General features: G+C 51.2%; 1 protein-coding gene and 1 pseudogene across 3 annotated transcripts; both read right to left on the bottom strand.

Moving 5' to 3' along the window:
• Positions 1-28,731: 28,731 nt before the first annotated feature.
• Rps6ka1 (ribosomal protein S6 kinase A1) lies at positions 28,732-69,033 on the bottom strand. 3 transcript variants are annotated; one of them, XM_052716836.1, is made up of 22 exons: positions 68,893-69,033; positions 62,478-62,522; positions 53,624-53,740; positions 53,247-53,328; positions 50,936-51,016; positions 50,690-50,769; positions 49,386-49,492; positions 48,295-48,332; positions 47,647-47,789; positions 47,214-47,284; positions 46,879-46,967; positions 44,619-44,683; positions 44,250-44,352; positions 42,116-42,246; positions 40,183-40,308; positions 39,919-40,008; positions 39,501-39,659; positions 32,400-32,561; positions 32,124-32,200; positions 31,892-32,009; positions 30,022-30,159; positions 28,732-29,644 (listed from the first exon to the last, which is right to left on the bottom strand). In XM_052716836.1, exons 1-22 carry the CDS (start codon positions 68,953-68,955, stop codon positions 29,522-29,524), a joined length of 2,208 nt encoding a protein of 735 aa, XP_052572796.1. In that variant the 5' UTR covers positions 68,956-69,033; the 3' UTR covers positions 28,732-29,521. The 3 variants fall into 3 exon arrangements, with proteins under 3 accessions (XP_052572796.1, XP_052572797.1, XP_052572795.1); XM_052716837.1 differs by lacking the exons at positions 62,478-62,522; positions 68,893-69,033 and adding an exon at positions 56,238-56,437; XM_052716835.1 differs by lacking the exons at positions 62,478-62,522; positions 68,893-69,033 and adding an exon at positions 54,545-56,198.
• Positions 64,822-64,909, bottom strand: LOC128098039 (uncharacterized; annotated as a pseudogene).
• Positions 69,034-70,304: the final 1,271 nt, after the last annotated feature.

Below are 70,304 nucleotides of genomic sequence, written 5' to 3'. Positions count from 1 at the left end.
TTATTGGGGACGACAACATGCTCATTCGTGTTAGTGATGTAGACTGCCATGTAGAAATAGTGACTGCTGCTGGGCGGTGGTGGTGGTGCACACCTTTAATCCCAGCACTCGGGAGGCAGAGGCAGTTGGATCTTTGTGAGTTCGAGGCCAGCCTGGTCTACAGAGTGAGTTCCAGGACAGGCTCCAAAGCTACACAGAGAAAAAAAAAAAAAAACCTGTCTCGAAAAAAACAAAAAAAAGAAAGAAAAATAGTGACTGCCGTAAACCTCCCCTCCCCCATTTTAGGTGTTCCCTAGCGGGCCTTGACTTAACCCTGGTTTCTCTTGTAGAGAGAAAGCCAGCTGAACAGGACTGAGTGTCCTTGCTGCCAATGAAGGTACATCATTTCACTTCTCTCTCCTTCCCTTCTGTTTTTCTCTTCATGCTTTAATCATTTTGACACCAGGCTGTACAAAAGTAATTTAAAATTAAAATGTCTGACACTTGGAGGCTGGCAGAACCTGATTCTGAACCCTGCCCCCTCTCTGGGGCAGCCAGAAACCATCTTTCATTGGCTACTGGTCCTGCAGCAGCTGATGAAGGACCCAGGAAACACATCCAACAATTAATTTGCTAATTTAGTTTTCTGTCTAATTTGAAACCAGAAAACCCTCAATCACCCAGGAGCCTGGCTCTCTGGCTCCAGCCTTGGCTTCTGAAACTTCCTGTCCTGCAGCTCTCCGAGAGACAGAGAAGTGAGGAGAGATTTTTCCCTCATGTTAGGTACATAGCGTTCTCCAGTGGCTTCCTATGGAGTCCAGTTCCCAAGGCCCATTACCAGGAGAATTGGAAAACAATACATTCACAAAGTGCTCAGAGTGGTCAGACTGTTTCCTGAATCCTGGGGAGTTTCCAGACCAGTATGTTCAGGATCTAGAAAAGTCGGGTTTCCTACATCTCAGCTGGGTCCCCAGCATAGAGGCAAGCATGGCTCTAAACTGGGATGCCTCAGTCAGGGTCAACCTCCCTGGGGACTTCCCTGGTAACCTCAGTGGGAGGCGCAGAGAACTTGTGTGAGCCTGGAGAAGGTGGCACCGGTGTGAGATGGGAAGCCAGACATAGGCAGCCTTCTGCAGACCCTCAGCCGGCCCTGTCCCTTCTGGAGAGCTGAGCCCACAAGTGCTGGCTTCGCTCTCAGATGGGCTGCACAGTCTGCCCCTGCTACCCTTGGGGAGTCATTTGTGCAGTGAGTGGCCTGTCCGCTTCCGTGATTCCCACCTCAGGCAGGGCGAACTCTCCGCCTGACTTCTCACACCTTGTATAACCTGGCTCCGGCAGTGCCTAATTCAGACCGCTCATTAGTACATATTCTGATTTGGCAAGACTCCTTGTTCTGGGAACAAGCTGCTCTGACTCTGCCTGCAAATCCGTTTCCATTTCCCTGGTGACTTTTCCTCCATGTGTCCTGGTGCCTTCAATTCTGAACCTTGAGTTGCACCAGTGTCTCTCTTCTTCCTCCCGATCTTCCCAACTGAGTCTCTTCCTGCTTTCCCTCCAGTAGTAATGGGCCAAGGGCTTGACCACTTGGATAAAAGTCATGTTGTAACTTTTCTTTCTTTTTTTTTCAACTTTTCTTTTTTGGTGTTTTGGGGCAGGGTTTCTCTGTGTAACCCTGGATGTCCCAGAACTCGATCTGTAGATCAGGCTGGCCTCTAACTCATAGGATCCACCGGGGTGGGGTGGGGGGCCTGGTGGTGAGCACCTTTAATCCCAGCCCTGGGGAGGCAGAGGCAGGTGGATCTCTGAGTTCGAGGCCAGCCTGGTCTACAGAGCGAGATCCAGGAGAGCCAGGGCTACACAGAGAAACCTTGTCTCAAAAAAACAAAATACAAACAAAAAAGAATAACCAGTCCTCTGGTCAGAGCTGGGGAATCATTGCACACAGCTCTTGGCCCAGAAAACATTCAACTTCAGTATAAACATTGGCATTTAACTACTTAAGTGTATAGATTCATATCACAGCAGTTGGGAGAAGCAGTCTGGCTATGTGTGTGTGTAGCAAAAATACGTCACTAAAGCAGAGCATGGTGGTACACACCTTTAATCCCAGCACTCAGGAGGCAGAGACAGGAGGATTGCTGTAAATTTGAGGTCATCCTGGTCTACATAGTGAGTCCAGGACAGTCAGGACTATGTAGAGAGACCCTGTCTCAAAGAAGAGAAGAAAAGAAAAGAAAAAGAGGTACTGCCCCTCAATTCTCCCTGGGGAGGAAGAGGAAGAGGAAGGACTTATTTATACCACAAGAATGGCTTTACCAGAGCATTCCACAACCAAGCCTGCCCCTTGAGGCGCAGTCAGAAGGCTGGTATTCTGTTTTCCCTCTGCAGTACACATTTGGTATGTGTGGACATTCTTGGATTTGCAGGCGCACAGACCAAGTGGATAGAGCTGCAGTTAGTTGAAACAATCATCCCCCATGCTCCTGCATGAGCTCCATTCTATGGCATCTGCGGAATACTATTTAGGAGCCAGAGGAGTTCAGCATGTGCAAGTGTTGGTCTGATTGTGCCCTAGGCACATCTACAGAATTTGTAAAACGAGTCTTCCCTCAGATCCTGAACCTAGCTCAAGCGTTAAGTGATGAGTGCAGTCCTGATCCCCTCCTGGGCACTTGTGGTTCAGAGGGATCCACGAGACATGAGAGGGTTACCTCAGTACTCCAACCTCATTCGACAGCAAGCTGCCCCGAGTCAAGGATTTGGGAGGGAGTGATCCCTCAGATGGCACCTGAACAGAGCTCTGCATCTTCTCTGTGTCCTCAGTGAAGTGATACAGGCCAAGGAGTCCCTACTTCTCCAGTTGGAAAAAGGGTCACTTCCAGTTGTTTATTGTTTGTTTTTATTTGATAGGCTAAAACAGCGGTGAGTTTAAAGCACTGTGCTACAGAACCGCAGGCTAGCCTGGGCTATAGAACAAGTCCCTGCCTTAAAAAGGAAAAAAGAAACTCTGTCTCGAAAAACCAAGGGGGAGGTGGGCCGCGTAGCTAGAAGGGGTTGGAAAGGTGGAAAGGACTCAGAAAATCACTCGCTGCTCTTTCAGAAAACCCAAGTTCAGTTCCCAGTACCTACATTGAGTGTCTCACAACGGCCTGGCCTGTAACTCTAGCTCCGAGGGATCAGACCCACACATATACATAAAAATTTTACTTTAGGGGCTGGGGATTTAGCTTAGTGGTAGAGCGCTTACCTAGCAAGCCCAAGGCCCTGGGTTTGATCCTCAGCTCAAAAAAAAAAAAATTTACTTTAAAAAAAGTAAACTGAGTGAGACCAAGGGTGGTGGTGCATGCCTTTATTCCCAGCACTTGGGAGAAAGAGACAGGTAGATCCCTGAGTTCAAGGCCAGCCTGGTCTTCAGATTGAGTTCCAGGACAGCCAAGGCTACACAGAGAAACCTTGTCTTAAAAAAAGGAAAACTAGGCCGGGCGGTGGTGGCGCACGCCTTTAATCCCAGCACTCGGGAGGCAGAGCCAGGCGGATCTCTGTGAGTTCGAGGCCAGCCTGGGCTACCAAGTGAGTCCCAGGAAAGGCGCAAAGCTACACAGAGAAACCCTGTCTCGAAAAACCAAAATAAATAAATAAATAAATAAATAAAAAAAGGAAAACTAACGGGCTGGAGAAATGGCTCATCAGTTGGGAGCACTGACTCTTCTTCCAGAGGACCAGGGTTCAATTCCCAGCATCTACATGGCAGTTTGCAACTGTCTGTAACTCCAGTTCCAGGGGATCTGATACCTTCACACAGACATGCATGTGGGCAAAACACCAATGCACATAAAATAAGAATAAATAATTAAAAAATGTTGCCGGGCAGTGATGGAGCATGTTTTTAATCCCAGCACTTGGGAAGCAGAGGCAAATGGATCTCTGTGAGTTTGAGGCCAGCCTGGTCTACAGAGCAAGTTCCAGGACAGCCAGGGCTACACAGAAGGACCCTGTCTCAAGAAACAAAAAACAAGAAAAAATAAGCTGGGCAGCAATAGCACACACCTTTAATCCTAGCACTCAGCAGAGCCAGGCAGATCTTTGTGAGTTCGAGGCCAGCATGGTCTATAGGTCTATAGAGCGAGATCCAGGATAGTCACCAAAAACTACACAGAGAAACCCTGTTCGAAGGGAAAAAAAAGTAAAAATATAAACTGACTAGGCGGAGAAGGTCTCACTTAAAAGCAACAGGAGTAGTTTCTGAAGGAGGCAGGAAGCAGGCAGGCTGAGCTGTGCACTTATCTGGGATAAGAGAATTCCAGATAACGGCTTTAGTGCCTCTCAGACCCTGGGCTGTGATGTGTAAACTGGGTGCCTAAATCTGTTGTAAATCTATTTGTAAATAGAGCCATCTCTCCAAGTTCCCATTGACAGTTACTCATTAAAGCCATAAAGCCCTTAAGCCTCTGCTGAAATGTTCATATCAAAAGGAAATGTTTGCCCAGCTTGGTGTCTCACCCTGTAATCCCAGCAGTAGAGAGGCAGAAGCAGGAGGATCACTGTGAGTTCTGAGTTCCAGTCCAGCCTGACTCCACAGTAAATTGTCATACATAATAAGGGGTTGTTGCTCATTGACAGAATGTTTGCTTAGCATGCAGGAAGCCCTGGGTTCGATCCCTAGCATGGCCTAAAACCAGACGTGGTGATACAGACCTGTTATCACAGGACTTAGGCGGTGGAGATAGGAGAATCAGCGGAGGCTTGAGGCCAGCTTTCCATACAGGAGACCATGTCTCCAAAAATAAAGAAGAAAAAAAAGAAAAGAAAAGCTGGGCGGGGTGGCACATACCTTTAACCCAGCACTCGGGAGGTAGAGGCAGGCAGACCTCTGTGAGTTAGAAGCCAGCCTGGTCTACAGAGTGAGTTCCAGGACAGCTAGGGATACACACAAAAACCCTGTCTCGAAAAACCAAAATAAATAGATAGATAGATAAATAAGGAAAACACAGAACAAGAAAATTTTTGCCATACTTGAAACCCAAACACTCAGAGGTAAAGGTAGAGGCAGGAGAATTGCTGGTTCCAGACAAACCCGAGCAACACAGTGAGACACTGTGTCAAGGAAAAGGAAGTAAAATTTGGGGACTGTTAACGTGGGAAAGTGCTTCTTCAGCATGTGTGAGTCTGTAGGCTCCCTCCCTGGAATTAAAGAATATATGAGTGGATTTTACATTTCACATCCAAATAGTATTGCCACTGCCACTTAGAAGTATGGGGGTATATTGGGGAAAAAATTCATTGCAGGATCAGGTGCCATACACAGCTGAGATCTCACCTCTCCGTGGGCTGAGCCGGGAAGATTGCTTCCGGTTCAAGGTCAACTGAGCCAGTATCCAAACAGCAAACACTCAGGCCTGAGGAGAAAGCTCAGTCCACGGAGTGCTTGCTGCACAAGTGTGAGGCCCTGAGTTCAGCCCCAGAACCCACAAATCCAAAGCCAGGCGTGGTGCACACTTGCCGCTCGGCACTAGGGAGGCTGATGGGCGGTACCGAGGCTTTACTTACTGGTCATTAAGCCTAACCTGTATTGTGACCTCCAGCAATGAGAGACCATATCAAAAGACTGCGTGAATGCTTCTGAGAAACACCACCCCTGGCCTCCCCCTGCATGGCACACATGAACACTCACACCTCCGCACACCCATGTACCCACAAACATGCACTCACACATTAGTCCACACATACAAAACCAAACATGAGAAAGTTCATTGAAATTCTGCAAAGAGGTTCTCATTGATGCTAATTAAAATGAATTCAGATGCCACAGGGATAGCTGTTTGGTTGTTTGGGTTGTGTTTTTGGCAGTGTTGTGTGTTTGAGATGGGTCTCCTGTAAGCCTGTAATTCACTAAATAGCCAAGGATGACCTTGAATTTGCCTCTTGAGTGCTAGGATTGCAAGTGTGCACACCTGTAATGTGTGTGCACATTACATACCTGTTTTGTTTTTTTAAAAAGATTTATTTATATATTTTATGTATATGAGTTCTCGACTTTATGCCAGAATAGGGGTTTTTTTTTTTTTTTTTTTTTTTTTTTTTGAGACAGCGTAGTTCTATGTTCCCCTGGCTATCTAGGAACTTCCTGGGTAGACCAGGGTAGAGCAGGCTGGCTTTGAACTGGCGGAGGATGCTGAGAATACAGTCATGCAGTACCAAGCCTGGTTTAGCATCCCCAGTTTTATGTACTAGAGCTAGAATCCAGGGCTTCAAGCACGCCAGGCAACGCTTGACCAAATGCGTTGGATTTCAGTCCTGGGGTTTTTGTTTTGTGTTTACATTTGTTTATTTACTCTCTTGTTCTGTGTGTCTGTGAGTGCCACAGTGTGCGCGTGGAGGTCAGAGGGCAACCTGAAGGAATTGATTCTCTCCTTTGTCCTCTGGGTCACTAGGCTTGGGAGATGAGCTATCTGGACACCCCCTGCCCCAAGGCTGGTTTTTGTTTGTTTGTTTGTTTTGGTTTTTTGTTTTTGTTTGTTTGTTTCTATGTGTAGCCCTGGCTGTCCTGGAACTCACTTTGTAGATCAGACTGGCCTCGAACTCAAGAGATCCGCCTGCCTCCTGGGGTTGTTTTTTGTTTTTTTGTTTTGTTTGTTTGTTTGTTTGTTTGTTTGTTTTTCGAGACAGGGTTTCTCTGTGTAGCTTTGCGCCGTTCCTGGATCTCACTCTGTAGACCAGGCTGGCCTTGAACTCACAAAGATCTGCCTGCCTCTGCCTCCCGAGTGCTGGGATTAAAGGCGTGCGCCACCACCGCCCGGCTCTGTTTTTTTTTTAATTAGAAAACTTTTTAAATTTTTCTCTGGTTTGATCTAGGCCCTGCACTGTGAAGTACTGCAATCATGCTCGGTACTGGGGGGGGGATGCTTAGTACTCATACTTCCGGGGGTGGGGGTGGGGTTGCTCAGTACACATAAGGATGCTAATTCCCAGAGAGATTAAGTGTCTAGCCTTAAGTCACACAGCTCAAATGTGGTGGAGCCAAGTGTTAAAACTCAGGTCTTTTGACTCCAAACAGCTTATTTCTTCTATCAGGGTAGCCAGTTTCAGTGTCCAAATTAGAAGAGGATTCGCTCCAAATCTAAGCAACCTCTAGATGCCCTGTGAAACCACATCTGTCATGTAAAAGGGAGAAAAAGCCACAGTGCCGTTGGAAAGGCTGCTTGGGAAGTTAAACTTAAAACCAAGGGGCAGGCAGCTGGCACAGGTTCCAAGGCGTGGGTCCTGAAGGCTGGAGGCCTCCGTCGCCGCCGAGACACTATCTGCTTCTACCCTGGGCTCCGGACAAGGAATTCATTCGGAGACGCTGAGAAACAACAGCTCACTGCGCACCAAGTTATCAGTACCTGAGTTCAAGCAACAGAGAGAGGTAGAAAGGACGCTTGTATTTCTTGAATTTGAGTCTTTCTCCCTAGTTCCAAAACCACTCCAGTCAAGCAAGACCCTTGTCACGTATTGCTGGAATTTCTCTCAAAGTCGACTGTCTGGTTCTTTCTCCCACGTGGTCTCTCCCTTGGCTCTCATCTCATCCTAAACTTTTTCTTTTATTTAAAAGATAGGATCTATTTTTTAAAAAAGTTTATTATTATTATGTACACAGTGTACCACCTGCATGTATGTCTGCACGCCAGAAGAGGGTGCCAGATCTCATTACAGATGGTTGTGAGCCACGCTGTGGGTGCTGGGAATTGAACCTGGGCCCTCTGGAAGAGCAGCCAGTGCTCTTAACCTCTGAGCCATCTTTCCAGCCCCCCAAGATAGGGTCTTTTGTGTAGCTCAGGTTGCCCTTAAACTTTTTTCTTTTTTTTTTTTAAGCAATTTTTTTAACGTTTATTTATTTTTCATTTGTATGGGTGTTTGCCTGCATGTATGTCTCTGTAATGTGTGTGTGAGGTGCCCCATAGCCAGGAGACCCCTGGGAACTGGAGGCGCGCGCGCACATGTCAGGTGCCCTGGAACTAGAGTCCCAGGTGTCTGTGAACTGCTGTGTGGGTGCTGGGAACCTAACCCCGTCCTTTGCAAGAGCAGCAGGTGCTCTTAACTGCCGAGTCATCTTCCAGCCTCCTCGCTTTCATTTCTTTCGTTTCTTAGCTTTGAGACAGGGTCTTGCCTATAGCCCAGGCTGGCCTTGAACTTGCAGCAATCCTCCTGCCTTAGCCTCTCACTCTGAGTACTATGATCACAGGGCATGAGCTACCCACGACCAGCATGATCTCTTTCTTCATCATGTCCATCAGTGAATATTGGTATCCCTACCTAAAAAAATCTGCCATCTCTACTGCGGCTGCCCAGACCCATCCTTCGATTTCCCTGGCTGCTCTTCTTGCTTCTACCCCGGCACTGCTGACTCCCATGTCTGCATAGTATGCAGGAACCTAGCAGAGCTTAGAACACAGATTAACATAGCTTGAAATGTATGCCATCGCTCCACAAAAAAATAAAACCTCTCTGGTGGCTTCTCTTTCTCTGAATAAAGACCAAAGCTTCTTCCGGGCTTTACCGAGCCTTACAAAGCCGGCCCCTCCACTCCCACTTTCCCGACCTGCCTCTCACATCTGTCCCTTGCCTCATTCTCCTACTCCTTTAACAAGCAAACTCCTGTCTCAGATCCCTGCCTCCACCTCCTTCCTCTGGAACACTCCTCCCCCTCAGATCTGTGGCTTGCTCTCTCTTGTGCATCTCTAATCAAAATTCCCTTCTAACCATGTCCCTGACCATGTTTTATAAACTCACAAACTCTGCTCAAAGCGTAACCCCATGTCCCTTAACACTGCTTACGGTCTCCTTAGCAGCACACTGTAAATGTCTCCTTTCTACTCCCACTCCGGGTAGAATGCAAGCTCCATGATACGGTTTGGAAACAAAGCTTCCTCCACCAGCTCATGAGTTTGAACACTCAGATCCCAGCTCCTGGCGTGGCGCTGTTTTGGGAGGTTGTGGAAGTTTTCCAAGGTGGGGCATCACTGGGGGAAGTGGGCTAGTTGAGGCTTATGGGTTGTCGCCCCCCCCCCCCACCTGCCCCCAAACTCTGCTGAAGCTCTCTCAGCTTCCTGACTCACCAAGATACAAACACGCAGCCTTGTGCTCTGGCTGTTACAGCTGCAAACTGCCTTGACCTCTAGGATGACTTCCTAGTCATGATGGACCGAACCCTCAAGCTGTGAGCCAGACAAACCCTCCCTCCCTCCCTATTTATTTAGACAGGCTCTCACCTCACAGCCCTGGTTGGCCTGGAATTTAAAGGCTTGAATCACAGCTGGGCAGTGGTGGTGCACATCTTTGATCCCAGCACTCAGGAGGCAGAGGCAAGCAGATCTCTGTGAGTTCGAGGTCAGCCTGGTCTACAGAGTGAGACCCAGGAAGGCCAGGACTACACAGAGAAACCCTGTGCTGGGGATGCTGTGAATGTGTTGCTCTGATTGATTGATAAATAAAATGCTGATTGGCCGGTAGCTGGGCAGGAAGTATAGTATAGGCGGAATAAGTAGAGAGGAGAATGCTGGGAGTGGAAGGTTGAGTCAGGAGACGCTGCCATGAGAAACAAGATGTGAAGTACTGGTAAGCCACAAGCCATGTGGCAACTTATAGATTAATAGAAATGGGTTAATTATTTAAGATATAAGAACTAGATAGCAAGAAGCCTGCCACGGCCATACAGTTTATAAGTAATAGAAGTCTCTGTGGGGTTTTTTTTTGGGTCTGAGTGGCTGCAGGCCGGACAGGACTGGAGAAAACTCAGCTACAACCCTGTCTTGAAAGAAAGAAAGAAAGAAAGAAAGAAAGAAAGAAAGAAAGAAAGAAAGAAAGAAAGAAAGAAAAGAAAGGGAAAAGGAAGGAGACCTGGCTCTTTCAGGCATTCAGGTATTTTATTTTAGTGATGAGAAAACTAATGCACCTGAAAATAGGAACTTACTTTATTTTATTTTCTGCTTTAAGGACATGGTTTTATCCTTAACTATCAATCAATCAATCTATCTATCTATCTATCTATCTATCTATCTATCTATCTATCTATCAATCATCTGTCTGTCTGTCTGTGTCTGTGATGTTTGTGAGAGCACACATTAGGCATAAGAGTTAGAATATAGGGAGCTGGAGAGATGGCTCAGCGGTTAAGAGCACTGGCTGTTCTTCCAGAGGTCCTGAGTTCAATTCCCAGCACCCACATGGTGGCTCACAACCATCTGTAATGAGATCTGGCGCCCTCTTCTAGCCTGCAAGCATGCATGTAGGCAGAACACTGTATACATAATAAATAAATAAAAATCTTAAAAAAAAAAAAAGAATATAACTCAGTAGTCAGTTCTCTCTTCCCACCCTTATGTGGTCACAGGGATCTAACTGCAGTTAGGTTGTGCGGCAAACGCTTTTACTGGCTGCCATTCTGCCAGTCCAGAAAACCATTTTTTTTTTTTTTAAACAGACAGGTGTATAGTGCATGCTTGCGGTCCCAGTACCAGGGATACAGAGGCAGGGGTATCAGGAGAAATCAGGGTCATCCTTGGCTACATAGACAGTTTGAGATCAGTCTGGACTACATGAAGGAAAACTAAATTCCAACCAAACAAATTTAAGAATGGAAGAAAGGTCTGTTTTTTGTTTTTGTTTGTTTTTTGGTTTTTCGAGACAGGGTTTCTTTCTCTGTGTAGCTCTGGCTGTCCTGGAACTCACTCTGTAGGCCAGGCTGGCCTAAATGGTCTGTTTTTAGCTCCCATAACGCTGCCTGACATATGACCAGTGCTGAGCACAAGATGCCTTACTCTAGAGTAGGGTCTGGCATTGGGGTATAGCTCAGTTGGTAGGGTACTGGTCTAGTATGCACAAGACCTGGGGTTTGATCCTTAGCACACACACACTGGATGTAGGTTACCGGTTCACACCTGTAACCTCAGCACTCAGAAGACAGAAGGACCAGGAATTCAAGATCACTGTCATCTGCACAGGGAGTTCAAAGGCCACCTTGGGCTACAGGAGACCCTATTTGAAGGCGTTTGCCACCACCGCCCGAAATACATAAGACATTTTTTTTTTTTTTTTTTTTTTTTTTGGTTTTTCGAGACAGGGTTTCTCTGTGTAGCTTTGCACCTTTTCCTGGAACTCACTTGGTAGCCCAGGCTGGCCTCTAACTCACAGAGATCTGCCTGGCTCTGCCTCCTGAGTGTTCGCCACCACCGCCCCGAGACCCTATTTGAAAACAAACAAAAATGAGTCTATTTATTAAATGGCCAGAAAGACAAAGACAAAGATAGTTCTGAGGAACGGAAAGCCCTTTGTGAAGTAAGAAGTTTGTTCTTCTAGTCGGGGCTTTGGTTTTGAAGCCTCAAGACCCCACTGTAGAAGCATACACGATCTTTGTCTGTATTGCTGACTCTCGAGATGCCTAATATATGATCTAGTGTCTGCAGGGACTGGGGCTTGCCGCCTTCTCTGAACCTTCGCTGGCAAAGCCAGCAGGACCCCTAGCTGTTTTCTAGGGTTCTCTTGATGCCTTGCTTGGGTTTTCATGGTTTTCATTCTTGGACAGTGGGAGAGGTGGCTGATGCTCTATCTGCCGCTAAGGTTCTATTCAGGGAACACTCATTCGATTAAATCAAGCAGTAGTGAATTCTTAATTGACACAAATGAGACAGACGGCTGGAGGTATGGGGGAGGGTTGGGGGAACACTTGTCTATGTAAGGAGAAAAGAGAGGAGGGATGGGGAGCATGTGTCTGTGTAAGGAGAAAAGAGAGGAGGGATGGGGAGCACTTGTCTGTGTAAGGAGAAAAGAGAGGATGGATGGGGAGCACTTGTCTGTGTAAGGAGAAAAGAGAGGAGGGATGGGGAGCACGTGTCTGTGTAAGGGAAAAAGGGGAGGGATGGGGAGCACGTGCCTGTGTAAGGAGAAGAGAGAGGGGCAGTCTATAAACTCACAGTGGCGATGGTCACTTGTGGGTCTGCGTTGTTTTGTTTGTTTTTCTTTTTCTTTCTTTCTTTTTTTTTTTTTTTGGTTTTCGAGACAGGGTTTCTCTGTGTAGCTTTGCGCCTTTCCTGGAACTCGCTTTGGAGACCAGGCTGGCCTCGAACTCACAGAGATCTGCCCGCCTCTGCCTCCCGAGTGCTGGGATTAAAGGTGTGTGCCACCACCGCCCGGCTGTCTTGTTTGTTTTTCAAGACAGGGTTTCTCTGTGTAGCCCTGGCTGTCCTGGATCTCACATTATAGACCAGACTGGTCTCGAACTCAGAGATTCACCTGCCTCTGCCTCCTGAGTGCTGGGATTAAAGGTATGTGCCACCACAGCTGGGCTGTTGGTGTTGTTTTTATTTTTCTTGTTTTGGTGCTGGGGATCAAACCAGGGCCCTGAACATGCTAGGGAAACACTCTACCACTGAGCTATATACCTAGCCTTTGTTGCGTGCACGCATGGTTCGAAAGTCACAGATCATGGACCCCCATGCCTCCCAAGCTGTGGTGGATCTCATGGTCATTGGTCCTGGCAGCTTCCACACTTAGCCAGGGCCTTTGTCTTTGAGTTAACCTGTGTGAAGGCAGCGTGATATCTTCCCCCAGCCTGGCCTGCCCCCTGGTGCATCAAGGAACCCACCTTTGGACAAAAGGCAGGAAGACGACCAGTTCCATTGGGTCTGTACTGTGTAATCTCCACCAGCTGAGCATTCCTGCTCCCCCAACATTGACCCCCCCACTCAAAGGACAGGTGGCCTCTTAGCACAGGCCAGCAGCCTTGCTCCTCCTGCATGGTCTCTGGTCTGTACTTGTGGGGTGACTTAGGCAGCTGGGAGGCTGTCTGCTGGTCCAGGGCCTCGGTGAACTGCTTAAATCTCAGGAGACACTTTCAGTGGCTTAGAGGGGACAGACAGCCTTCTGCCACTGTGGCCAGGTGTGATAAGGTCGTTTGACCAAGGCTAAACATGAGGTCTCTTGGTTATATGTCCTAAGTTCTTAGGCTTTTTGTCTAACCAGATCCACTACCTTTTGGCTTCCTGCTTCTTTGGACAGTTGAGCCCAGGACCACCCTCTTCCCCTTGGCTGTCTTTCAGCTTCTAGATCAAGTGGAAGAGAAAATCTTATCCAGAATCTTAACAGATTAGCTTTGAGATAATATTTGAATAAAAGAAATTACTTAAAAAATTTTATTTATTGGGGTTAGAGAGATAGTCAGAGGTTGGATTTTCTGTACTCACAAGGTAGCTCTTATCTGTAACTCTAGTTTCAGGGGAATCTGACTCCCTCTTGTGGCATCCAGAGGTACTTCACACACACGGTGGATAGACTTTCATGCAGGCAAACACTCAATACACAAAATAAGTAAGTAAAAAGGAAGCTGGTGGTGGTGGCACACACCTTTAATCCTAGCATTTGGGAGGCAGAGGCAGGCGGATCTCTGTGAGTTCGAGGCCCACTTGGGCTACAGAGTGAGTTCCAGAACAGGCTCCAAAGCTGCACAGAGAAACCCTGTCTCAAAAAAACCAAAATAAAATAAAATAATAGGTCTTTAAAGTTTTGTTTCTTAAAGACAGGAATGTGTAACTCCTGAGTTAGGATGTTGCTAGATCTTCAAATGCAGAGATTGGCACTTCCTACAGAGAAGCCATGTCCCTGGAGGACATGGACAATGCTGGGCCATTTCTCCCCCTCCCCCTCCTTTTTTTGTTTTGTTTTGTTTTGTTTTCCAAGACAGGGTTTCTCTGTGTAATAGACCTGGCTGTCCTGGAACTCACTCTGTAGACCAGGCTGGCCTCAAACTCACAGAGATCTGCCTACCTCTGCCTCCCAAGTGCTGGGATTAAAGGCGTGTGCCACCACCGCCTAGCACAATTTAAAAATTAAAAAATAAAAAGATTTACTTATTTTATTATTTTATGTGTATGAGTAGCTTTTTTAATTTTGTTTTTGTTTTTTGAGACATGATCTCTCTACATAACTCTGGCTGTCCTGGAACTCGCCCTGCAGACAAGGCTGGCCTTGAACTCAGAGATCCACCTGCCTTTCTCTGTCTCCCAAGCATTCAAGTTACAGGTGTGCACCACCATGGCCAGCTGGTTTGAGTGTTTTGTCTGCAGGTATGTATGTGTACCAAATGCATGCTGATACCCACAGAGGTCAGAAGAGGGTGTCAGATTTCCTGGTTAGTTGTGAGTCACCTTGTGGGTGCTGGGAATTGAACTCTGGTCCTCTGCAAGATCAACCAGTGTTAACCATTGAGCCAACTCATACCCTCAGCCCCCTCCTGATCAGGGCTTGGCTTGCTCAAGCTCATTCTTCTCTGTATCCATGGGAATTGCTCCCATAATAGCAGCATCTCCTGCCTGGAACACAAAAAGCAAATGTTCAAACCTGGCGCTGGTGCCTGGAGGGAGAGCTGATTAGATCTTTCCTGTTGAGAAGTACCTTTTGAATTGAATGTGGCACCCACATCCCCCCACCTCCAGTTTACCTGAGGGAAGAAGTTTCACCCAGACCAAGGTCTTGATGTGTAAAAGACACACTTAAACCAGGCAGTGTCTCATGCCTTTAGTCCCAACACTCGGGAGGCAGAGGCAGGTGGATCTCTGTGAGTTCGAGGACAGCCTGGTCTACAGAGCAAGATCAAGGACAGGCTCCAAAGCTACACAGAGAAACCCTGTCTCCAAACAAAAACAAACAGACAAATAAAAAGACACAATCCAGAAGGAGGTTCCTGACTCCCTGCTCACCTAAGATTAGCAATTTAGGAAGAGAGCAGGCCCTTTCCTCTCCCTAGTCAACAGCTCGGAGGGGGGTGATGAAAGCTGGCGCTTCATGGGTGTCAAGTGATCAAATGCCGGACGTGTGTGTGTGTGTGTGTGTGTGTGTGTGTGTGTGTGTGTGTGCTTTGAGGAGTAAAGGGGGTCAGAATGTCACTAATACACGGAAGTGTTAACTGCAAATGGAAGTGTAAAGAGCTGCTGAGGTGTCTCTTTAGGTTTTAGAAGTTTGGGTAAGACAGTCTGGAACCCTCCAGCTGTCCCAGGAAACCTTTCTCTGGGTGGGGCGTGTTCTTATCTGGATATAGCTAGGATTATGTACTACCATTCAAACACTATGGGGAGAGACAATATCTATTTTCCTCCCAACATCAAGGCAGCCTTTTAAGCTTATCCAGACTTATTTTGGTTCCTGCAATGAAAAGGCGAAGTGGGAGAGCTATGGCTAGCAAAAATAACGCCATTGTGTGCTCCGAGTTTCCCACTGCAGGCCGCTTTTAAAGCACTTTGCCGTCACCTCCGCATCACACGCATTCAGGCAGGTTGGCTGTGAACAAAGAAAACTCACTTCACACATATCAGTCCTAAACCTCCACCCTCAGGACAAAAGTGTCCCTCAGCAATGTTTTCCACATGGCCCCGGTGAAGGGCCATTCACTCGCCTCCAACCCTCTTTCTCTCGGGAGACAAAAGCACCTTTGGGTTGAAGTGACACGGGAGAGTTAGAATCAGGTTTGTCATCAACATCGCAGCCTTCAGTTTTAGCAAGAGGCTCAATCTGTCTATTGCGACCCCAGGAAGGCAGCCTTTATAGCCCGAGAGAACTGGGCCAATTATGCACCTGCAAATATACCGTACAAGACATTTCAGGTTCCAGGCGCTTTGAAAACCGATACTTAAACAGTCTCAAGGGACCTGATCCCCCACTTCGGGGATAATAGCTGCTTTGGAATCTGTTATTGGCACCAGAAAAAGAGAGTCCTCTGAAGTCACTCAAAAGCCATTTTTATTGTGCATTTGCAAACAAAGAGCCGCACCAAAAGAACGTCTGTTACCAAATCAGGGTGGGAAGTTAGACTCATCCCAGGAAGAGTCAATTACCCTGGCAATTTTGTGAAGGGCTGGGAAGTGAGAGCTGGGGGGGAGAGGGGTGCCAGGAGGAGGGGTCTGGCTTTGAAAACGTCCCCTGTGTGGGAAGCGTTCCACCGACTCTGAAACCCTAACAATGACGACAGAAGGGCCTCTGTCATTTCTGGTTATAAACTTTTTTATGATTATTAACTGGGGAAATGTAGATTATGTGGAATTTTAACACTTGACTTTTCAGCAATGTTGGCTGCTTTCTGAGGAACTTGTCTGCAGTGTTGTAACCCGAAGCTCAGAGTTGGCTACCCTCACGTCCCTCGCCCGAGAAGCAACTTCTTATGTGGCTCACTTCCTTGATAAGCAGCAGATGCTTACTGCGCCGTTTATCTGGGGAAAGAAATACGTGTGGGAAAAGAAGCAGTTTTCTTCTCATTGCAATTACAAGCCAGTCCTGGCTACTTGTTGTGGGATTAGCCTGCCACCTGCTGTTCAAAAGAAGAACTGCGGGGGAATGAAACTCATGTAGTGAAGGGTTTTGATGTACTCAAAGCCTTTTCTCCCTCCCTCCCTCCCCGGCTGCCTGCCTGCCTCTCTCCCTCCCTTCCTCCTATTCTTTCCCTCCTGTCTGTCTTTCTTTTAACAGTTTGCTGGTTCATTATATGAACAGACATACTCATGGAACATGGGCCAGTGAGATGACTTGGTGCATAAAGGCACTGGTGGCCAAGACTACTGAAGAACTAAGTTCAATCCCTGGGCCCCGACCCACAGGGGTGGAGTGCACTGACTCTCACAGGTTGTCCTCTGCCTTCTGTTGGCACACACACACACACACACACACACACACACACACACACACACACACACAGATGTAGTTGAATTTTGTTGTTGTTGTTGTTGTTAGTCAGAAAAAGAAATTTAACAAATAGTTCAAAAAATACAATAAAACTATGAAGTAAAATATCAAGAACAGAGAACTAATGTCATGAGGCTTTCTGCAGAAGGGGATGGGGGAAGTTGTTGAGGTTTACAATTCAGGGGCTAAGAAAGCAAGCTCTTCGTCTCATGTAGCCCAGGCTAGCCTCAAACTTGCTATGTAACTGAGGTCTGTCTTAAATCCTAGATTCCTCTCATACTCTTGGGCCCAATATCATATCGGGACACCTGGCTGATTGGACTTAGTCAAAACTGAAATTTCTGCTCTTCCGTAGCCTTCAAGAAGAAAAGATCTTTTGTTTGTTTGTTTGAGATACAGTGAGACACAGCTTCACTATCTAAGCCAGGTTGGCCTAGAACTTGAGTAGGTCTTACTCTTCTATCTCTCGAGAGCTGAGATGACAGGTGTGTGTGTCACTGTGTCCAGCCAATACATTTTTTTGGCAAGTGCCCTATATCCAGACTATGTTAAGAATGAATCTGAGGGCTGGAGAGATGGCTCAGAGGTTAAGAGCACTGGCTGCTCTTCCAGAGGTCCTGAGTTCAATTCCCAGCAACCACATGGTGGCTCACAACCATCTGTAGTGAGATCTGGCTCCCTCTTCTGGCCTGAAGGAATACATGCAGGCAGAACACTGTATACATAATAAATAAAATAAATCTAAAAAAAAAAAAAAAAAAAAAAGAATGAATCTGAGCCGGGCGGTGGTGCACGCCTTTAGTCCCAGCTCTCTGGAGGCAGAGGTAGGTGGATCTCTGTGAGTTCAAGGCCAGCCTGGGCTACAGAGTGAGTTAAAAAAAAAAAAAAAGAATCTGCTCAGGGCTGGAGAGTTGGTTCATCGGTTAAGAGCACTGGCTGCTCTTCTGGAGGTCCTGAGTTCAATTCCCAGCAACCACATGGTGGCTCACAACCATCTGAAATGGGATCTGTGCCCTCTTCTGGCATAAAGGTATACATGCAGATAGAGCACTCATCTACATAAAATAAATGAATCTTAAAAATAAAAAAAAAAAAAGAATGAATCTGCTCAAGAGTTAGACAACCCAACAAGAAACAGGCAAAAGGTTAGTATAGATTCTTTTCCAAAAAAGATACACATAAAAGTCTACGAAGTCCCATCCTGAATCAGCAGCGAAATGCAAATGAAAACCACAATGAGCTCTCTGAAGCCAGACACAAAGACTAGGGGTTAGCACCGGGAAGGAAGCAGAGCAGAGAATGAGCAAGACACTGGAAACTACAGTGGAACAGCATGAATGGACTGGTTAGTACCTGGTGAGGTGCTGAACAAAGGCACACTGCTCCAGAGTGATGAAAAGCCCTCCCCTTTCTGCTCCCTCTCTTCCTTCCTACAATTGGTCCTATGATGACGTCATGACGGCACCTTGCAAGCTAGGCAAGCTAAGCAAGCACTCTACCACTGTGTTACATCCCTCCGAGACAGGGTTTCTCTGTGTAGCTTTGGAGCCTGTCCTGGAACTCGCTGTGCAGACCAGGCTGGCCTGAAACTCACGTAGATCCACCTGCCTCTGCCTCCCAAATGCTGCGATTAAAGGTGTGCACTGCCACCACCTGGCCTAACTTTTTATTTTTGAGACGGTTGCACTAAGTTGCTCAGGCTGGTCTTGAACTCAGGAGAGGAAAGAGAAAATACCTGGAATTCCATGTTCAAAGTACTGGTGACAGATTGCCTGGGCTCCCATCTCCTTGACTACAGCTCAGTCACTCACCCGAACACTACAAGCAAAGACACAGGGAAAAGTGTTCTGCCTGTGTGCCCATCAACTCAGATCCTGTCCAAAGGGACCTTGCTCATCTGCTTGTGCCCCAAATGGGGCTATATATTTCATTAACTGCATTCATTCGGTCCTCCACACCATTGCTTATAATGAGAACATTATATGGAGATGAAGAGGAAAAACTTGAGGTTCAGGAGGTCACTTTAGGGCTGCAGCTGCCCTGCATTACCCACCCTAGGGAAGCGTGTGTGGTAAACAGGAGGAAGGAACTGTAATTGGTTTCTTTTACTCTTTGCTTTTTGCTATTTGTTCTTTGGGGGCCCACTGCCCAGCTCCCAAATAATCATACAGAGATTTATTCTTATTTATAAATGCCCGGGCTTAGCTTGGCTTGTTTCTAGCCAGCTTTTCATAAGTTATTCCATCTACCTTTTTCTTATTCAGTGTCTTGTTGGTTGGCTGGCCCCTTGAGTCCTTCTCTCCTTTTCTCCCTCCTTTCTAGCTTAAGTTTCTCCTATTATATATCCTCTCTGCCTGGCAGCCCTGCCTATCTCTCTCCTGCCTAGCTATTGGCCATTCAGCTCTTTATTAGACCAATTAGGTGTTTAGACAGGCAAAGTAACATAGTTTCACAGAGTTAAACAAATGAAACATAAAAGAATGCAACATATCTTTGCATCATTAAACAAATATTCCACAGCATAAATGAATGTAATACATCTTTAATTAGTATTCCACAACAAGGAGCAGACTTGATCTTTTGACAAACAGCAAAGTTAGAATTTTTCCTAAAAGAAAAAGAAACATGGGCTGGAGAGATGGCTCAGAGGTTAAGAGCACTGACTGCTCTTCCAGAGGTCCTGAGTTCAATTCCCAGCAACCGCATGGTGGCTCACAACCATCTGTAATGAGATCTGGTGCCCTCTTCTGGCCCGTAGGCATACATGCAGGCAGAACACTGTATACATAATAAATAAATAAATCTTTAAAAAAAAAAAATAAAGAAAAAGAAACATACAGAGAGAGAGAGAGAGAGAGAGAGAGAGAGAGAGAGAGAGAGAGAGAGAGAGGAAAAAGGTTTGAAAAATCAAACACAGTTGCCGGGTGGTGGTGGCGGCACACACCTACAGAGGCACACAGATCTCTGTGAGTTCAAGGCCAGCCTGGTCTACAGAGTGAGATTCAGGACAGGTACCAAAACTACACAGAGAAACCCTGTCTCGAAAAACCAAAAAAAAAAAAAAACCAAAAGGGTGGCAGCACACACAATATCGATATGTGCGCACTCAGAAGGCAGGGGAAGAGGATTGCCAGAGGTTCATGGCAAGCTTGCTCTACAGAGCAAGTCAAGGCCAGCCAAGACCTTGTCTCAAAAAAGAACCACACCCAGCCACCCAGCCATCTCTCTAGCCTCTGTTTTTTTGTCTTCTGAAACAGGGTCTCTCTTTTATGTAGCTCTGGCTGTCCTGGAACTTACTCTGTAGACGAGGCTGGCCTCAAATTCAGAGATCCGCCTGCCTCTGCCTCCCGATAGCTGGGATTAAGGATGTGGGCCACCATGTCCAGCTAAATTAAAAATAATTTTTAGGGGCTGGAGAGATGGCTCAGAGGTTAAGAGCACTGAATGCTCTTCCAGAGGTCCCGAGTTCAATTCCCAGCACCCACATGGTGGCTCACAACCATCTGCAATGAGATCTGGCACCCTCTTCTGTATACATAATAAATAAATAAATCTTTAAAAAAATAATTTTTAATTTGTAAATTGTTCTTCAACAGTCCTGGAGAGATGGCTCGGCATTTAAGAGCACTGGCTGCTCTTCCAGAGGACCCAGGTTCAAACCCCAGCACCCACATGGCAGCTCACAACTGTCTGGAGCTCCAGTTCCAGAGCTTCTGATACCCTCACACAGACATACATGCAGGCAGAACACCAATGCACATAAAATAAAAATAAATTATATATAAAAAATTCTTCTTCAGCAAAAACTTTCATTCTTCAAATAAAACAGTGAGTCACAGATTGGGAGAACATATTCATAATATATATAATATATTAACATAATGTATGTTTGTTAACATATTATATATAGGATAAAAGTCTTGCATCTAGTATGTACATACATGGAGTTCTCTACAATCTGTAAGAGAAACAACTCAGTCGAAAGATTCCACAAAAGGTTCCCACGAGCAGAAGCATATAGAAATAGCAAGTTTGTGAAAAAACCGCTCACTAACGTTAGTCATCAGGAAATGCAGACTAAACTCACAAAGGGAAAGCACTCCACGCCCACCAGCGTGACTCAATTTAAAACAACCGGTATCACCATCGAAGCACAGGTGGCCAGCTTTTGACGTTTCGACACAAGTGTGCCGGGCTGCATCCAGGTTCATCCTGGGACCCATGTAGCCCTTCGGCCAAAGGTCAGACAAACCTGAAGGGAAGTTTGTTATGTAGTGTAACTATTTAGAAAACATTGAATACTCTGTGTGTGTGTGTGTGTGTGTGTGTGTGGTTTCAAGACAGAGTTTTGCTCTGTAGCCTAGGGTAGCCTCACACATACAGCACTTTTTATTATTTATTTATTGGTTTGAAACAGGATAGCCCTGGCTGTCCTAGAAATAACTGTGTAGACCAGGCTGGCCTCAGACTCACAGAGATCCACCTTCCGCTACCTCCTGCGGGCTGGGATTAAGGGTGAGTCATCACTCCTAGCCATACCCAGCACATACACGCCTGTTTTTTGGGTTTTTTTTTTCATATTTGTTTATTTTATATGTGCCTTTTGCCTGCATGTATGTATATGTACTACATGTGTTCCTGGTGCCAGCCGAGGTCCGAGGAGGGTGTTGGATTGGTGAACTGCCATGTGGGTGCTGGGAATTGAACTCCACTCCTTGGCAAGAGCAGCCAGTGTTCTTAACCACGGAGCCATGACTCCAGCCTCACACAAGTGTTACTTCCCCCTTCCACATCCTATGACTACACGCATGTGCCACCACACTTGGCTTCAGTTTTTGCTTCTTTGTTGTTCGGGGGACACACTTGGAAGCTCAAGCTGTCTCAAGCTCATGGCAATCCTCCTGCCTCTGTCTTTGAAGTGCTGGGATTACAGGTATGGACCACCAGGCTAGGCTGTCAAGACTGCTCTTTAAGTAGCCTTTCTTTCCTCTTTGAAATATTTTTTTTTTTGTTTTTTTCGAGACAGGGTTTCTCTGTGTAGCTTTGCGCCTTTCCTGGAGCTCACTTGGTAGCCCAGGCTGGCCTTGAACTCACAGAGATCCTGGCTCTGCCTCCCAAGTGCTGGGATTAAAGGCATGCGCCACCACCGCCCGGCTCTAAGTAGCCTTTTCAATAACCACTTTCTTTCCGGGTATGGTGTTGCATGCCTTTAATCCCAGCACTTGGGAGGCGGAAGTAAGTCGATCTCTGTGAGTTCAAGGCCAGCCTGGTCTACAAAGTGAGTTCTAGGAAAGCCAGAGCTGTTACACAGAGAAACCCTGTCTCAAAACACCAAAACAAACAAACAAACAAACAAACAAAACCAAAAACCCACCTTCTTGGACAGGCTTCCTGATGTGGCACACTTGGAGACATCATCCTGAAATAATCCTTTCCACCTTCCCCAGACTCCCAGGACCACAGGTCCATTCACCGCATCAGAGGGCTAGGACAAAGAAAAGCAGAATGGCCGGGTGGGGGTGGCGCACGCCTTTAATCCCAGCCCTCGGGAGGCAGAGGCAGGCGGATCTCTGTGAGTTCGAGGCCAGCCTGGGCTACAGAGCGAGTTCCAGGATAGGCACCAAAACTACACAGAGAAACCCTGTCTCGAAAAACAAAACAAAACAAAACAAAAAAAAACCTGTGGCCGGGCGGTGGTGGTGCACGCCTTTAATCCCAGCACTTGGGAGGCAGAGCCAGGCGGATCTCTGTGAGTTCGAGGCCAGCCTGGGCTACCAAGTGAGTTCCAGGAAAGGCGCAAAGCTACACAGAGAAACCCTGTCTCCAAAAAAAAACCAAAAAAAAAAAAAAAAACCTGTGATCTTACCTGGACATAGTGGCACATGCCTGTGATTCCAGCACTCAGGAGGCCGAGGCAGGAGAATTGTGAGTTTGAGTCTAGGCAGCCCTACATAGCAGGTCAAGGTTGGCCAGGTCTATATAGAAATTGATTAAAACTTTGTTTCACCAAGCATCATATGACACACTTTTAATCCTGCATTTGGGAGGAAAAGGTGGTAGGTGGATCTCTGTGTGTTCAAGGCAAGCCTAGTCTACAAGCAAATTATAGTCTGGCTAGCTTCGAACTCACAACGCTGCCACCACTCCTGGCAGACATCTTTTTTGTTTGCTTGTTTTTGTTGTTTAGAAACACGACCTCATTCAGTATAGACTGGTCTCCAACTCGCTACGTAGCCAAGGACAGCCTTGAACTCCGGAGCCTCCTTCCTCTGCCTCCCAAGCACTAAGGTTACAACGCCAATTCCACACCCAGGCCAGGAGGCCTCCTTGTCCCCATTTCTCCTGCTCATGGTTACTGCTACAGCCTTGACTCTCATTCACTTGTTTCCCAGTCCTAGGGATCGAACCCAGGTCCTTATGTATGCTAGGCAAGTGCTCTACTGCTGAGCTATGGCCCCAGTCCTGTTTTGACTTTCTAACTTGAGATAGTCACACTAAGTTGTTCAAGATAACCTTGAACCTGGAGCCTCCTGTCTCAGCCTCCCAGGTAGCTGGAACTGCAGTCCTGAGCCACCAGATCTGGCTACATTAATTCTTTCTGAAGTGCCCCCACTCACTCTGAGGAGCCTTTGAGATTTACAGGCCAGGTGACTGCTTAAGAATTTACAGTTAGTGATGGCTGGCGTGAGACTCTGGCCTCATTTGTGCCTTCCTAAACCCCCACTCATTCCTCAAAGTTGGTTTCTAGTTGGATGACCCCTGAAGGTCCTGTAATTAAAGCTCCATAGCAACTGTGGGAGGGACTGGGCCCAGCTAAATCCAGCCTCAGGGAGAAATGTTTGCCATGGATGAGTGACCCTGGGCCTGTCCCAGGGGCAAGCTTCATGCCCAGGTCAGACATGTGTCATCTGCCTCTTGATTTCTCAATTCAGCCCACAGCCTCTGGGGCAGGTGTGGAGCCTCAGAAGAGAAGAGACAGAGGAAATGACTTATAAAAAGCAGTCTCAGATTGAGTCACACACGAGTTATAGCTCAGAGAGTGGTTCTGGGCAGGAAGGGAAAGAGCAAAGGCCTCGTGGAAGGTTCTCTCTTCTCCCTGGGTAGGGCTCCTCAGAGAAGCCGATTTCTCTCCAGATCTCATTCCACTTTGGAACGAGGAAAGAACCTGAGCTAGGAGGCTGGAGTATGTGATCTGGGAGGAAGGAGGGTAGCAGTGAACATGTGTTAGCCTGAGCTATTCCTCAGCCATCTTGTTTCACCTACATCAAAAGCAACAACAACAAAACAGGCTGGGAGGCGGTGGCGCACGCCTTTAATCCCAGCACTCAGGAAGCAGAGGCAGGTGGATCTCTGTGAGTTCAAGGTCAGCCTGGTCTATAAAGTTCCATGACAGCCAGGGCTACACGGAGAAACCCTGTCTCAAATAATCAATCAATCAAACAAACAAAAAAAGATGGGGCAATCAAGGCAGAAAGGTCAAGGGATTAGCCAGTGTCTGCTGGCCAGTGGCCAAAGCTGGGTTGTAAACCAAACTGCCCACACTTCAAATGGCAGAGAGTTTCTCAGCATGTGTGCGGCCTTCAGTCAAATTCCCCGCACCACCAAAAAAAAAAAAAAAAAAAAAAAAAAAAAAAAAGCCGGACAGCCAAGGCCAGAGCTACTGCGGTGGTGCTGAACTTCCATCATTTGGAAAGTGGATACGGAAGGATCAGGAGTTCGAGGTCGTCCCTGGCTACCTAAAAAGTTGGAGGCCAGCCTAGCAACTTGAGACTCTCAAATACATAAATCCCAACCAAACCAGACCCTGTCTCAGCAACCAGTACTCCAGCTTCCTCACCCTCCTGGTAGTTTGCTTCTAAGAATTTTCATCCATGCTCACAACTGTGTTTGGGGATGGGGGATGGCTTGGTAAAGCTCCCCTTTGCAAACCCGAGGACCCGAGTTCAAATCCCAGAATTTACATGAAAAGCTTGGTGCTCAGGGGCAGAGAGACAGGAGGTTCCGACTCTGGGGCCAGCTAGTGTAGCCTAGTGAGCTCCGGGCCATGAGACCTGTCTCAGAGGATGTGGACTGCACTTCTGAAGATGGCACTGATGGGGGTCTTCCCTTGCACAGTCTTAGTGTCGCCCCTTTACCTGTGGCTTGTGGCTGCTACTGTCACTGAAGGGGCAGCACCCAGAGAGGTTTCTCTCCTTTATAGTGAGTCATTTTTCCCTGAGTCCCCCAGACTTAGTGGGGAACCCCTCTCTCCATTTCAAGACAAAAAAATATATATTTACTCAGAAAATCTCAGCTCAGGGTGGAGGAACTTTCCATGGGTTGGGGACCACCTTGTGGTGTGGTGGATTCTCCATTGCTGGTGACATTTGACTGAGGGCTGGTTGACTATCTGAAGGGGCTTCCTTTAGGAGGCAGGGGTTGGGTCGAGGCCTTTAAGGCTCTTTAACTATAGGTTTTTATGAGTCATTATGAGTTGAAATGTAGCCTTTGAATGAGGATCAAATATAGGACACCTATGAGCTTTGAGACAAGATAGACTTAGGCTCCTACCTCACTGGCACAGTACAGTGTGCCTGAGACAGGAGGATTTTTGAACCCAGGAGTTCAAGGCAAGACCGGGCAACATAGAGGCCTGCCTGGCAGTAGGAAATATTCTCCTTCTCAAAAACAAAAAAATGCATGGGGCTGGGGAGATGGTTCAGCAAATAAAGGTACTTGCCACCAAGCCTAAAGGCCTGAGTTCAGTCCCCTGAACCCCATGATAGGAGAGAGCCAACTTCTGCCCAATGTCCCCTGACCTCGACTCACTTGCTGGGCCATGTGTGCCCACACACATACATGTGCACACACAATAAATGTTTTTTAAAAAGGGGCATAGCCACTTCCTTGCTTGGACACTGTGGGCACACTTCTTCATTTGACGTCCATTTCCTTCTAAAAGCAAAAACACCTACCTCATGAGACTATTTGGTTTTTTTTTTCTATAGGAGTCAGGCTGGCCTCAAATGTGCTATGTGGCTGAGGATGACCTTGAACCCCGGGCCCTCCTGCCTTTACTTCCAGAGTGTTGAGTTTGTAGGTGAAGTGACCATGATTGGTTTTACAGAGTTAGGGATGGAACCCAGAGCTTTGCGCATTCGAGGCAAGCTCTCTACCTACTGAACCACCTCAGCCCTTTGAGATCGCTTTAGGCATGGGTGTGACATCAGTACCCTGCCCGGTGTGAAGTGGGGCTCAGTGAATCATACCGCTGACAGACAGTTCTTCAACAAACAGCCAAGCCACAGGTCCACAGGTCCTTTGTTGACCTGTCATTACCGAGTTGAGTGAAGGGTTTAAACTTCTATGTTGAGGTCTTAGGTGTTTGGATGTTTAACACGGGCAGGAAGTCAGCCCTTCCTCTGGGGGCGGGGGGTGGGGAGACTATTTTTGAGGTATTCATAGAAAGCATGGAACACACAAGGGCAAAATGCATAAAGTCCTCAGCATCCACGGGGCAGGAGAGACGGCTCAGCAGTTAAGAGCATGTACTGCTATTTCAGGGCCTGAGTTCGGTTTTCAGGATCCACATCAGGTGGCTTGAAACTGTCCAACTCCAGTTCCAGGGAATCCATGCCCTCTTCTGGTCTCCAGAGGCATCTGTGCACATGTGGTGCATATGAAGATGAGAATGAGTCTCTGATCCAGAGGGAACATGTCAGTGTGTCTCAACACCCCTCTGTGAGAACAGGAATCTCCCAGACCTTGCCAAACTGTCAATAATGTGTGCAGCCCAGGCAATGGGCAACTTTCTATTTGCCAAGGAAAGGAACTTTTTTTTTTTTTTGAGACAGCGTTTCTCTGTGTAGCCCTGGCTGTCCTGGAACTCACTCTGTGGACCAGGCTGGCCTCAAACTCCCAGAGATCTGTCTACCTCTGCCTCCCAAGAGCTAGTTTTAAAGGCATGCGCCACCATTGCCCAGCAGAAAGGAAATTCTAACAATTACAACCTTTGACACCAGACCCCAATAATGTAAGGATTTTGTGACAGTGTGGCTGGCTGAGGTGGAGGGAGGGAGCTGGATGAATCTGTGCTATGCGGAAGTAGCTCACGGTATTCTCAGAAGCAGGAAGACCCCTCTGTAGATGACTCTGCCACCTTGTGTCCTTGGGCATGTCGTTCTCGGGGCTACAGTTTTATCCTGTGTGAAATATGGTTGATTGTGTCTTGCTCACACAGGAGCTAAAGAAAGCAAGCATGAAAACCATTCGGCTCCCAGCACTCTGCAGGTGATAGGTCGCTTGAGGGTAAATGCTGGGCCAGCTATGTGAGCAAACTTGCCAATGTAAGCCAGGCAGTGGTGATGCACGCCTTTAATCCCAGCACTCGGGAGGCAGAGGCAGCTGGATCTCTGAGTATAAATCGCCCAGGGATAGTGTCCGTGATTATCATTTTCCAGGTGGCTTAATCTACAGCACCATAAAAACAGGCCAGTGACTCTCCACTTCCTCTTAGGAGGCTGAGGCAGAAATACGGTGGAGAGATGGCTCAGTGGTTAAGAGCACTGGCTGCTCTTCCAGAGGGCCTGAGTTCAATTCCCAGCAACCACATGGTGGCTCACAACCATCTGTAATGAGATCTGGTGCCCTCTTCTGGTGTGCAGGCATACATGTAGATAGAGCACTCATACAAAAAAAAAAAAAAGAAAGAAATACAGTGTTTGAGACCAGCCTGGGCTATAGATAGTAGGAAGGTGCTGGGGAGAGAGACAGGCCATGGTATCATGTCTTATTTATATGGTGTCAGGAATTAAACTTAACCTATACCTCTCAGTTTATGACCAGCCCCTAAAACCAGCGCTTCTCAACCTGTGGGTCGCGACCCCTTGGGCTGAATGACCCTTTCATGGGGGTCACCCAAGACCATTGGAAAATATAAATACTTACATTACAGTTCAGTAGCAAGATTACAGTTATGAAGTGGCAACAAAAATAATTTCATGGTTGGGGGTCACAACCTGAGGAACTGTCATAAAGGGTCAAAGCCTTAGGGATGTTAAGAACCACTGGCCTAAGTCCTCTCAGGAGCTTGCCCTGTTCAGCCGCTCCCATCTGGCCTGCAAAGCCCTACCTCCTGGCCAGCCTCATCTTACACAAACTGAGCACAGTGACATCAGCCCTCTCCCTCCAGACTGAGCCGTTTCCCAGCTCTGGCCTCTAACTAGCCTGCATCCCTCTTTGGGTCTGTCCTAACTGCCGTATCCTCGCTGGTCCTTCTTACAGACCTCAGCTTCTGGGGCGCTCTCTACAGGGGCCTCCCTCCCTGACCTGATCTAACTCTCTGCATGGGACATCAGCAGGTGACCTTGGCTGTGAACTGTCCACTTCCCCTGAGATGGAGTACGATCCAGGCCCTTGTTTTCTACCTGGCTGCAGGAGAAAATGCCAGCCCCTCTCTGAGCCTGTCCTCCATCTGTAAAATGGAGCGTCTACCCGACAGGGCTGTTGTTGGTTTTTATAGACAGGGTTTCTCTGTGGAGCCCTGGCTGTCCTAGAACTCGCTCTGTAGACCAGGCTGGCCTCGAATTCCAAGATCCGCCTGCCTCCGCCTCCTGAGTGCTGGGACTAAAGGCATGCGCTGCTGCCGCTGCCGCCACCACCACCCGGTAGCCTGACAGGGTTAACATGAAGTGATATAGGTGCAAGGTGGGTATATTTCAGTGATGGAGAACTGTGAGGGGCTCCGAGTTCAATCCCTGGCCCCAGAGTAAAAGGAAGGAGAGAACAGTGGTAAAGCACTTGTCTTTAAGTCCCCTGGGGGGACTCTCACCTCAAAGGGAGGGACATGTACCTTAGGGCCAGCCACCGGGGTCAGCATTTGTCACTGCTAGTGTCCTTACTGCTTATCCACTCTGTGGTGGAATGCTCCGGTAGGAGCACACGGAGGGAACCGGAGGGAGTCTCACGTGCCCCTCAGATGACTTGTGCTCCAAGCAGGTGGGCTAAGCTGTCTCTAGCCTACTTCCTGTCCCTCCCAAAGTCCTCAAGGAGGATAAAGAGCGGAAGAGCATATGCTTCGACTGGATTGTAAGTTTATTAGAAAGGCCTTGGACAGATGAACCCTGAGTTACCAGCTGAGGAGGAAATGAAAAAGCCCTCGTCCCCCCGTGGCCCACTCCCTGGTCTCCTGTGAACTCTGTCCAGTGACAGACAGGAAGTCTGCCCAAAAGTGCTCTCTGCCTCCTCTCCACGGGGCCGTCCGACCCGACTGCAGGGGCCCACTGTGGATGGGCAATGTGGATGCTGGTGCCTGGAGCCAAGAGCTGACAGGGCAGCGTTCTTGGCTTTAGCAGAAAGTAGTTCTGGAACCCCAGAACAGAAGGGAGCCGGCTGGGGACCAAGCTCTGCTGGATAGCCAGTGGGTGACTCTGAGAGGCAATAAGGGGCCTGCTTGGAGGCATGTGCAGATGGCTCCATGGCCAACAGAGGGGTGCTGAGGGGAGGGCCCCAAAGCTGATCAAGTGAGTCTTGGCCACACAGTCTCCATGAGACTCGCTGCTCCTCCTGGGACCGCAAAGGCCAGAAAGGCAAATGGATCTTGTAAAAATCCATGGTAGATGATGCCGGTTTTTTTTTTTCCTCCCTTAAAAAATAGTTTGTACAGTGAGTGGATTTCACACACGGAGCCCGAGCCCAGAAGAGCCCATCCTGGGGAAGAAGGCACTTCACACCCTGACTGGGTGATCTGGGCTGGCTACTCCCCAGGCCCTTCAGGACTCCACTTCACTTGGTCCTGTGACTCAGGCCTGCTCCCTCTGGGAGGGACTCTGCCTCCAAGGAGTTTGTTTGTCCGTACTGAGGTTCACAGGGTGGTGGACGGCAGCTTCCTCACACGCCGCTGGGCCAGGATAGAGGACTCAATTGGCTTCAGCTGGGGGGTGGGTTTGGAGCTATTGAGCGCAGAATACGTAGCTGCCATGGCTCCCTAAGAGAGAGGGTAGGAGATCAAACCATGAGGGAGGGTAGACAGACAAAACACACACACACACACACACACACACACACACACACACACACACACACACACACACATACACACACACACCGCAGGGTCTGGCCCACCCCTCCCAGGGTCCTCCAGCCCACCCTCTTAGCCTTGGTGGTGCTTCATGGCCACGGGTTTTCCCTGGGACACGAGAATACAATGACACTGTGGCATGTAAGTCCAGGACTCCCTTGGGGGCAGGGCTATGTCTTTGCCACATCTGGTTTCGGGCACAGACACCGAACAGTCTGGCTTCGCCCCTGCCGCAACCCCGCCCCCGCCCCGCCCACTCAGCAGCCCCAGGCACTGACGGCCACCTTCACGAGCTGCAGGTCTTGGTGGGACAGCTGGCTCTGAGGAAGCTTGTCTTTCTGTGTGATCCACGGGTGCTGCAGGACCTGCTTGGCTGTGAGGCGCTGGTGGGGGTCCACATGCAGCATCTTGGATACCAGGTCCTGGAGACAGAGTGGGCAAGGAGGTGATGTGTGGGCCCACTGAGTGCCTTGCGGATGGCCGATGACCGGGAGGCAATCGTGTCCAGCCACCTCTGACCTGGGCCCTTACAGAAGTCCCTGTAATCCATTCTTCAGACAATCAAAGCCTTCCCCTAACAACAGCTCAGGCGTCTTTCCCTTCCATCTCTGCTACTCAGGCATTTGGGGGGACATCTTTTCCCTTCTCTTTCTCTTTCAGAAAAGCCACTCGAAAAGGTGGGAATTGCCTAAAGCCTTGGGGATCAAAGAGATATAGATTCAAACTGGACTCTTCCTGGGGTGAGGATGTAGCTGAGAGATTTGCCTGGCATGCACGAGGTGCTGGGTTCCATCCCTAGTACGATGAAGAATGAAAACAAGGAGAAAAATCCATGAAAAAACATGCTAGGTAAGTAATCCCAGCACTTGGGAGGCAGAGCCAGGGGGATCAAGAGTTCAAAATCAGCCTCAGCTACATAGGCTTGTAGGCCAGTGAGGGCTGGGAGAGACTGTCTTCAATGGAAAAAAAATCAAAGCAGACAAGTGAGTGCTTAGCGCTCTCCCGGAGACCTGGAGTTCAGTTCCCAGCACTCTTGTTAGGAGGCTCACAAGGGATGCAGCCCCAGCTCCAGGGGGGCCCTGTGCCTTCTGGCCTCTGTGGGCACCTGTACTCACATGCACATTCCCGCACACATACACACAATAAAAAATAAAATTAAGCCGGGCGGTGGTGGCGCACGCCTTTAATCCCAGCACTCGGGAGGCAGAGCCAGGCGGATCTCTGTGAGTTCGAGGCCAGCCTGGTCTACAGCGTGAGATCCAGGAAAGGCGCAAAGCTACACAGAGAAACCCTGTCTCAAAAAACCAAAAAAAAAACCCTGAAACAGTAACAAAACCTTAAACAAATAAAAAACCCAAAACCTGGCTCTTCTACTCACCAGCTTGACTGTCCTGGACAGTTACTTAACTGAGCCTCAGTTTCCCTCTGAGAAATAGAGATAACAATACCTGCCTCAAATGCTGGTGTAGGTGGTGCTGTTTGTGAAAGGTTCAACCTGATGCTACACAGACGTTCTTGGTGATTAGAAACTTCCCAATACTAGACCCCATCCCTATGGTGCGATGCCTTACTCAGCCTTGATGCAGGGGGAGGGGCTAGTCCGTCCCCAACATGGTAGGACAGCCTGTGGTGACTACCCAAGGGAGGCCCTTACCCTCTATGAGGGGGGGATGGGGTATGTGGGGGGGGGGACAGGAGAAGAGGAGGGAGGGGGAACAGGGGGTTGGCATGTAAAAGGAAAGAAAAAAAATTTAATAAAGTTATATAAAAAGAAAAAGAAACTTCCCAATACTGAAAGTTCAAGCATAGCCTCCTTTGGGAAGGCATTCCACAGGGCATGGACAGGTGCCCACATGCCTTGCCATAGAGACCAGTCTCGGTGTGCAGGCCTGTATTGTCTACCACACCAGCTTTCCACAGAGGGACAGGGGTTAGGCAGCCCTCTGCATCCCTTCGGCCCCAGAACATGGAAGGGCCAGTGAAGTTATCCAGACAAACGGGGAAGGGTGTACGTCTAGGAATCTTCTACTTGGGGCAAGACTGCAGCGGGGATTTGTGGAACATTCCACTTAGGGGAAAGAGGCTACGGGAAACCTGTCCGTGAACTGCTGATGGCAGCAGCCTGGCCCGGTCCTCCAGGCCTCACAGACTCACCTTGGCCATCTCGGAGACCGTGTTCCAGTTTCCCCCACTGAGGGTGAACTTCCCACTGCCGATCCGGGTGAGGATCTCCTCCGGTGTGTCGCTGGGCCCATTGGCAAATGGAGTGTATCTAGAGAAGTCCCCGAACCCAGCCTTAGCCTCTGGCCTCCATCCTGGCACAGGGGGAGGTTGGGAGGTTGGCAGCTCCCAGAGGCAGGGCCACGGGCCCAGACTTCACACTCACCCTGCCAGCATGGTGTACAGTAGGACACCCAAGCTCCAGATGTCACAGCCTTCATCATAGCCTTGACGTTTCAGCACCTGGCAGGAGGAGGGTGGGAGGGAAGTGGTCAGGCTCGGGGCCATTCAGAAAGGATCAGTTCCCAGAAAGGTGGGAAGCAGTCGTGGCCATGGGCTGTAGGTCTTCCCTTAACACCTGGGTCAAGGTCATGACCACTTCCATTCTAGACAGCATGCGGCCTTTGAGAGCAGACACAGAGCTTCTGTTGCCTCCACTTACCTCAGGTGCCACGAAGTTGGCTGTGTAGCAAGGCGTCATGAGAAGTCCGTTCTCAGCCCGCAGCTGCTTGGCAAAGCCGAAGTCGCAGATGCGCAGGCACTCGGGGTTCCCGGACTCGTCCACATACAGGATGTTACTGGGTTTCAGGTCTCTGTGGACGACCTAGGGGCCAAGCACGCTGGGTCATCACATGGTGCAGGAGGTACCAGTGACCCATGCCAACTGTCAGAATTGGCAAAGCCATGCAGACAGGAAAAGGGCCAGACCCCGAGAGGGAGGAAATGTTGAAGTGGGGGCCCTACATCGGTATTGCCTAAAAAGAAAATTGTGTGGTGGTGTGCCAGAGCGCACAGCTTGAGGGAGTCAGTTCTCTCGCTCCACCCTGTGGGTCCTGGGGATCACACTCGGGCTGACAGCCTTGGCAGCAAGCACCTTCACAAGCTGAACCACCCTACAGCTTCGTATTGCCTTCTGAAACCTCTGTGAAGATGCCTGTGGCCCTCCCTAATGTCTCCCCGCTCCAATCTCCTCACCACCTACTCTCTTCCAGGGAAGCTCCCTCCTTCCTACAGTATGGGTCCTTTTGCCTTTTCCTCTTCCTTTTTAAAACCTCCTATCCCTGCACTTCTCCACCATCTCACCATCAAACCCTGCAGGCCCTGCCCAGGCACTCTCTGTCTCTCCTGCCAGGATCCTGTCCCCAACACCATCACCCGCCTTGGGACTCTGCTGCTGCCACAGTGAGTCCCTGACACGTAAGTCAAGGGGTCAGTGAGAAGGCTGAGTGGGGTGGGGAGAAGTGCTCACAGTCGAGTTCCACGCCCCAGTGTGATCGGTAGAATCCACTGGGTGGGAGCAGAGAACCTACTCCCATAAGTCGTCTTCTGATTGCCACATGAATGTGCCACAGCATGAGTACACGCACACACACACACACACACACACACACACACACACACACACACACACACACCACACCACACACACACTATAATAAAAATGTAAAGAAGCCAGGCGGTGGTGGCGCACGCCTTTAATCCCAGCACTTGGGAGGCAGAGCCAGGCGGATCTCTGTGAGTTCGAGGCCAGCCTGGGCTACCAAGTGAGTCCCAGGAAAGGCGCAAAGCTACACAGAGAAACCCTGTCTCGAAAAACCAAAAAAAAAAAAAAAAAAAAAAAAAAAAAAAAAAAAAAAAAAATGTAAAGAAAAAAAATGGAGGACTGGGTATGTAGTTCAGTGTTATAGCACCCTGCAGAAGGATCAGAAGTTCAAGTTCATCTTTGACTACACAGTAGGTTAGAGGCCGACCTGCGTACAGTCCTTGTAAACAACCACCCAACTAACAAAAGCAGGGCTAGAAAGATGGCTTGGCAGGTAAGAACCCTGGCTGTGTCGGGTGGTGGTGGTGCATGCCTTTAATCCCAGCACTTGGGAGGCAGAGACAGGCGGATCTCTATGAGTTCGAGGCCAGCCTGGTCTACAGAGCAAGTTTTGGACAGCCAGGGCTACACAGAGAAACCCTGCCTTGAGCCCTATCCCGTCCCCCAAAAGAAAAAAGAATCCTGGCAGAGCAATCTTGAGGACCAAAGAAGCCTTTGGATTCCAGAACCTCCAGAACAAAGTGGTGTGCTGTGCCTGAAACCCCACCTCCAAGTGGGGTGGGCAGAGACAGGATTGATGGGGCTCGCTGGCATTCAACCTAGCTAAGAAAATGTGAGCCCAAGGGTGAGAGAGAGACCCTGCCTCAAAGGAATAGGTGGAGAGTAACAGTACATGCGTCCCCCTCTGCTGGCCCCCACAGGTGCTTGTGTGTGACACATATATAAATAAGTCTTTTAAAAATGTCACTTCAGGGTCGGGTAGTGGTGATACACGCCTTTAATCCCAGCACTCGGGAGGCAGAGGCAGGCGGATCTCTGTGAATTTGAGGCCAGCCTGGTCTCCAAAGTGAGTTCCAGGAAAGGCGCAAAGCTACACAGAGAAACCCTGTCTCGAAAAAACAAAAAACGGGGCTGGAGAGATGGCTCAGAGGTTAAGAGCACTGGCTGCTCTTCCAGAGGTCCTGAGTTCAATTCCCAGCAACCACATGGTGGCTCATAACCATCTATAATGAGATCTGGTGTCCTCTTCTGGCCTGCAGTCATGCATGCTGTATAATAATAAATAAATATAAAATTATTAAAAAGAAAAAAGAAAAAACAAACAAACAAAAAAAGTCACTTCACAATCATGATCTCACTGGGGCTCCTCACCACACCTCAGTATATAGGCAGGTGACATTTTACAAGAGGAAATTGAGACCCTGGGGGAAGGACTGACTTGTAAGAAACAAGGGCGGAACTTGAACTCAGACCATGGTTGCAGGATCTTTTCAGTTTAGTGGGGCACAAAGAATACTTTTGGGGAACAGGGATAGGGAAGTTTGTGATCTTACCCTGCCCTAGCAACATAAAGAAATGAGTAACTCTGACAGGAACTGTGCCTCACCATGGCTGGAACAGAAGGGGGTGGGCACAGCTTGGAAAGGCTCCATAGTTATCTACTGGCCATCAGGTGTGTACATTATCACAGAAAGTCACAGCAGTCTGGGTAGGCGTGAGAGAAGCCACAGAGTGGGAAACACAGCAATCCAATAAAACACTGCTCCTGGGGACTAGGTGACAGTCACCATGCAGCTACTCAGGCCCAGTGTTTTTCTTTTCTTTCCTTTCCCTTCCTCCCCCCTTTCCTTTTTCCTTTCCCTTCCCCTTCCTCTTTCTTTTCTTTTCTCTTCTCTTCTTTTGTCTTTTTCTGAGACAGGTTTTCTCTGTGTAGCCCAGGCTATCCTGGAACTCACTCTGTAGACCAGGCTGGCCTTGAACTCACAGAACTCACGGAGAACTACCTGCCTCTGCCTCCAGGGATTGAGTGCTGAGATTAAAGGTGTGCGCCACCACTGCCCTGGTGTGACTTTGTTTTGTGAGACAAGGTCTTGTTATGTAGCCCAGGCTAGCCTGTAGCTCTTTACATAGCATCCCAACCTGGCCTCAAATTCATGATTCTCTTGCCGCAGACTCCTGAGTGCTGGAGTTACAAGGCACACTATGTGTGGCTCCCCTGACCCCCCAGTACTGAGCATGGAACTCAGGGCCTCTAGTACACTAGCAAGCACTCTACCACTGAGCCAAAGCCCTTAGAGGGACTGTAACCAGTATTAACTTGCAAATGGAACAGGAAAAGGAAATATTTACTCTCTGATCTGACATATTTTATCATTAGTCAGCTTATATTGGCCATTTAAGAAACCAAAGCCACTTCAAACATGACCATTAAAAACATACGTGGTGGGGTTGGGGATTTAGCTCAGTGGTAGAGCGCTTGCCTAGCAAGCGCAAGGCCCTGGGTTCGGTCCTCAGCTCTGGAAAAAAACAAAACAACAACAACAACAAAAAAACACGTGGTAACCAAACCAAAGCTTTGGTTATAATGTAAAGTCCCCTATAAAAGAATTCTGGGCCTCTGAGATGGCTCAGTTGGTAAAGGCACTTGCAGCCAAGTCTGATGACCTGAGTTCGATCCCTACATGTTGAAAGGGGATAACTGACTCCCACAGTTTATCCTCTGACCTCCACACATGCACTGTGGCACAACCCCCCCCCCCCCCCACATAATAAATTGAGTGAACAAATGTGAAAGAATTCTCCTAGTGAGTTATATGTAATCAATACTGCCATGTTTTCAAGTCTAGCAAAATAATTGATCCAAAGACTCTGACAGGGTAAGTTCGTAAGACCAGGGTCTTCCCAATGAGGGAATGGGGTTGCTACCATCTGGCTTGAGTAATCAGGGGCGGCTGTGTCTGTGGATGCTATACAGGATCAAGTACATGTCACACTGAGAGGATCTTGCTCCTTTGCCCCCATTTCATGGTTTTGTAGCAGACTGCCTAACACAACCCATAGCAACCAAAGGGTCCTGCAAAAGAAGAGCCAGTGCTTAAGTACAAACGGGAGCCCAACTGCTCTACATAACTAGCTCAGGTCCTGTGACTGGCCCCCAGCTATGAGTAGAGGAGATCCTGAGCGTGTGGACCCGTGCAGACATCATGACCCCCGCTTCCATCCCAGGCACTAAAACATGGAACTGGAAGCCAATGGTTGGACATAGTCACAATAAGCCCCCTTTCTAGAGTCTTCCTCTATAGATATAGTCCATTAAGGACAAAGAAAACTGGAAGTCCTTGAAGGCCTGTAACAGTTAAATATTCTTGCTGGGTGTTAGTACTCATGTCTATAATCCCAGCCCTGGGGAGGATGAGGCAGGTTGATCTCTGTGAGTTCTAGGCCAGCCTGGCAAGGTTGAATAGTGAATTCAGGATCAGCCTGGGCTTTATAGCAAGTTTCAGGCTAGCCTAGGTTATATTACAAGACCTTGTCTCAAAAATAATAAACAAAAGCAGGGCAAGGTGGCGCACACTTTTGATCCCAGTGCTAGGGAGGCAGAGGCAGGTGGATCTCTGAGTTCAAGGCCAGCTTGATCTAAAGAGTGAGTTCTAGGACAGCCAGGGCTATAATAGAGAAACCTTGTCTTAAAATACAAACTAACGTGGCTGGAGAGATGGCTTAGTGGCTAAGAGCACTGGCTGCTCTTCTGGAGGTCCTGGGTTCGACTCCCAGCAGTCACACAAAAAAAACCAAACAAAACAAAAAAAAAATACAAACTAACAGCAACAACAATAATAAAAACTAGTTAAGTCTTCTGTATGGTTAGATCTAAGGCCTCGGTTGGCCTTCTGAACCTTATTCCCACTCTCCTCGCAAGAAAGTGAAACAGACTTCATACTTTTGGGCAGTGTGCACCTAGCACACGCGAGGACTTAAAAAAGACCCTTTCTCCCCTCATCCTCAAAGCACAGGATGGAGGCCAACGGTGAGGCATGGTACTGCAAAGGCCAGAGGAGCTGCAACACGTCTCAGTTTACAAGAGCTACAGGCATGATGTGAATTACAAAGGAGCATAATTGATGCTGCCAGGAAACAATGGGTTCAGAGCCCCGATGTTCCAAGGAAGTACTGATCTCTTTTGAACCTCGATGCTCCAAGCAAGTACTGAACTCTTTTACATACACGTGGCTTACCAATAGGAAAGTCTCACACCACAGACAACATTGCTGTACATTCCACAACAATAAAGGCGTGCCCCCCCCCACATACAAATCTTTAGGAAAGTTCTTGCCATGTGCGCTAGCTAATTTGTTGTCATCATGACACAAGCCACCTTGGAAAATGAGAGAATGCCTCCATCAGACTGGCCTGTAGCAAATCTGCAGGGCGTTTTCTTGATTAGGACTGATTTGAATGTGGGGGCCTGAATCCCTTGCAGGAAGTACCATCTCTGGGCAGGTAGTCCTGGGTTATATAAAAAAAAAAAAAAGCAAGCCAGGGCTGGAGAGATGGCTCAGTGGTTAAGAGCATTGGCTGCTTTTCCAGAGGACCCGGGTTTGATCCCCAGCACCCACACGGGAGATCACGACTGTCTGTGATTCTAGTTCCACAGGATCCAGTGCCCTCTTCTGGCCTCTGCAGGCACTGGGGGAATGCATGTGACGCACAGACATGCTTGTAGGCAAAACATCCACACATATAAAATATACATAAATTACCAATAATAATAAAAAAGGCAAGCCAAACAAGCCACAAATCAGTAAGCAGTGCTCCTCACGGTCTCTGCCTCAGCCCTGCCTTGACTTCCCTCAATGTTGGCCAATGACCTGTAAAGTATAAATTCAAATATATCTTTTCCTTCCCAAGTTGCTTTTGGTCATAATCACAGCAACAGAAAGCTAAATAGGACCCCATGTGAACCCGGGGACCAGAGTTCCGATCTTCGGCACCCATGTAAACGCCGGGCAGATATGGCAGGCTACTTGTAATCGCAATACTTAGAAGTGGAGACAGGGACCCTGAAGTAGGTTGCTTAGCTAGTCAGCATGATCCTGGATCAGTGAGAGACTCTACCTCAATACATACAGTGTAGTGTGACCTCTGACCTCCACACTCAGGCACATATGTGTATGCATACCTGCCCACATACAATTCGATCTCACACACACATATATGTGAGGCGATGTGGCACACACCCTAGGCTGTCTGCCAACTTGTGATGATCCTCTTCCCTTGGCCTCTTTTTTTTTTTTTTTGTTTTTCGAGACAGGGTTTCTCTGTGTAGCTTTGCGCCTTTCCTGGAACTCACTTGGTAGCCCAGGCTGGCCTCGAACTCACAGAGATCCGCCTGGCTCTGCCTCCCGAGTGCTGGGATTAAAGGCGTGCGCCACCACCGCCCGGCTTCCCTTGGCCTCTTAAGTGCTGGGATGACAGGTGGATTGCCATGTTTGACTTAGTGTTCTTTATGGAGACAAGGTCTCCATAGGTACACCAGGCTCGTAGAGATCCACCTGCCTCTGCCTCCTGAGTGCTGGGATTAAAGGCACGTGACCCCAGGCTGACTACATTCCTAACCCCCTCACTGTCTGATCAGAAGCACGTCAAAACATCACATCACCCAGAGAACCACAAGGGAACTCACAACCATGAGGAGCTTTACCCTCCCACTTGGTTTATTCGCCCGGGGCCAACAGCAATCAACAAAGAAGGCCACACCCTGCACTTTGGCCCTGCTCACTCCCTCTTTCTTAGCGCCTGGGCCACCCTCTCCTCCTGCAAGCCTCAGAGCCCCCCACAGGGACCCTCGCACCTTCCAAACAAAATCTACTCCTCCTGCCAACTTCCAGTCTCCACTGTCCCGGGCTGTGGGAACCCAGGAAAACAACCTTACACTCTGAGCCTCAGACTTCTGACCTGCCAGGGGCCAGTGACAACATCTAATTCAGGACTTCATGGAGATCCAATTGGAATAACAAAGGAAACTGTCCCTTAAGTTAAACCTTAGCATGGTGTAGGGCACACAGTAGGTCCTGGACAAATCCCTAAGTCTGGCTTTACCTCTTCCTAACTCTTAGACTAACCCACCTACCTATCCCTAGTCTCCTCTGACTGGAGACTGCCACTCCTGAGGCAGCCAGCTCTCGATCTCTGCCCACATCATGACTAATCGAGACTTACCCCCTGGGAATGCAAGTATTCCACAGTCTTGCTGATGGTATGCAGGACGAAGCTGGCCTCCCGCTCTGAGAAGAACTTCTGCCGGAGGATCTTATCCAGCAGTTCCCCGCCCCTCATCAGCTCTGTCACCAGGTACACGTGTTTGCCATCATCATACACCTGCCAGAGACCTCGTCATCAGGCTGGGACCCTCAACCACTAGATCTCCTGACAAGGAAACCTTAGGGCTGGGTTGCTGGGCCTCCACCCTTCTGGGCTGTCATCCCGCTGGACAGTGGGCGCTGGCCTCATCCCTGATGGTTCAAGAGGGCTCAGAGAATGCCCGAGTCTGCAGGAGAGGGCTCAGGGACCCCTACCTCTTCTCATGAGCATTGGGAAGAGGCCCTGAAGTAAAAAACAAGGACCCCTCCCCACTCACATCTTTCAGGGTGATGATGTTGGGGTGCTGTCCATACCGCAGAAGAATCTCAATTTCCTCTGAGGGATCGCGTTTGCTCTTGTCGATGACCTGAAGAGAGAGGGAGCACATGTCAGGGGCCCAGACCCCACGGTCTGATTCTCTCCGCCATGAAGCCCATATTACAGGGCCAGGGAGAATCAGCACACGCTGTCGTAATCCACAGGAGCACTGGCCTCACCCACAACCCAGCAGCCTTAGTCAGGATATGGTTGGGAGGCCGACCTTGACAGCATACTCCATGTTGGTGGCCTTGTGCACACAGCGCTTACACACGGAGTAGGAGCCCACGCCGATTGTCTCCTTTACCACGTAGCCATCACTGAAAACTAAGTTCTTCCCGTGGAGTTGCTGTGGAAGACAAGAGTCAGCTTGACCCCAGGTGCTACGGTCCAGGGGTCATCCCGAACATCATGCCTTGGCTCAGTGATGATGGCATGGAGAAAGGAGAGTCACAGGGCCTGAGTGTTATCTGTGTGACCTCAGTCAAGAACCTGCCCCTTTGTGAGCCTCAGTTTCTATTCTCTGCAATGGGCACACTCACTGTAGTGTAGTCACAGGGTAGCCCAAGGGGACGTGGGGGTGGGGGACATGACAATACAGGACACAGCAAGATGGGACAGACCAGGAGAACCAGACACTGATAGTTTATGGTTTTAGAAGCCTGGGCAGACCTAAGCTGGGTAAAAAAAGCAACTCTATCTTAAGTCTGCCATTTAATGCAGCTTTGACTAAGGGGTCTCTGCTTCTTGGGTATATGGGTCTATACCATCATGTCTCAAGGTTGGTATATACTTCACATAAAAAATATGTATTGAGCCGGGCGGCAATGGTGCACGCCTTTAATCCCAGCACTCGGGAGGCAGAGGCAGGCGGATCTCTGTGAGTTCGAGGCCAGCCTGGTCTACAGAACAAGATCCAGGACAGGCATCAAAACTACATAGAGAAATCCTGTCTCGAAAAACCAAAAAAGAAGAAAAAAAAAGATTTATTTATGTACATAATGTATATGGGTGTTTTGTCTGCACACTAAAAGAGAGTATCAGATATCATGGGATTACAGTTATGGATGGCTGTGAGCCACCATGTAGTTGCTAGGAATTGAACTTAGGACCTCTGGAAGAGCAACTGGTGCTCTTAACCAATGAGCCATCCCTCCAGCCCTGTGTTTCAACATACCTTATGGACAAACCTGGCTTATGCCTGCTAGCCTCACGTCTAATTTGGTTTAATGTTTGTCCTGGATAAGGACATCCCAATTTAGGTAAGAAATTACTTAGTGGGCAGGGCATGGTGGCACATGCCTTTAATTCTAGCATTCCAGAGGAAGAGGCCTTTAGATCTCTGTGGATTCAAGGCTATCTTGGTCTACAATAAAGAGTTCCAGGGCAGACAAAGTATTTAACCTATTTAGAGACTGTCTCAAACAAACAAAGGATTACATGGTGATCTTTTTTTTTTTTTTTTTGGTTTTTCGAGACAGGGTTTCTCTGTGTAGCTTTGCGCCTTTCCTGGATCTTGCGCTGTAGACCAGGCTGGCCTCGAACTCACAGAGATCCGCCTGGCTCTGCCTCCCAAGTGCTGGGATTAAAGGCGTGCGCCACCACCGCCCGGCCTACATGGTGATCTTAACTTCACACATCAGCTCTGGAAAGCCTTATGGCCTTGTAGGAAGGTTCCACCATTACCCCAGTTACAGACGAGAAAACTGAGGTCCAGGGGCCAGTGTCTCCTCTAGAGTCTGGTCACCTTGTAAGCTTTAGGCCCAGGCCATGAGCTCTGATGTCTACATTACTGCCTCTTAGCTGTCCACTTTCCATGGAGCAGTCTATGTGCAGAGGAGCAAGTGTGAGCACAGGTCCCTGCCACCAGTTCTTATCAGGGACACCTGAGCCACTACCCCATCCCACCCTCAGGGCAATCTGGTATTCCTCCTAAGAAGTTTCTATCTCTGTTTCTGGCAGATAATCAGGGCCACAGGTGTCAACAGCTGTGTTTCACTGATCGGTTTACACCTGAGGACAGCGAGATCCAGGAGCCTGGAGGCTGTCTGGATCCCAGAGAAGTCTGACCTGTCCCGCTCCAGAGCCTGGGTTCTCGGCTCTTCTGCTTCTGGGTAGAAAAGGGCAACTGAGGCGCAGTCCCCCATCTCCCTCACCTGGACCACTGAGTGCAGGGGGGCCTGAGTGCTCCGGGACTTGCCATCATCCTCCATCAGGCCAGTGGCCACGAAGCTGAAGCCACGGAACAGCTGATGGGCACCAGCACTGGGGGGGATGCCTGGGGAGTCTGTCGAGGAGAGGAAAAGACATGCGGGTGAGGGGGTGCCCTTGATCCCAAGGCAGTCCAGCAAAGGGAGACTACAGGGATCCTGGCCTGCCCTAGCAGGCAGCCATGCCAGGCCTTTGCCTATCTGTTCACATGTGAGACTCAGTGGTATAGTACTTGCCTAGAATGCACGATGTCCTGGGTTTGATTCCCAGCACCACAAAAGAAATACAAACATATATACCATTAGGTCTCAAAGAAACCTGGGACAATTTTCAGTACCTGTAGGTCCCCCCCGGCCCTCCCAGCATCCTTCAGTACCTGTGGGTCCTCCCCTCACTCCTCACCACGCCCCCTACCCAAAAACCCTCCCTCCCAGGGGCTTGGCTTTCGCTTCCCTCCCCCCAGCCTGATTCCTAGATAATTCAGTCATTTTGGCTAGCTCAGTCTTGACCTCTTGGCCCAGGCCACTCCTCTTGGTCAGCATCTCCTCTCTTGCTCTCCCTCCCCATCTCTCCTCTCGCGGTTTGGTTTAGGCTGCCGCGGCCGTGTTCAGCCCGGACTCCTCCCTCCCATCTACAGTAAAGACCTCCTCCACACTTTAGGAGTGGTCCAGTCCCCTCCTTTTACTGTTTCTTCATTTACACACTAAATGAATACATAACAAGTCTGGCATGGTGGCACACACCTGTAACCTCAGCACCCAGAAGGCTGAGTCAGGAGCATTGCTGTTAGTTGGAGGCCAATCTGGGTTACACAGTGAGTTCCAAGCTAGCCTGAGCTACAGAAAAAAAACCCTGTCTCAAAACACTCCAAATAACTAATTCACACAATATAAACAAATGAACACGTACTTAGACCATCCCAGCCTGTCACATGAGAAATGTGAGACCCCGATGCAGGGCCTCCAGCTCAGGCCAGGTGCAATATGCCTCTCCATCTCAGGTCCACCTCTCTAAGTCTTTCGTCAGCACAGCTGGAGGCACAGTTCCAACCACAAAGCACTGGCCTCTTGAACTCTGCACCTGGCAGGGGAATGCTCACCACCCCCCCAAGCCTGGCAAGTGAGATCCATGTGGCCTTAGCCCCACTGGAGCTGGAGCTCCACATCCTCAGGAGAGTCTCAGAGCTGCCACACACGCTGTCCCCTGGATTAGATAATCCACTGCCTGTCCATCACTCAAGGCTTAGCTCATCCGCCCTCCCCTGAGAAAGCTGTCTGCTGCTGCTGCTCTGATGATCTAAAGCCTCCTTCCCCGACAGCCCGAGCTACACGTTCTGTCTCATTCACCACTGTTCTAGGTTGTCTTCACCCCCGTTCTCTCCTATGGCCGAGGGACAGCGGGGACCTGGTCTGGACTTGGCAGATAAAGAGAAGATAAACAGCTCAGAAGTGATGAGCTTCCTGTCATTGGTGGTGTGCAAGTTCCAGAGAGAAAAAAATCACCCTCTGAGAAGGCATCACAGAACTGACATGCATCTGGCCAGAACTCTAGGATCATCCTCACTGGCTTTTTGTAGCCACCAAGGAAGGGTGTGTGTGTGTCAGTGACTGTCAAATGTTCCAGAAGAGCAAAGGAGCCCCAGCATCAGAAGCCAGAGCCCATTCCTACATTCATCCAGCCTGTGGGTATACACTGTCACCTCCACTCCGCCAGACTCTCCATCATAGGTTTGCCAAGTTGGATTCCTCATGCCTGATGCGAGTGGAGGCCTGACCTGGTTAGTCTTCCCAACGGGCTGGAAGATGCCTGGGGCAGGGGTCCTGACTTTCCTGTTGTAGCCTAATCCACCCCCACATCTCATTCCCTCACCCAGAGACAAAGAGGCCCATAGAGCCCCAGAGAGGCAGCCAGGTAGTATGAGGCCAGGACTGAGTATGAATCCCACGGAGCCAGATACTGCCTATCTACCTACACACCTGAGCTCCCAGAGTCCTTGGTCACCTCTGTATCCCAGGATTCCCCCAAAGATCTGCTTCACTGGGCCCAGCCCTGGACAGACAAACCAGATCAGGGACATACCCCTGGGTGTGCGCGATGTGAACTCAGTGTCAAAGTAGAAGGTGTCATCAGGCTGGGCCACAGCTGGCTTGAACGGTGGCTTGATCTCACGACGGTAGAGCTTCTGCAAGGTGAGGATATGCTCTGATCACCATGGCAACCCCACAGCCTGCGAGCAGCCCCAGCAGGAAGAGTGAGTGGAGGCTATACCACCCAGTAGATAACAGCAAGTCTGAAGCCTTGGGAGACCAGGCTTCAAGGGCATGGCATTGCCCTCCAAGGGCATTTTAAGGGCTGCTCATCTTCTGTCTCCCCCATCGGAGGTCCTAGGTGACCCTGTTCCCACCTTCCCCGTGTCCATCAGAGAGCCACGGTGTGACATTCACTCACATTCCAGTCAATGGTGGAGTAGAAGACATGCCTCTTAATCTCCTCTGCCCCGTCAGGACCTGAGCCTATAATAAAACCAAGTGAAGGTCCAGCCTCAGGCACTGAGCCTGTCCCCGGCGCTCTGGACTGAGCCTGTCCCCCGGTGCTCTGGACTGAGCCTGTCCCCAGGTGCTCTGGACTGAACCTGTCCCCGGTGCTTTGGACTGAGCCTGTCCCCCGGTGCTCTGGACTGAGCCTGTCCCCAGGTGCTCTGGACTGACCCTGTCCCCCGGTGCTCTGGACTGACCCTGTCCCCCGGTGCTCTGGACTGAGCCTGTCCCCCGGTGCTCTGGACTGAGCCTGTCCCCAGGTGCTCTGGACTGAGCCTATCCCCAGGTGCTCTGGACTGAGCCTGTCCCCCGGTGTTCTGGACTGAGCCTGTCCCCGGTGCTCTGGAATGACCCTGTCCCCCGGTGCTCTGGACTGAGCCTGTCCCCGGTGCTTTGGACTGAGCCTGTCCCCCGGTGCTCTGGACTGAGCCTGTCCCCCAGTGTTCTGGACTGAGCCTGTCCCCCGGTGCTCTGGACTGAGCCTGTCCCCAGGTGCTCTGGACTGAGCCTGTCCCCAGGTGCTCTGGACTGAGCCTGTCCCCCAGTGTTCTGGACTGAGCCTGTCCCCGGTGCTCTGGAATGACCCTGTCCCCGGTGCTCTGGACTGACCATGTCCCCAGGTGCTCTGGACTGACCCTGTCCCCCGGTGCTCTGGACTGAGCCTGTCCCCAGGTGCTCTGGACTGACCCTGTCCCCCGGTGCTCTGGACTGACCCTGTCCCCCGGTGCTCTGGACTGAGCCTGTCCCCCGGTGCTCTGGACTGAGCCTGTCCCCAGGTGCTCTGGACTGAGCCTATCCCCAGGTGCTCTGGACTGAGCCTGTCCCCCGGTGTTCTGGACTGAGCCTGTCCCCGGTGCTCTGGAATGACCCTGTCCCCCGGTGCTCTGGACTGAGCCTGTCCCCGGTGCTTTGGACTGAGCCTGTCCCCCGGTGCTCTGGACTGAGCCTGTCCCCCAGTGTTCTGGACTGAGCCTGTCCCCAGGTGCTCTGGACTGAGCCTGTCCCCAGGTGCTCTGGACTGAGCCTGTCCCCCAGTGTTCTGGACTGAGCCTGTCCCCGGTGCTCTGGAATGACCCTGTCCCCGGTGCTCTGGACTGACCATGTCCCCAGGTGCTCTGGACTGACCCTGTCCCCGGTGCTCTGGACTGACCATGTCCCCCGGTGCTCTGGACCGACCCTGTCCCCAGGTGCTCTGGACCGACCCTGTCCCCTGGTGCTCTGGACCGACCCTGTCCCTGATGCTCTGGACCGACCCTGTCCCTGATGCTCTGGACTGACCCTGTCCCCCGGTACTCTGGACCATCTGCTGCAGCAGAGGACAGCTTGGGCTCACCCTGCCCTGCATCAGCATCCATCACCCTGAAGCCCGCAGCCCACTTGGCATTTCTACTTTACGATCAAGCGCCAGTGGCTGACAGAAGGAAGGGCCGGCAGGACGGGTGGCTTGTCCAAGCGACAGTCAGGACAGAAGCCGGACTTCTGAGACCCAACAAGGTCCTTCATCGGCTCCCACCACAGGCCCATCTCCGCCCTTCTTCTCCTCCTGCCCTCTTCATCCCTGAGACAAACTCTTGTTCAAGTCAGCCCAGGGACTTGGAAAGGACCTTACGAAGCTGGCTGAAGTCCAGCTGAAGTCAGCAATGAAAAAGTCAGCAAACACTGTGGAGAGGACGCACCAGGCTCGTCCTTCTCTGACTCCAAGAACCCTGGGAGCCAGGTTGGGAACACTGTCTCCACCGACACAAGGAACTTGGGGCTCACCTGCCCAATCACGTAGCTCATAAATGGTACCCAATCACTCAACAAATATTTACAGTGACTGCTAGGTGCCAGGCAGTGGGGACAGACACAGCTCAGCTGGTACTGGGACCTTTCTTACTCCTGAGCTCATGCGCCTTCTCTTGAGCCAGCAACCTTGGCAGAGAAGCTGTGTGGGGGCCTCTGTCCTTGTCCCTGAGGGGGCAGGGATGACTCAGTTCCTGCCTCCCCCCTACACACAGGTCACCCTCCCAACACCATACATGGAGCCAGAAAACAGGGTGGCCAGCAGCATTGTCTGCTCACACAAAGGACAACAGCTCCTTTCAGTCCCAGATGTGGCCCTGTGGCCTAGGCTGCAGCTGTCCCCTGTCCCCCACAGCCATGTCTCCTCCCGAGCTGGGGTTGCTTACCAAGCCGATTGGCAGGATTCCTCTTAAACAGGGCCCGCAGGAGGCTCTGGGCTTCCGTGCTCAGAAACTGGGGCATGCCTAGCTTCGCCCTGGAACAGTCGTAGGTCTCATCAGGGACAAGCCCCACCCCAGAAGCTCCAGAGCCCCTTCCTTTGTCCAGGTCTCTTTCCCAGCTCAGTCCAGAGAAGCCAGCCACGAACTCACCTCCCACACCTCCCGCTGGCCCCGGTAGATGACAAGGGTCTGTGGAGGCAGGGGAAAGGCCACTCTCTGGCCCCGAAACTGGGGTGGGATTAGGAAGGCTGTACTAATACCAGGGCAGCATTGGTGCTTACTTCAAAATCAAGGTCATGGTCTCCTTCCGGTCCTTCCCCTGGAAGGGCAGGGAGCCCGTCAGCATCTCAAACTGCAGGAGGAAAAAGGTGCAATTTTCATCTGTCCTTCCTCTTCCTCCTTCCCAGGCTACCCTGATCCAGTCCCGGGATTTCTGCTGGCCTGTTGGACTTCAGAGTCTATCTGGAGCAAGGACCGTGCCTGCCTCTGCCCCCTTCCCAACCCTAGATTCCAGAAGCAGCTGGGAGCCCCAGAGAATCCCAAGTCAGGTGAAGGGTACTTCAGCTGGACTGAAACCCGTGAATCTTCCAAGGAGGGGAAACCGTGGGCAGGGTGAGGCAAGGGGAGGGTGAGATGACCCTTCTTCGCTGTACACATGGGGAAACTGAGTCCTGAACCTGGGGCTGGATCATTTACCCTCGCTGGGATACTCACCATCAACACCCCATAGGACCACCAATCTGCACTGTGGGTGTGGCCCTGGCGGTTGACAACCTCAGGGGCCATGTACTCCACTGTCCCGCAGAATGAATAGGCCTTCTTCTCATGGTCAATGGCCTCCTTGCTCAGGCCAAAGTCTGCGGCGTGGAGGGCAGAGAAGCCATCTTCAGGACCCCTGCCGCCCTCACTGCCACCACACTTAGCTCCCCTGCCCAGAGCAGAGGATCACCTCCACGCCAGGAGAAAGCTGAGACCCAAGGGGGTTGTAGTGGGGAGCTTGATTCTGAATTGGGACCTGGGGACCTTGAGAGGTGGCCCAGCAGTTAAGAGCACTGGTTGTTTTTCCAGAGAACCCAGGTTCGATTCCCAGCTTCCACATGATGGCTAATGACCAGTTCCAGGGGACTCTGGCTTCTGTGGGCAATGCATGCATGAGGTCCACAGGCACCCCCCCCACCCCCCGCCCCCACACACACATAAAATAAAAATAAACACCATAACCGGGCCTGGGCTTTGGATGCGTGGAGATAATTGACACCACCTCTCAGGAAGCATAGGGAACTCCCAGGCCTCAGCTGATACCTATCAGGAGCCCCTTTCCCGCTTCCCTGGAGTCCAAAGGAGCAGATGCACTTCACTTACCAGTGAGTTTGATATGGCCCTCCTCATCCAAAAGGATGCTGGAACAGAGAGACAGGAGTCAGGAGCCTTAGCAGCAGGCATTATGTGGGTTCTCGTGGTACCACTGGATGGAGGAACTTGGGCCTGCCCAGAAGAAGGGCTCGGCCCAGATCTACACAATGAAAGGTGGCAGACCGGAGGCCTGGCAGCAACATTAGGGCCCCATCTTACTAGAGGGAAAACTACATCTCAGGAAAGTAACTCTCTTCCACAAGACGGGAATGTCTGTGGAACTTGTCTTTTTCTTTTTTTTTTTTTTTTTTGGTTTTTCGGGGCAGGGTTTCTCCATGTAGTTTTGGTGCCTGTCCTGGATCTCGCTCTGTAGACCAGGCTGGCCTCGAACTCACAGAGATCCGCCTGCCTCTGCCTCCCGAGTGCCACAGCCACCCGGCTGGAACTTGTCTTTCTTTTAAGCACAGCGTCTACCATAGTGTACAGGCTGGCTTCAGACTCTCGGTCTTAGCTTCTTTAGCAGCTGGTACCACAGCTGTGCACCAATGCCTGACTGGAGGTGTGTCTAACTACCAGCAGACTGTCCCAGCTCTTCAGGCAGCACTGGAAGGACAACCCCAGGAGGGATGCGTCTTTGTTGTTGCGGCTGTTTTTTGGTTTTTCAAGACAGGGCTTCTCTGTGTAGCTTTGCGCCTTTCCTGGAACTCACTCTGTAGCCCAGGCTGGCCTTGAACTCACAGAGATCCGCCTGGCTCTGCCTCCCGAGTGCTGGGATTAAAGGCGTGTGCCACCACCGCCCGGCAAGGAATGCATCTTTAAGGGCAGCATCTCCATTACCACATTGCATTGGCAGAGAGGACGGGACACATGACACAGCTGCCTGGTGGCCTTTGGTAATAGCACTACTCACCAGGCGGTCCCTAATTACCTAAGGTCCATTTGCTGCTGCCACTAGCCCATCCCACCACCTCCCGATAGCCCCCAAAAGGCTAAGTTCCTGGAGAGAGCCACACCATCTCCCTCGGAGTGGCCCTGCTCTAGAAGAGGCCCAGGTCTCTGCACCCTGTAGAGTCCAGGAAGAGGGCAGGGGCTTCACTCACTTCTCAGGCTTGAGGTCTCTGTAAATGATGCCCAAGCTGTGTAGGTGGTCCAGGCCCAGTGCCAGTTCAGCCAGGTAAAACTTCACATCCTCCTCTGTAAACATAACCTGTCACAGAGAAGGAGATATGCTGCGGCCAGGACATCCTGTTCCCCAAGAGCCGGGCTACAGAGCGGTCACAGCCTTTCGGGGTTGAGGGTCTACCCTGGGGACAGTGCAATGCCACATACCTTTCTCTGATACATAAGTCCCTCACTGTGCTAGAGTTTGGAAATAGTAAAGAGTAAAATAATCCAATAATCCAAGTACTCAGGAGTCAAAGACTAGATTAAACCAGCTCTCCCGGGCAAAATGAAGAACTATGCAGCCATAGTGTAGAACAAGGAGTTTTTCCACGCCCTAATACAGAACAATCCGAGATACACTGACTGGAGAGGCCAAGCACAGAACAGTGTACCGGAACTAATACTTCTCAGGTAAGAAAGTGGGGGTAGGGACACAGAATATGTACAGAATGTATCTACAAAAGGAACCTGAGAAGGTTAAATAAGAAACCAACAAAAATGTTTACCTAGCCAGGCAGTGGTGGCCCATGCCTTTAATCCCACCAGCACTCAGGAGGCAGAGGCAGAGGCAGGCAGATCTCTGTGAGTTCAAGGCCAGCTTGGTCTACAGAGCTAGTTCCAGGACAGCCAGGGCTACAGGGCCACAGAGAGAAACTCTGCCTGGAACAAAACAAAAAAAAATTTTTCCCCCCCAGGGGTCTAGAGGGAATTGTAGTAAAGAGACTTTACTTTTTTTTTTTTTTGGTTTTTTGAGAGAGGGTTTCTCATGTAGTTTTGGTGCCTATCCTGGAACTCGCTCTGTAGACCAGGCTGGCCTCGAACTCATAGAGATCCACCTGCCTCTGCATCTTGAGTGCTGGGATTAAAAGCGTGCACCACCACTGCCTGGCAAGAAACTTACTTCTAGTTTTTGGAAGTGTGTGTGTGTGTGTGTGTGTGTGTGTGTGTGTGTGCTTCTTTCCCTGGACCAGCACAGCCTTGGCACTCTACCTCAAGTGTTGAGAGATTCCCTTAGCAACTAAAGAGAACAGTCACATTTACCCATTCGTCCTCAGCCTATCCTTAGAGAAACTCACAGAGGCTTTGCCAGGGGCGACCTCTCTTTCAGGTCAGGTGACATTTCTTGAGTTCGGGGGCAAGCCGGGAAGTTACAGGCCCAGGCCACACTGAGAGTTCTTCACAAGGCCCCGCCCGGGATGGGTTTCTGCATCACATCCCCAGCAGTGGGATGTCGGCTTACCTCCTTTGAGAGTCGTGTGAACAGGTCACCACCACGCAGGAAGTCCAGAATAAGGTAGAGCTTGCCCTCAGTCTGGAAGGCTAAGAGAGGACAGAAGCCAAGGTGGAGTCAGCTGGGCCTTGTGACCAGTGCCTCTGTTCCTGGCTACGGTGGGCTGGCCCATGAGAGGTGGAACAAGGGACAGGGAACGTCACAGGCAGGGGTGGACACTGAGAAGGTGGCCCTAGACAGGGTCTGTGATCTCACCATAGTGCAGCTTCACCACGAATGGGTGGTTCACATCAGCCAGGATGTCTCTTTCCATCTTGGTCCGAACACGGTCACGCACTGGCCAGAGAAAGGAGGTCACTGAAAGTCTACACACGCCACACAGCCTCCCCAAGCCCAACTCCACGTGCTGGTTCCCACTCATCCTTCCGAGTCTGCACTCCCAGGCTCTCGGACCCTTGGGGCATTCAGTTGCTCTCCCCTCCTGACCCTGCTCTGGCTCCCTGGCCTGCTCTGGCTCCCTCTCCTCATGAAGTCCAGGCAGAGTCCTGGTGTCTAGTCTTCCACCATGTCCTATAGCCACTGAGCATCCTGCGCCCCAGGGTCCTGAGGTCCCCAGACTTTGACTGTGTACCTCCGTCAGCACACCTTTATTAATTCCCTTTCCATTTCCACAAGAATAAAATGCAACAGTAAAATGTGATTCCTGGGTGGGGCTAAGCAGACATTCTTCACGAGCATTGTTTATTAATGTTTTTCTTTTCTTCTTCTTTGTTTTGTTGCTGGGGAGGATTGTAGTGATATGTTGTACCCTAATAAAATTTGCCTGAAGATCAGAGAGACAAAGGAACAAGCCACAGCCACGTCTTACCTCTAGGACTCCTCAGCCTGAAAAAGTCTCAGTTCCTGTCTCCTCATGCCTAATATGCCTTTCTCTGCCCAGCCATCACTTCCTGTCTCATCCTTCCTAATGCTGGGATTAAAGGTGTGTGCCACCACTGCCTGGCTCTATTTCTCTCCTAGACTGAGTCAATCTCATGTAGTCCAGGGTGGCTTTGAACTCACAGAGATCCAGATGGATCTCTGCCTCCCCAGTGCTAGGATTAAAGGTGTGTGCCACCACTGCCTGGCCTCTATGTTTAATCTAGTGGCTTGTTCTGTTCTCTGATCTTCAGGCAAATTTTATTAGGGTACACAGTGTATTACCACAGAGGATTACTTGAGACAAGCTCCCATGCAGTCCAGGCTTGCCTCAAAGTCACTATGTAGCCACCACTGGTCTTGAACTTTTGATCCTTCTGCCTCTACCTCTAACGTGCTTCCACTGTAGGTCTCATGAATGTCAGGTGGGGGTGGGGATAAAGAACAGAAGTCACCAGGCCAATTCTGACCACCAACAGGGTTTTGGTTGACTGGGTTCAGACCCTACCACTTCCAGGAAGCATCTCTGCAGACCAGGCCGGGCGCTCTGGGCTTCCACGGTGCTGGTGCCTCCTGTCACACCACTTCTTATTGTTTTAATCCAGATGTGGCAGGGGCCAGGCTGCAGTTAACTAGGGCCTCTTTCAACCACACCTCACATTTCCAGCCACCTCAGGGACATGGTTCCTCCTTCCCGAGGGTCCAAACCTTACCATCTTGTTCTGGGAAATTCCCAGCATCCTTCAAGGCACAGGTCCTATACTTCCCCCACCCAGAGTTCCCAGACCTCTCACCTGATTTCTATGAATCTATGCCCATCCCTCAACTCCTGGGCCTGGGCATCCATGCACACAAGCCTGGCATTGCTCTACCTCACTGCCAGGCCATGGCAAGACTCTCCCACCCAGTCCGCGAGCCCCTTACAGTAGGGACTGCATCTTTTCATCTTTCTCCTCCCCTGCAGCTCCCATGATTTCTCCTGCCAGCCTACACTAAAGCCACTACCATCTAGCAGACAGTCCTCGGTGGGCCAAGGACAGCTCTGTCCTTACGGATGACCCCTCCTTTTCTCCATGTTACACCCCCTGGTCTCCACCTGATTTCTGGCCACACTGGCTCCCAGACCAATCAGAATCAACAACTGACCCACAGTCAACCACTCACCATCTGCATACACTTTCTAAGTCTCCAGAATTCTGGGTTTTGGCTTGGGGCTCCCTTCTGAACCTCGCTGTCATCCAACTCTGCGGCTTTACCCCCAACTCATCTTCTCTTATGGGTCCCCACCTTCTACACCCTCAGGCTCCCTGCTGCTTCTCTCATGCCCTGAATCTCCCAGGGGCCAGAGAGGTCCCCTTAGGCTTCCAGGCATCATGAAGCAACTCTGCCACACAACACTTTGACCCAACAATGTGATAGCTCAGAGTCTCCCACCCCCAAGCATTCTGCACCCCACTAGGCCTTCGCTTGGTTTTGGAGGAGGGAAAGGGGGGGCAAGGGCAGCTGAGTGTCGGCTTGCTTTCCGCCTCTATCCTAGAGGCTCCTGACAACAGGCTCCTCCTTCATCAGCTCCACAACCCTGAGGCCTGGCCTTCCTCCTCCTCCTCAGCCCAGCTTCAGTTCTGCCCAGGGAAGCACTCTTACTCACCTTTCAACGTGGCCTTCTTTAACACCTTCATGGCATACAAGTGCCCACTGTCAGGCCGGGTGACCTTGCGAACCAGGAAGACCTGAGAAGGGAGAGGGCAGGAAAAACCCGAGAGGAGGTGAGAGGTGGCTGAGCCAACTGGCTAGCAGCCTCTCCACATGACCCTGGGATCCCAAGTTGACCTTCTGCTCTCCCTGGGTTATCAAGGTGACCTCTTACCCTTGTCCTCTGATCCTCTGGTAGACTCCCAGGTAACCCGACACTCCACCTCAGACATGACCTGCGGTGCCCCCCCTCACCTCAGACATGACCTGTGGTGCCCCTCCACCTCAGACATGACCTGCAATGCCCTCCCAATAAGGAACTCTCTGACTTACTTTGCCAAAGGATCCCTGGCCCAGAACCTTAAGGAGCTCAAAATGGGATGGATCAGCCTTCTCGGAGCCAGCCTTGACGTGGTGTGTGATGGAGATCTCCTTGAGGACGCCCTCATCCTGACAGGTGGACAGAGGTGGTAGTTGTGGGGCTCTTCCCGGGCAACATGGCATACAGCTTATCCAAGGCATCCCACCAGATAAAAACAGGCCCAACAGACCACTCCCCCCACAGCCTTCAGGCTCATGGGTACCAACAGCATCTCAAAGGCCAAGAAGGCCAACTACCAGAGTGCCAGCTCAGGTGAGGCCCTGTTCCTGTGGCATGGATGCATGGGCCAGGTCAGACCCAAAGGAATGTAAAGACATGGCCAGGATGAGTAGACTCAAGCCTTGGGTCTGGTGTAGGGACCTTCTTAGGCCCGCCCTTGAGGCTCCCCTCCCCCCAACTGTTTGGGTTTTGCCACAATAGGAAGTCAGGTTTGAGCTCATAATGGGGAGGTAGAGCTGGGCCTTTTTTTGCTAGTCAGGATGAGATGGGGCACACCTCCTGGTTGTATGGATAAAACTGAGGTACAGAGACCCAAGAGTCACTCAGACATCCCTCTCAACCCACTCAGTGCCCATGTGGAGCAATTGAGGGTTAAGGCTAAAGACCCCATGTCCCACCAAACTTCCCTTGAGAAGCATCTAGGAACCCTTGTCTGGTCACTGCTGTTCTGGGACCTCTCTGGCCTTCTAATCTGCCAGTCTTGCCCTGAGGCACCGAGATGCCTCCTTACTTCCCCAGGAAGTAAGTCCAGGCAAGGTCCGGTCATCTAGCAGGGCCAGGAGAGTCAAAAGCTAACTTAGGCTACACTTGCTGCCTAACACCTGTTCCAGGGGCTACTGCCAAGCCAGGACCAGATATCCGGGTACACTTACCGAGTCCTGCTGGGGCCCAGGGCCAGGGCCAGGGCCAGGCAGGGTCTGGCTGATCCTGGACCGTTGCTTCCTGAGCAGCCAGGGGAGCAGGGCCCTGAGCCGCAGACGGGGCAGCTTGGGGTCCTGCTCCATCCGCCCAGCAGGGCCACGGCACCATGGCAAGGGTAGGCAACAACCCACCAGGACTGCCGGGGAGGTGGCTGGGCCCAAGGCGGATGTGCAGGGTGAGGGCGCGGGGGCTGGGCCAGGCCCAAGACAGCCAATCACACAGGGCCTGTGGTTTCCCAGCTCCCGGCTTCCACCCTCACTCTGCTCCCTTCTTCTCTCTCCCCCTACTCCCCGGTGCCTGAGGTCTGCCCTCTGGCCCTCCCCTTCATCCTCCCTGTAGGCCTACAAAGAGAAAGCCCCAGCCCAGCCCAGCTGCTGAGCAGATCCTCGGTCCTAGAACAGAGACCTGACAAGGTACCTGGTAGGCACAGATAGGCATCTAGTATGTAGCAGCAGACAAGGACAGACACCCATCAGGCAGGGGCCGGAAGACATGCATACACTGTGTACATGTACGTAGTACATACACAGTCATCAGACAGGGAGGCATAATATACGGACATGTCCCCACGCAGCAAGAGATGGACTGGGACCATTACCCGACAGACAGAGGCAGACAGGCACACATGTTCAACACCAAGATGGGTGGGAGATCTGTACCAAGAGGCAAAGGCAAGAGCACACAGCCACCACACAGGAGGGAGCTCGTGCCCGTGAGAGACAGAGACTCATGGGAACATGCAGAGACAAAAGGGCCACTCAACATTTATCGTGCAATTCATGAAGACAGGCACTTATCAATTACAGACAGGTCCTAGAACCCAACAAGAGAAATAGAGCAGAGTTCAAAACCTCCACAGACTAACAGGCATCCAGGGCAAACCCAGGCAGGTGGCAGGGCGGGGATCCCCAGGGAAGGACCCCGGGCAGAGCTGTAGGCTCCTCCTCAAGTGCTTAGGGTGGGAAGAGACAAGAGGAGACAAGGTACCGGCCCCAGGACCGAGTCTGTGCGCAATCCCATCTCTGTGGAGTCTTCCAAAACTTTCCCAGGGGCTTCCTAGGTGGCCCCGGGATTGAAGGAGAGGCTGAGAGATCCATCTCTTAAGTGAACTCTGACCTAAATATCTCTAAAACCTCTGGCCTCTCTGAGGGAACAGGGAACTGTGGTTCAGGTTCAAGACAGACCAATGGTAGAGCTGTCCTGAGCCAAGTCCCTCCTCTGGGTCCTGTCTGACTATAGTCAGCAGCGTCAAGTGCCAGGAAAGGGTGGGCAGGTAAGTCAGTCAGAGCCCACTTCCTGCCCACCCGAGCCTGCCCTCTCTCTCAGTCCTAAAGCCAGTCTGGGACTTCCCATTCCAAGGTGTCACTCTCAGGGACTCCAAGGGTCTCAACAGCACCATCAAACCCAAGAACACTGTAGGCGAATCAGTCCCCCCAGAGCCATCTGGGGGAACAGGCAGAAGACTTGACTGCAGTTAGGCAGAGGCGACACAGCAGTTCAGCTCACCCCACCCCAGGATCAGCGGCTCAAGTCCACTGTCTGCCTGAGAAGGCCCACTGGGGACAGAGAGCTTTCCCCAAATCTATTCCGTGCCCAGAGTCAGGATGACAGATACTTGTGGAGACAAATTACCCATCTCCTCACCTTTCTGGGACAGAAGCCGGAGTCTCTCTCAACCCTGGGGAAATCTGCTGGGGTTTGCATGGTGGGACTCGAGCTGTGGGCCGGAGGGCCCGTTACTCCTACAACTTCTCCTTTTTTTAGCCTTCCTGGCCCAGAAGGCAGGGTCTCTGGCTCCCCTTCTTCTCACTTCCCTCTTCACAGGAAGGAGGAACTCAAGATGGGTTAGGCTCCCCTGATAAGGAGAGGGCACTGCAGACCCCAGGCTATGACCCAGGGAGAGCCCAAAGGTCCCTCACTTTTTGTCTCCTGACCCCCAAGGAGGGAAGACAGCTGTAGACACAAGTCACATGGCGATGAGATGCCCACACAGTACGTATTCATTCAGCACTTGAAAATATACACACCAGGGGCTCCCCAGGGACACACAGGACAGAAGTCAGCAAGGCCAGTCTGGCTAGCCCAGCCCGGAGTTGAGACACCCCTTACCCCACAGAGCAGGCAGCACCCTGCCTCATCCTGTTTCTGTTCAGACATACTAATCTTAAGACCTGGGATGGACAATAAGTCAGAAGACCCAAGAAGAGGAATGGGCTCCTGAGGGCAAGAGTGGACCAGGCCCATCCCTTCACCTCCCGCCATCAACACACCCACAGGAACCAGCAGATACACTCAGGCTGGTAATCGGAAACCCTTTCTAGACAGCGCAGTGGAGAAACACATGCCCCCTCATGCACATGTACTTCCCCTTCCCTTCCTCACAGGGCTCTGATAAGTCTGTGGTAGATGGCCTGTGGAGTTGTGAAAGATTCCTCCCCAAGACCGAAGTGCCTGCTGCTGATTCAGGAGGGCAACTTGCCTGAAGACTGGCCACAAACACCTACGCCAGGCTTCCCTCAACCCACTAGTCCCCATAAACAAGGAAAGAAGCGCTGTGGTGAGCAGGGTACCAGAAGGGGCAGAGGAAGGAAATGGCCTCAGAACTGCCTTTGCTGAACTGTGAGGACCTGAAGCCTCTGATGGGTATGGGGGGAGGACAGACATCAGCTTACACTCCTGAGTCCTGGCCCTGTTCCTCCACAGAGCAGCAGGAAGAAAAGCCCAGAGCCACAGCATCTGAACCTTGTCCCCTAGGAGCTCTACTCTGGGTGTCCTGACCTCTACGGTCAACCCTTCTCAGTTGTTGGCTCCAATGGCTACCAACCATCCCTTCTCCAGCCGGCAAAATCTGCAGGGCCTTCCAGGTATGACTCCCAGCATGCCTCCTGGCAGGCTGACTGTGCCTAGGCATCCCAAGGGAGGGGCTGGTCCCAGGTCCCAGGTCAGGCCCGGCAAGGAGCAATGAGACCTGAGCCTCCTGTCACATGGTCATTTAACCACATTGGTCACTCCTTCCTTCAGCCTTTGCTGTGGTAGATCCACCAGGCCTGGGCTTGGCACAGTTCCCAAGGAAGGATCCTCTTCCAATTTCAGGGATAAGCAAATAGGACTCAGACAGAAAATGACAAGCCCGAACCCATGTGGATGACACAGGGGACAGCTAAGAGTTAAACTAAAAAGCCCGCTCCCGAGCCAGCCAAAACTTCCCCATACTTCATCGCTGACTCCCATGCCCCCTCCCACCCCGACATCTCCATCAAGGCTTTCCTGTAGACCCGTGCCTCTCCTTTGGATGTGACTGACAGCTCCCGGCCCCTGCTTTGCCCAGGAGGGAGACAGATACTAGGAAGCACACACAGCTAAGGCTAGCTTGGGTCTGATCCTCAGGTAGCTCCAAAAAGAAATATCTGTAACAAAACACAAATGTCCTGGCACAGAGCTGTGGCTAAGGTGCTGAGCTGCCCAGAGGTAGAGAGACTGTCAGGGTGGTGAGGTCCAGGAACCCTTTCCGGATGAGACAGTCCAGCTGGCTCTTGAGGATGAACAGGTATTTGCTGGACAGAAAGGGACTAAAAAAAGAGTCCATGCTGAGAAAGCACTGTGAGCAAGGCGTTTAGAAAGTGGAGCAATGACTCCGTGAGAGCCAGGTGCTCCCAGGCAAAAAATCGTTATCTCGGGATCAGCCCTCCTCTGTTCAAGTGAAGGTTCTCTAGAAGCCAAATGGGCCATGGAGAAAGGAGACGTTGTAAACAAAACCTCTCTCTACTGGACCACAGGCTCTCCCCAGGGCAGGCAGGCTAAAGGAACAGAGTCCAGGCATGCGTCCCAGGTGCTAAGCAGGTAATTTGGTTAGTTCCGGTCATCCAAGAGAAGTTTCTCTCAATACCTGAGGCTGCCTGAGGCTCCCTAAAGCCCAGAGTCACATCCTGCCTAAGCTCCAGGGCCAGGGGAGCAGAAGGGATCCAGGAGGGATCAGGGTTTCATAAACAGGAAGAGAGGAAGGGAGGCGGAAGAAATCAGCTCTCAAAATAGACCTGCAGGCACTTCAAAGGGGTCCAGCTCCGGAGATAGCCAGGGGAGGGGGCCTGGGTTGCCCAGTCCACTCCCAGGAGAGGAGAGGGAGAGTAAGTGGGGCCCTGAGAATACCGAGAGTAGACAGAAGTTGAAGGGATCCAAGGAGTGCTCGCCCTACCCCATCAATGCTAAGCCCCAACCCTCTTTCCAGCAGTAACAGATACAGAAGCCAGCATTAGATACCAGCACTGTGCACAGACCCTGGATGCTTTAATTTGTACACAGCACAAGCTCTCTTCCAGGTGGCCCTAAGAGCTAGGTTCCTTTTTTTGTTTTGTGACAAGGTCTTGATATACAGCCTTGGCTGACCTGGAACTCAGCATGTAGACGAGGCTGGCCTTGAACTCAAGAGATCCACCTGCCTCTGTGATTAAGCATTTGTACCATCACGCCCACCGAGATAGGCTCTTCTGCACTCACAGTTAGGCTCTATTCTGCCCTTCGGAAGAGCAACTTGCCCCAGGCAAGGCAAACAAGCCATAGGAACAGAATTCTGGCTGCCTGGCTCCCAAGTCTCCACCCCTGCCTCCCCTCCACCTGGAAGACATGCAGTCTGCTACTCAAAGCCCAGCCAAACGCTAACTCTGCAGGGAAGGCAGTCGGGTCCCCCAGAGCCCACCTAGTCTCCCCTCACCTGCCACACACAGGAGGCCACATCTCTGCTTCACACTCAGCTAAGAGCTCAGACAATGCTGGCTGAGGCTAGGATGCGCTCACATCACTAAGCACTCTGAGAGGAATGGGGATGGGGGGAGGAAGTGTTATATGCAGGCTCTATGTGCCCATAACCGTGTTATTTCCCCATCTGAGCACCAACCACAGTGTTCCTGTCTCCACCTCTCTCCGCACCTGCGTGCTCTCTGAGGCCGGGGGGTGTCCAGCAGTTTGGACAAAGGGTCTCTTTCAGTGAAACAATACGGTGCACACATACGTGATGAGGGACAATCTGCCTGTTCCATCCACTACCCAACGTTGAGGTCCTGGCCGAAGCATACCCCCTAGTGTGCTCAGCCCAGCCGTGGCCACTGAGGATCTTCAAGCCGGGCGCTGATGAGCTCTCCCTCAGTGCTAGCCCCCTGGGGTGGTAGATATCCAGTGCTCTTCCTCTTCAGCACACTGTATTCACCAGCCAGGGAGGAATGTGGCTCTGGTCAAACAAGGCTTGACCCCCTCAGCTATGTGTGATGTAAGACTTCAATTTTCTCATCTGGAAAATGTAGTTCTACCTCTAAAAACTCTAAACAGGGCTGGAGAGATGACTTATTGTTTAAGAGACTTATCGGTAACAAGGCTGCTCTTCCAGAGGACCCAGGTTTGATTCCTAGCATCTACACGGCCACTAACAAGCATCTCTATTTCCAATTCCAGAGGATCTGACGCCCTCTTCTGGCCTCCTCTGGTACTACACTATTGTGAGGCACAGACATACATAAAGGCAAGACACCCACACACATTAAAAAAAAAATCTAAAAAAGAATAAATGAAAACTGAGCACAAAGCCAGGTGGTGGTGTGCACTTTTTTTTTTGTTTTTTTTTGTTTTTTTTTTGTTTTTCGAGACAGGGTTTCTCTGTGTAGCTTTGCGCCTTTCCTGGAACTCACTTGGTAGTCCAGGCTGGCCTCGAACTCACAGAGATCCGCCTGCCTCTGCCTCCCGAGTGCTGGAATTAAAGGCGTGCGCCACCACCGCCCGGCTAGGTGGTGTGCACTTTTAATCCTAGCACTCAGGAGGCAGAGGCAGGTGGGTCTTTGCAGGTTTGAGGCTAGCCTGGTATACATAGCAAATTCCTGGACAGTCAGGGCTACACAGAGAAACCCTGTCTTAAACAAGCAAACAAACAATAAATAAAGCTTCTAGTTTGGTGCCAGGCACGGGATTTCCAGCACATGGCATCTGAGAGCCCCACTGCCTCACTACTGCGAGCCTTGACCCGCTTCCTGTATCAGGACCTTCTACCTCAGTGCACCTTAGGCAGTGGAATGAACAAAGCTTCCTGCCTGGACAAGCTCCCTCCCCACGTTAGCCAATCTTCTGGGTTGGTTTTGAGACAGGGTCTCATGTAGCCCAGACTAGTCTAAAACTGACTACGTACCAGAGGATGACTTTCTCAGGATACTCCCACTTCTACCTCCCAAGTCCAGGGACTGCAGCCTGCAGCACCAGGCCGACCCTTGGACTCTTGAGATAACAAACTGAGCCCACTACCAGTTCCCCAAAACCTTTACTCCGAGCCCCCTAGACTAGACCTCCAAACCCAAGATCTGAAGACCCAGTTCTCCCCTGGCTCCTTCATCTTATTACAAGGAAACCAGAGGGAGTTCCTTGGTGCGTGGAATCTCCAGACATGGTCAGAGACAACCAAGGTCCAGGCTACACTCTTACTGGCCCCCAAGGCCCTGTTGTTATAGTAACCAACAGCAGGAGGGGGCAGGGGCCTACTTCTCTCACAGGGCTCCACCACACCCAGCTCAGTTACCTTATCTTAGGAAGCTAAGTCAATGTAAACACCAGGACCAACCCTGACTCCAAATCAAAGGTCGTGCCTACAGCTGGGCTGACCCAGGCCGAGGGTGGGGCCGGGGGCAGGAAGGAGGACTGAGTAATGTATCAGGGCAGTCCCACTGAGTGCCTGGCAGTTACCACCTCATCTGTCCTTCACTCAGTCCAGGGGGAAAGGCCTAGTCCCCAACTTACAGATGAGGACAGAGACTCAAGAGAGCAGAGGAGCTTCTGGGTGGGGAGAGTACCTGGAACCAGGGTTTGCACAGACCCTGCCCAGAGGGCTTCCAAAGCCCCTCAACAGCCCTCTATCTCTGTGACATCAGAGCTCTCTGTGACTGAGGTATGGTTCTCCCTACTACAGATATGAGGACGCCCGGACTCAGAGAGGACAAGGTACCCAACTAAGAGCACACAGGAGCGTTTTAGCTATGGGAGACGGGTGAGGTAACTCAGTAGATAGAGACGGCTGCTGCCCGCTTGACAAACTGAGGTTGATTCCTGTCATCAACACGATAGAAGGAGGGAACTGACATCAGCAGGTTGTCCTCTGACCTCACCACGTCCAGGGACACACAAATGCACACGCAAATACACAAGGGCACACACGAAATTATCAAATAAAAGTGCTGCTGGGCAGTGGTGGCGCACACCTTTAATCCCAGCACTTGGGAGGCAGAGGCAGGTGGATTTCTGAGTTTGAGGCCAGCCTGGGCTACAGAGTGAGTTCCAGGACAGCCAGTTACATGGTATGATCCTGTTTAAAAAATAAAAACAGTAATTTTTTTTTTTTAATAAAAAGCCAGCAAGGGGTAAGCATCCAGAGGAGGCAGGGACAGCTGGGAGAAGGGGGTATGCCTCAGTTTGGGAGCTGGGAGTCCCAAGAAACCGTCTGGGAGGCACTGGACGTGGTCAGGATTGAAGAGCCTCCAGGCTCCCAGTGCCACCTTTCCAGTTCCCAGGCCCAAATGTTCCCAGTCCTACCCACCAAGGAGATCAGCACAGTACACAGACCTCTCCAAGCACTCCTTAGGCCCAAACTACAAGGACATAAACCCAGGAAGTGGCCTGGTGACAGAATTCCTGGACCTTGTACCTCTTCCCGACCCTTTCCGGGCACAGTGCCCTTCCTCGTCTTTGAGAAAGGAACGCTGAAACCAGTATGCCCTGAGTGAGCATAGAGACAGGGTCAGAGGAAGAGGGCCAAGCTACACAAAGGGATGAGAAGTCAGGGCCTTCACATCTAGCTGAGGCAAGAGCAATGCTCGCTCCTTCGTGATCATGACTTTGCCCGCCGTCCCTGGTCCTCACCTTGGATGGCTGAAGTCCAGCTTCTTCCCCTGAGGCCTGTCCATTCTGGAAAAGACAAACAGAGTGTCACAACTCACCTTCAGGGAGAGAGATGCATCCTGGGACTCTCCATCCTTGGCTGTTCCCAATAGCCAGGGAGGCCGTAGAGACCAGTTATTTCTACATGGGTCCTCTCCACCTCTACTTCACTGTGCAAGAATCAAGTCCTCGAGCGACAGCCCCTCCCAACACAGGCAGAACATTCCCAGGACTCAGAGTACCCAACCTCCCTCTGCCTACCGAACACCGCATCATCTACAAAGTCTCAGCTCAGATAGCACCCCTTCCTAGGGAGAAGGCACACACAACCACGTTCTGCCAAGGCAGATCGTGCAACCATTTGCAAACTAACCAACCATGAGAGGCCTCAGTTTCCCAATCTGGACCACTGGGACAGATACCCTAACTTCCACAAATTGCTATAAGGATGGGAGAGGACAAAGTTGGGGCAGGTGTCCCTCCCGGTGGCTTCCCTGAGCCCTGCCCTACACTTCGAGAACCCTCACAGATAAAGTGATGGCTATATCCACCACACCTTTGCAATTCCCCACAGTACCACTGGTCACATACGGACTGGCCCTCCCCAGTAAACGGGGAGTCCCAGGAGAGCAGATATGAGTGCCCGCCACTCGCGAAGGCCGGACTCACCGCACACCCGAGGCACCGTTTAGTCTTTTAGACAGCCCTGGGGGTTAGGCCCTGGCTCAAGAGGTAGAGGAGGGCCCCGGGGCTCAGAGGGGACTAATGATGGAGCCCTGGCACAACTGAAAAGTGGCGATTTGAAATGTGGCCCCAAATGTAGGGGTTGCTAAGCAAAGGCCTGTGCAGAGTGGCCTGTACCACGGCCAAGGAGTAACCTGCAGGGAGAGGCAGGTGCAAGTCCCACCTCTGAGCTACGCTGTTTCTTCTGGACTTCACCCCAGGAGAAAACTACACATCCTGGTCTCTCTATTCCTACCTGCGATGAGGTCAGAAAGCCAACTGAAGAAGCCGTCCCCACCCCTCCTGGCCTGGATCGAGTACGGTAAGACAGACAGGAGGCTCCCTAAGACGGGGACTTTGGAGCCAAGAGCCAGGTCCACAGGGCAGCTCTGGCCTTGCTTGGCGGCAGCAGGTACAGCTGTGTTCTACCTATTACCTGTAATTCCTTTGCTTCTGGAACGGCTGCCCCCAACCCCCCCCACACACCTGCCAGGTCGTCCTTCCTGCCCTGAGTCCCCTTAATGCCCCTAATAGTCCCCAAGAGCCAGGTGTCATATGGATGCGCGCGCGCACACGCGCGCACACACACACACACACACACACACACACACACACACACACACACACTGAGGAGAACAGACAGGTTGGTAAGGGCCTAAGGGCAGGGCTAGACAGACACATTTGCTGAGTCCAGTTCACCCAGCAGACTAGCTGTCACAGAGGAACTGTCCCACCTACATCCACAACCAGCCTGCCCACCAGCCCCTGCCGCAGCCCTTCAGAGGCACTCAAACCCTCATCTTCCTCCACATCGATCCATTCACAAGTTCACTGAAAACCGCACATCCTCTGTGGCCGAGACGAAGCTAGAATCAAGTCCCAGTTCCTCAGCATGAAACCCACGGCCATTGTCTCCAATTACCCAGCCCAAGGGTTAAGAAGTGAGTTCAAATTCTGGCTTCTACATTTGCAGGACCCTGAGGAGGTCACTTTGCTTCTCACAGCTCAGTCTCCTCACCTGTAAAATGGGGGATGAAAACAATATATTTCACGGGCAGCTGCTACAGTCAGTGAATCAAGCCCATAAATACACACACCTGGCATGTGAATGGCCCACAAGCAGGAGCCACTGCGGCCATTATTATTATTGCCACCCCGACCGCCTGGTTCCTGTCTTTAACTAATACACATTTATTTGCCTTCTGGTCTGCTAAAGTAGTAAGTCGGACAACATTTACCACAGGAATGTCGGTCCAGGTGGCCGGCCATGAAAACTCACACTACATTCACCTGAAGAGCACGCTTCACAACGGTGACGAATTTTGACGTTTTCGTCCACCTCACAGCATTTTAGGGCAGCCCAAAAGAACCTTCTTTCTCAAGCTTTAAACATACGGACTGCTGGGCGGGTGAGACGGCTCATCGGTTTAAGGTACTTGCTACCAAGCCTGAAGACGTGAGTTTGATCCCTCAATGCAGGGAAGGGTGGAAGGAGAGAGCTCACTCCACAAAGTTGTCCCAGATCTCCCACACACACAGCTGCATGAGTGCCCCTGTATGCACACCATGTACACATACACATAATAATAACTACTAAAACATCTTAAAGACGGACCACTTCATAAACTTGTGTGCCATCCTTACCCAGAGACCATGCTAACCTTCTGTGTATCATTCCAGTTTTGTTTGTTTGGTTGGTTGGTTGTTTTTTTTGAGACAGGGCTTCTCTGTGTGACAGGCCTGGCTGTCCCAGAACTCGCTCTGTACAGCAGGCTGCCCTTGAACTCATAGAGATCTGCCTGCCTCTGCATGCCCCACCACTGCCCAGCTCATTCCAGTTTCGGTACACGTCCTGTCAAAGTGAGCATTATTGGGCCCTCTTTGGGGCTTCCACTGAATGACCCGAGACCCTGAATACGACCGAGCATTTGCACTGTGACTTACCCTACCAAGAAACCTTCCTGCTCTTCTCATGGGGCTGAATCCAAACTCTCCCTCCTCTGCCCACACAGCCTCTAACTCTTCCCTCTCTCCTCTGTACCCACAGCACTGAGCACACAGGTTAACTCAGGAAGGGGGCCATGACCTGTCCTTCATCGGCTCCTCAGTGCTGAGCCAGGGTCCAACATAGAGTTTGCCCAATGAAAGAGGAAGGGTCAGCCCAGCAAGGACAGCTAGGAGGCCAGAGGAGGCTCCTGTTACCCTGTCTTTCAGCTGAGCCTCAGCACTCAGGGCCTCACCACAGCTAGCAGGTGGCCGCCATGGGACCATAACTCACATCAGTGTGTCTGCAAGCCTAAATCCCTGATGAAGGAGAGAGGACACAGGAGGGCCAAGTTTTTTATTTTTATTTTATTTATTTATTTATTTTTTTAGCATAGTTCAGGGACCCCCTTCCCAATAATCCTTCTCTAAGAGCTGATACCCAAGGTCTCTAGAGAAGTGACTGGTCCTCAAGAGAGAACTGAAAGGGCCCACCGAGAGGACAGCAGCCCTCATCTGCCCTTTTGGTCTGACAGGTGGGACGGTGGGAAGAACACAGCTGTATGAATTCAAATCCTAGCGCACATGTCAAGCAGCTCACGACTGCCTGTTCCTCCACCTTCGGGGGATCCAATGACCTGTTCTGGCCCCTGCTCACACACACACACACACACACACACACACACACACACACACACACACACACACACACACACGTACACTCGCGCAAATAAAACAAATACATCTTTAATAATGATTTTTCAAAAAGGCCTAGGGGGAGGAGGTTTAGCTCAGAGGTAGAGTACCTGTCTAGCACAAATAAGGCCCTGGAAGGAAGGAAAGAAGGAAGGGAGGAAGGAAGGAAGGAAGGAAGGGAGGGAGGGAGAGAGGGAGGGAGGGAGGGAGGGAGGGAGGGGAAGAAAAAGACAGATCAGACCCTGGACCAGAGCAAAGAGCCTGGGGCAGGGAAGGCCCCTTGGCTTCTTGGAGCACTCCACTCTCCTCGCTTCTTCAGGAGCACCACTTGTGAGGACAGGCACCCGCTCAGAACCCCTGGAGCATTGCACCCCTTCCCGTTGTCGGAGCTGGGTCCTAACAGGCATGCTTCTCTCCACCTAAGGGTCCAGAGCAGCTCCAGCAAGGCTGGGAGCGGAACAGATGGGGAAAGACAGCACGTGCCCCGCAGGCAGGAAGCAGCCCCAGGAACTGGGGTCTGAGCCCGGCACTGGCAGCCCTGGGCACTGCTGGAGCCTGGGGGCCAAGTGCCAGGACACTGCTAGGCCAAGCCAAGGCTGGACAAGGGCCCTGCGGACGAAGAAGTGTGTGCCAACATCCGGAGCTGCTCTGGGAGTACCTGCCACCTGCGCCAGTTTAAACCCAACCCACGCTCATCTTCCAGCCTCCTTTGCTCGGTGGGAAACAGCAAGAGTGCTGAGTTCCAATCCTGCTCCGGATACAACCGCACATGCTGGCATTTGCAAGTTCAGCCGTCCCCTCTGAAAATGGGCGTCATAATTTCTATCTTGAGAAGTTGTGAAAATTTAAGTAACAAAACATCCATGGACAGCAGATAGCAAGCCCTGGCAGGATAGGGCTTGGAGACAAGGCTCTGTTTTTGCCCAAACCAAGAAAAACCCAGGTAGCATCCTCACCCATATCTCCAATTGGTTTATTCCACCTGGGCCCAGCAGCCCATTTTTGGTGACAGCAATCGGAAGACAGGGCAGTTCAGATCCAGACCTCTTTTGCCAAATGCCCCTGCCAGCCCCCTTACCTGCCTCCTTCCTGGCTAGAAGCTGCCTGCCCACAATGGCGCCAGTACCTGCAGGTCAGGCACATGTATCGCTTACATGTCATCTGCACAAAGAACAGCAAGGCCCTGTTCTCAAGTAAGAATGCACACCCTCACTGCCCCATGGCTCCTGTTACCCAAACAATAACACCCAGTTCACTGGCACCTCCATGGCCTGGGGGAGGGGATGCGGGCAGCAGGACCCAGGGTTTTGCACCTTGTCAGGCCCAGGAAGCAGAGTGAGAAGCTCATCTGTGGCACTGGAAAGAGAAGCCCAGATGGCTTGAACGTGGACTAAGGGCCACACAGTATTTCTGAAGTAAAGCTCATTGGGAAATCCTCTCCCCATCCCAGGAAATCCGACAGTCTCCTCTCCCTGCATTCAGGTGCAACAGTATTCAAACTAAGATGTTTCCGGTTTAACCTGGCCCCTTATGAAGCTGGCCCTGGCCTCAGGATTTCCCAAAGGGAAGCAGGAAGTGCTGCCCTGGAGGAGGCCAGAGCTCCTAGATCCCACCCTCCCTGCCGGTGTAACACTGTGAATCTCTAGGCTAAGTCCCTCCCCACCCATGCCCAGCTCAGCTCTACCTTCCTCTGGAGGCCCAGGTGGCAGGGGCGTGCCCAGGCAAAGGAATACACCTCTGAGCCTTCCCGCAGGCCTTGTGCCCAGTCCTGAGGTAGGGGGGAGGCAGCAGGGGCTGCGCAGGGCAGTGTTCCTCACCTACCAGGGTGAGTCAGCGAGAGAACCTCTGAGGGCTGTGTAGGGCCTGTAAAAACCCCATGGCAGGGATCCCAGAACAATTTACTCCAAATTGTGCCTTCAGGTTGGTTACCTAATCCAGCCGCGCCCACCCTCCAATAGCCAGTTTAGGCCACCCCTTTAAAGGGGCAGCATGCTCTGGGTGCCTGAAGACCTGGGGTCTTCACTGTAGAGCCTGTGGTCTTGAGAGGCAGGGCATATGGTGGTGACTGCCCTGAGGTCCAAAACCTAGGTAAGGGTTCAAGCCAGGAGGAAACCAATCTAGGTTCTGGGGTCAAGTGAGGTCTCTATCCGTCTTCTGTACCCCTTAACAGCTCCAAGTAAGGCAGAGTTTCACCTGCCTCCTTCCCAGCATGAGAGCAGGGCAAAGTTTTAAACTTGCTGGTTCAAGACTTGACCTTGATCCCCGCGTCCCAGGACACCACCAAAAGTGGCCTCCTGCATGCTCAGGGTTGGACCACAAAGCCCTCGAAAGACAGGAGCAGCCTCTGGGAGAGCTGTAGGTGGTGGAAGCCACACTGCCCAAGGGCCCAGCCTTTTCTACGGGAAAGGTTCACAAGGTCTAAGGGCTTTCTCCACTCTTCAGCATAACCTGAAGTGGGAGACCCGGGTGTCATTAGCAAAGGAAACCAGGAGGTCCCCACTCCAGAGGTGGTTTCATCCCACATTCCATAACTGCCATGGGTCCAGAAGGGCTACCTTCCTAAGGTCAGAAGTGGAGGAACCAAGAGAGCTCTCGGGGAGAAGGAACGGGGAGAAACCGGATTCCCATGATCCTTGTCTTTAGTAGAACCCCAGACATCTGACCCAAGCCTTTTCCTTCTGCACTGATTGGGGCACCTCCCACAGCTCCCAAAAGATGATAAGCGGGACGGGTCCTAGGGGTGCTTAGGGTGTCAAACCTCAACACCCCGTGGGGTTCCCTCTCCTGGCTACCGCAGGGAGGTACTGAGCGCCCAGCAGAACCGTCCCCTGCACACGCACACCCGGACCACAGGGGGGTGGAGCCGGACAGTGGGCTAGAGACCAGAGGGCACTCGCGTCCTCGCGGGGCTGCAAAGACGCCGCGGGCCGCCCCGCCCCTGTGCGGATCCGGGCTGGCCGGCGGCCGGCGCCTGTCCCCCGCCCCTCTCACTCACCTCCGGGTCCAGCGGCACCAGCTCCATGAGCGGCCAGGGCTCCTTGAGCTGGGCGAGCGGCATCGCGCCGCCGCCGAACCGCCCGCGCTCCTCCCGGCGGCCCCGGGCTGCGCCGCCTCCGGGCCCCGGGGTCCCCGCCGCTGCCCTGAGTCCCCCGCGCGCCCCCGAGCCCCTCGCGCTCTGGCTGGGCCGTCCGCCGCCGCCGCGGCACTCGCACTTCGGCTCCCTCCGTCACCCGGCGCCGCCGCGCCCATTGGCTACCTGCGCGGGGGCGGGGCCTGAGTCGCCCCGCCCAGTCCCCACGGCGCGGCATTCCCGGCGCGGACCCCCGCCCCCGACGCGCTGGGAGTCGGCCCCGCCTCCAAACGAGCCCCTGGCCCACGCTCGGCCCTGCCCACCGGAGACTCTGCGGGTTTCTTCTTCCCGGGCTGTGCGTCCCTGTGCAGACCCCGCCCGGGCCACCGTTGTCCTGTCCTAGCAGCATTTGGAATCTTAACCCAGATGTGCCTTCTCCCTCCAGGGGGAGGGACTGCCACCCTACATGGGATGTCCTGGGCCTGATCCGGACAGAGGCTTGAAAGGATCCTGGGCCGTGTGTCCCCAGGCTCTCCGCTAGGATCACCCCCCTCTCGGGAGCCCACACTGGGCTCTCTTATGTGATTCCGGTGTCCCAAGCCGGCCAGAGCCAGGATCCACAGCGCCCCCAGGGTGATTTCCTAATACGCATTTTTTTTTTTTTCCCTCGCAGTCTGCATTGTGCCCTATCACTTGAGGGCGCTGGTTTCAGGCCAGGTCCAGCGTCTCTTCCGCGGCAGGCCGGATGGTGGTCTGGTTTGAGCTTGAAGCCTTGTGAAGAGGGCAAAGTCTAGGCCTGGTGGGATCAGGATTCCCTCAGGGAGGATTTGGCCTGGGCCTAAAAGAGGTCGTAGAGCCCAGGTGTGGTGAGACTTATTCTCAGGTGAGAGAGCCCAAGGACAAGCTGGTTAGTTTATTAAAAGCCTCCTGCGGATACGTGGTGTGTGTGTGTGTGTGTGTGTGTGTGTGTGTGTGTGTGTGTGTGTGTGTGTGTGTGTGTGTGTGTTTGCTTTGTTCTGGGTAAGGAACCCAGGCTTTACACGCTAAGTTGCGTTTGGTACCATAGACCTATATCTCCAGGCGGCTTGTGATTCTCTTGAGAACTCACCACCTCCTACTAGACACTCAGAAAGATGAAGTGACTTATCCAGAGTCACACAGCAGATCAGGAGCACACCAGTGTTTAAAAGAGTGTGGGTGGGCTTGAGACAGCTCGGTGGGTAAATGAGCTTGCCTGCAGGACTGGATGGCCCGAGTGTGACTCCCAGGCCCCACCCAGAAGGTGGGAAGAGAGAACCAACACCCACAGTTGTCGTCTGACCCCACAGACAGTGCTG

This window comes from Peromyscus californicus, unplaced genomic scaffold, assembly GCF_007827085.1.
Source record: "Peromyscus californicus insignis strain IS unplaced genomic scaffold, ASM782708v3 Scaffold_5__1_contigs__length_169319896, whole genome shotgun sequence".
In the NCBI taxonomy this organism is placed as follows: Eukaryota; Metazoa; Chordata; class Mammalia; order Rodentia; family Cricetidae; genus Peromyscus; species Peromyscus californicus.
This window is presented reverse-complemented; position numbering and strand designations above follow the sequence as displayed.

Coding starts and splice junctions, on each gene's coding strand:
- Rps6ka1 (XM_052716835.1), bottom strand. CDS start 54,676: ATGGAGCAGGACCCCAAGCTGCCCCGTCTGCGGCTCAGGGCCCTGCTC. Junction 53,329..53,623: donor GCCAGGGATCCTTTGGCAAA/GTAAGTCAGAGA, acceptor CTCCCTTCTCAG/GTCTTCCTGGTTCGCAAGGT. Junction 39,660..39,918: donor ACATCATCACCCTGAAAGAT/GTGAGTGGGGAG, acceptor GGTCTCTGGCAG/GTGTATGATGATGGCAAACA.